The sequence below is a fragment of the Lygodium microphyllum genome, chromosome 30, assembly GCF_053477565.2.
Source record: "Lygodium microphyllum isolate KBCC chromosome 30, Lygodium_microphyllum_v1.1.10, whole genome shotgun sequence".
NCBI classification, from domain to species: Eukaryota; Viridiplantae; Streptophyta; class Polypodiopsida; order Schizaeales; family Lygodiaceae; genus Lygodium; species Lygodium microphyllum.
In genome coordinates, this window is record NC_141164.1 from 40,949,055 (window position 1) to 41,021,143 (window position 72,089).

The window sequence follows — 72,089 nt, forward strand, 5'->3', positions numbered from 1 at the left end:
CCATACATATACCATCACAAAGGTGAGCGAGTTCAGCTCAAAAATAGAATTTTTGCTACTCAGACACCAGCTGGAATATGCCACCAACAAGCACAATTCCTATCAAAATGCTTCCCCCATCTCATTCAGCTCCCGCCCTCCTGAGACGCTGCTGTGTTACCTTTGAGTGCTTCTGTCACAATTGGATCTGTTTTTCCTGAAGTGATCCTTTTAGATTTAAGACTCTGCCACTGATGACCCCAACGAGATCACTCGACAATTGAAGCATTGCCCTGCATACTCCAGCCACATTGTGTCATCTCATCACCAAATTCAGTTTGCAGAAACAAGATTCGCAGCTGTTTCATCGACTCCAACTCCAGTCAGAAGCTTGTTGTCAAAATCATCTTATGTCAGCCTTCAACTAAGTCATTTCTGCCCCTTCTCTCCTGTCGTCGACTTCTAAAAATTTAATGGAGCTCCTGTCACAACAGCATCCGCACCTCCAGAACTTCACAGCCACGTTCTACTTCAAATCCTCGTCTTTTGTTGCCTCTTCATGTTTCGTTCATCTTCCGTTGGCATAGAACTCCTCTGTTTCTTCCTCCTTGTCATCAATGTTTTGTTGCAGACTTCACCAATGATCACTCGGTCTTTCCTTCTTCTGTCTTCCTTTAGGTCAATGAGTCTACTCCCGTCCCTTCAGTAGCAACTTTGTCATAGTTTTCATCTTCTTATCTTTGGCGTTTCTCCTTTATCAGCTTCAATCCGTCACAGCAACTTTCTCATCTTCTTCATAATCCTCTTTGTCTGGTTCTTTCGCTTCGTTCCATTCCACCTCTTCGACTGTAGGTCATCGTTGTCAGCTTCTTTTTTTACTATGTTCTTATTATCAACTTTCGTCTCCTCCAAAATCCGTGTCATTCCATTGAACAAGGTGCCGCCAGGGAGAGGACCACGACATGATTGAAGGCGCAGCAAGTGATGTCGCACCATCCACAGACGGTGGCATTAGAGGGGCTGAGGGTGGAGGTGGTGCTGGCCTACTGCTTCACGGCCTAGAGGGTGACGCCATCGGCGAAGAGGCCATGACAGGCTCTCGAAAGCAGGGCTCTGTGATGAATCAACACTAGTTGTATTATTGATGATATCAATGAGCTTTTTTTTTTCCACCCCTCCCGAGATCAGCGCGTCCTTTTTCTCCTTCAACAAGTGCTGTTTTTAAATTTCCCTTCTTGAAATTCTTTTCATAGCGTTCCAGGCCCAAATTCTCCAATATTCCCTTCCCTCTCAAATAGTAGGCATCAACTGGTCGAGGTTAAGCTTATGCATGCCTCCTTGAATGAGAGCAAAAGAAACTCTTGTCATAACTGCATTGAATGCCACATTTGGGCCACCGACGCCACTGATGATAGAGAACATAGCCCCAGATCCAAAGGCAGCTACCATTCTGGTCTGAACATCTTCCACGCCACCACGAGCTCTTCTCATTGCACATGATATTCCTGAATTTACACCTGTCATTACTGCAAAGTTTCGAGCTTGAACTAGAGGACCACCTGTCAAAGCCTTTTAACATAGTCTAGAATTAGAAGCCTTGGTCCAGGTGCAACCTTTGTCTTCATAGCTTAAATGTCGGCTTCTACAAAGCTTCCTTTGATTCCACGGTTTCCTGCACTTTTCTTGGAGTTCATCATTGAAATTGACAGCATGATAATATTCTTTGGCATCAGTTTTTCATATTTTTCTGACATACACACAACATGCACACAAACAGAAACACACACAAACAGAAACACACAAGTGGAGTATGTACATTGGATGCGGGTACAGAAAATGACGGAAAGATAACGCAGCAATCAAACACAATGAAACACACGTGAAAAGATAACACAGATGCACAACAAAAATGGAGGTGTTTACGGCTCGGGTGCGTAGCAGCACGACACCGAGTATCCGAGAGCACCCGTAGACCATAGGCATAACCAAACTGGAGGTAAAATAACATGTCAACCAAGGTAGCATAAATCCCAACCAACAACGAAGTGTCCGCATCCAAATACAAGCTCAATAGCTCTCAAATAGCATATCCGAGCATAAACCATGATGACCAAGCATCAATATGTCCAACATGACACCCGAATATCAACAAATAGCATTATGCATAAGCCATCCCTGATAAAACCTTGCTACCCAAAAAATGTAGAGCAGTAAATCCTTGCATAAATTGAGCTACGGAAGCGCAAACCAAGTCCCAAAGCATCTCAAAACATTGGGCAAACATCCCAAAGCATTTGGACATCAAATACCAAGCCTCAGGAGCATCACATAAGCTAAAAGCATGACATTTTCTTGCTGTAAATCAATTCAAATCTTGCCTAAATTGGATTTTGGATGCCTGAGATATGAGAAAAAATGGGATTTTTGAGCCAGATTTTGAAACAGGCGCAAAAAACGTGAGCTGCTACTGTGGGTTATGCTGGTTATTCTGAGGATAAGGGGGCAAATGGGGGCATACAAGGTGCCCCATGAAGCCAAGGAACACCTACAAAGAGTCTATGAGGGCCGGGGAGAGGCAGGAGATGAAAATTTACCTCGGGGGAAAGAAGCCATGGATGGCATTGAAGCTCCAAGCTCTAGATCTTCAATCTAGGCTGAAGTAGGCCAAGCTCCACGATCAAGCTCTGATCCAAAGCTTGGATACCAATTGAAGGGGATGCAATGGCAGTGGAGAAGGAGAAGAGGAAGATGCGGGAGAGAAGAGCACACACAATGTAGGTGCTGTCCATTTGAATTGACAGCCTTATTGCATTATCATATTATATATGAATAAAGAATGGGTAGTCACATTGTACACAGGCAGGCCTAGAGGCCTTTTTACCCAACATCTAGTAATAAAGGGAAGGAGAAGGTGATGAAGGAACCAACCACTAATTTAGGGACCCTTTGTGAGCTAATAGCTTAAACAGAAACCATGTAAGTGAAGATCAATGAGTTGGCAAAAGCAAGACCCACACATGAAGTCACCATCAATCACTAATCTAAAAGAGAGCACTTACCCAATAGATAACTCAAAAATTGCACAAGAATATTCCAAATAGTAGAGTGCACTAGGAAGAATAGAAGCCTTGGAGCAGCTATGTAAAGAACTTAAAGAAGACAAGACAAATGCACCAATCAATATGTCCAAGGCAAGTTGGAAAGAATTCAAGATGAGTGCAAAAACTTATTGGTGGAATCTGAAAAGCAAGCTGAGGAGCTCCAAGCTCAACTAAAGAAACACAATAAGGTGCTTAAGGAACTATAAGAGAAGCATGGTGAGGAGTTCAAGAGTCAACTGAAGGAGTGTGACTCGTGCTCAAGGACCTCTAAAACCAGCTAAAGGATCATGATATGGCACTCAAAGATCTTCAAGAAAAACATATGAATGAGCTTCAAACTCAATTGAAGTAGTGTGATTCAGTACTTAAGAAGCTCCAATATCAGCTTAAGGAGCAAGAGGCCATGAATAAGCTTCAATGAAATAAACTTTACGAGCAAGATCTATCTCTCATGAACTACAAGATACAAATTGCTAAATTAAGGATGTAGGTAGCAAAAATGAAGTCATGCTTGCCACAATCAAAAGGAGAAAGAAAAAATACATCTAGATGAAAGATGGAATCTAGAGCATCAGCAAATATAGGACCAATGGAGTGCCTCATACACAAATCTGTAGGAGACCATCTCCTCCAGCTTAACACGGGTTGTAAACATGGTAGAAAATGAGACATAGAGGCTTTATGAGACAACCCTAATGAAGCTCTCCACCAATGACATAGAAGCGGCCTTATATAGTGACAATTAGCAATCAGATGTTTGTTGTAGCAAGAGCCATTCAAGGAAGCTACAATATCAACCCACACACCTCAATCTAAAGATATAGAACTTATGGCCTGATCTCTAACACCTCAAAAAGCATGGAAAGGATTCAATGGATCAATTTGCTTAGGAAAATACGGCCAACCAACAAAGACATGATTCTACAGTTGTGGCATAAACGTTTTGATGATTATGAACTAAAAGAAGTAGATTTAATACAATCTAACATGCCCTAGCTAACTTCTCCCATCATCTTAGATCCATATATGATCATGACAATTCCCTATGGATATAAAAGAGTTATCAAATTTTATACAGGAAGTCAAAAGAACACTCAATAGAAGAAGAGAAAGAACTAGAGAAAAAATAGGCTTATAAATCCATGATCTAGAGTTTAAGAGCTTAATCGTAGGGACTAACAGATTTCCCCTAAGCTCCTACTATTAGAAGAGGAAGAGAACCCAAAGGCAAGAATGCAAAAATACATGGAGAATTAGGAGGCCATCCCTTCTGTAAAGTTTGATTTCAAATTCAATTAGGAGAGTAGCTTCATAAAATTACTTCTGTCACACACACTATGGCTACTAATATGAATAATTGAGAACATTGCTATGAAGTGGTTAACCTTTTTGATGACAAAGCCTATCAAAAGTCATGCAAATTCTAACAAAGCAGTGGAAGATACTTAAAATTAAAGTCTAGAGAAGTGTGGCCAAGACTCCTACAATGGCATTACCCCATTTTGAAAGGCAATAAGAGGGCTTGGGAAGCCTTCATCTATTCTTGGAAGGAAGAATGGACAAATGTACTCTTTTGCACTTACCCAAGGAGGCACAGCTAGGAGTATCACAAACAAGGCCACGACAAGTACAACTTTCCAAAGATCCCTAATATTACAACAACCCATGGGATGATAAGTCCTCCTTATTTCAACCCATTGACTTGGTCCCTTTCTTAGCTCATTTTGCACAAGAATTTGCTAATTATCCATATCCTTCCCTTATCACCACCTAGAACTATCTTTGAATCCTCCCAAGCTCCCCCAATAGCTTGTAACAATTTATGAAGATGGGCTACCTTCACTCTTTTTTAATGTCAATGCTAGAATTCATTGAGCAGTGATGGTTCACCTTCACCTCCATGTTGTACTACTGACCTTTTGTACCTAGTTACTAGAGGACATGGTGCACAACAAGTTCACCATGTGCAGATGATTTGTCACTATAGAAATAGCACTTCATCACATTCTCTCACTAATACCAGATCCCCAAATGTGTGGAAATATTCCAACTTTATTTAGATTTTAACCGAGCTCCTAGTTCACATGCATGAGCATGCAATCATTGCAAAAATAAGGTAGGCACACTCCGCAGGAAGAGCACGAGTGATAGAATAAGTATAATGGAGCTCCTCAAGACCTATGAGTATTAGTGGCCCACACCCATCATTATCTCTTTGGCATCAGCCTTCACATCTCCCTTCCTCTTCAAATAACCTAGCATGCTCTAAGTCTCTTAGTTCCACTACCTTAGCCCATCCACATCTCTTTTGTCACACCACACAATATACCCCTATCAACTTTCTCATTAGATATCCTAGAGTCTCTCATTAGTAGTAGCACCATACCTTTGCTGAAAGTGCCATGGGACTTGTACTCATCTTGGAGAATGGATTATGTTAACTACAAGAAAAAAGATAAAGAAAAGAGGCCCACAAATGTTTGGACAAAGAAAAATTCTTGTAATAATTTATACTATTATTTTTATTGGAGTTGGCCCCCCATATGAAAATTGTATTTAATTAACTAACATCTCAATCACAACTTATGTCAAGTCTGTTTTTTCACCAAGACTACAATTGCATGTAAAAAGGAGCCATGGCCAACTAGAAGGACCACAAAAGGGGCAAGATGCCTAAGGGGGATGGGTAAACCTTAACCCTAATTTTCATGTTATTAAAGGACAAGAAATAATAGAATAGACTATTCATGTATATGCAAACTGTGTATACTTTCCTCCTTTTCTTTTCACTATGAGAGAGGGAGAGAGTAAGAGTTTGAGAGAGAGGGACACACACACACACACACACACACACACACACACACACACACACACACACACACACACACACACACACACACACACACACACACACACACACACACACACACGTGTAAGGGACCATGTTGGTAAAGTCTCATTCTTTCTCTTGAGCACTCTCTCATTCCCATGCTTATGCTTCTCCCTTGCATGCTAAGGTCATAGAGGGTTAAATGAGAGTGCATTCGTCAATCACGAAGCTTTGCAAGAGCATTGTTCATGCTTGAGGAGAGGCCTTGCAACTCACTACAAATAGATCTTGGTAGTCATAATGTGTGCGAAAGGCTAGGTGAGAGATAGCCATTGTGCTTCATGGTTGAACCTCTTGACGGAATAAGAGGGTGTCCAAAGTCCCATCATTGAGCTTGTGGAGTGCAACATATCATTACTAATGCATTCTAAATTGATGCTTTGGACACAAACTAGTATCGATTGATAATAGTTTCTTGGTTTATATGTTTCTATGTATCACCTTTTTAGTAGCCAAATTGGCTTGGTACTTTTGGCTTCTTCATGGAGAATCCACAAAGCGGCTTTATATACCTTGCTCATGATATACAGCTAACCACATGCAATCTAAAATTTCACATGCTACAATAATCTATATGGTATGAGATATCATGCTTTGTTATCACAAATACACCATTCTCTAGACAAGACCATTGCAAAAAGATCTTAATTTTGAGAAAACTAAGGGTCATCTTCATTGCAACATGAACAAGATAATTGATTAACTATGGGAAAGGATGGCAACTAGCTTGCACTTTAACATTTGTAGCAAAGGATAGCTTGCATTAGTCCTTACTAATCAACTTTCTAGTTTATTTGTCCAAGGCACAACCTCTACATATCTTTTTATTTGTTATGTGTATAAGAATTACATATGACAACAAACAAAATCTAAGGAATAGAGAATACAAGGAAATATAAGAAGAATAGAAACTTCTTTAATTTCAAATGAACTAATACAAAGATGGCTATGTCTACTTGTGTTCTTCCACTATAAAGCTTAGATGGTGATCTAGAGAGATGATAGGTGAATAGCTTAAGACTAGCTGGAAGAACTCTGATTGGGTGAAAGATGGATTAATGATGGCTTTGGAGATGGGTCTTTCTTTTATAGCTCATTTGAGGAGTTTTAAGATCTTGAAAATGCCTTGTAAGATATCCTAGAGAGAGAAAATATTTGGGGATTAAAATTTTATTTTATGATTTTTTTTAAATTTTTATTATAAATAAACATATCTTAAATCATAAAAAGTCATTATCATAGCATTCTCATGGTCTACATGAAATTTGGAAATCTAGGCCTCCACAAAGATGATAGGGATTGGCCTAATAATGATCTGACCTTTTATTAAGAGTGACAATGAATACTCAAGTTGAATTTTTTTAACTTTTGCTAATCTCTCTCCATCCTCATTTTCTTATTCCTTTCTCCTTCTTCTCACTAGTTTCTTCCCTGTTCTTCTTCTTTTCCAAAATCACATAGCTTTCTCATATTGATCTTTAATACCATCCTTTTCTATGGATCAATCATCCAATAATCTTCACATTTTTGTTAAAAATCTATTTATTATCTTTGTATTTAGTTAGAATATGAGTATGAACCAATCATAAAAAAAGAAAAACTCAACATTGTTTCAAAGTCCATGACACATTCATGAAGATTTGAAGGACAAAAAACGTAATCTTTTATTAGATGGAATGTTATATCCTAAATCTCCCACAAACAATAGCACATCTTCTTTCTACAATAGTGTAATGAATGAAGCTAAGAGGAGAGAGGAGAATGAGCAAAAGAGAGAGAAAGAAGAAGAAGAAACATCTTCTTTCTACAATAGTGTAATGAATAAGCTGCGAGGAGAGAGAAGAGAGGAGAATGTGCAAAATAGAGAGAAAGAGAAAAAGAAGAAGAATAATAAAGACTAAAAGAGGAGAGAGAAAGATAGGAAAGAGAAAAGAAAGGAGGAAGACATGGAAGCTCGAGAGGAAGGTGGCGTCAATTCTTGATAGTATTTAGATGCCCTAAACTAGGCCTCTTACACCTTATATACCGAGTCAGTGTGATTGGGTGCCTAACCCCTAGTTCTCTTGTATTCGGCTCATTACATTCCATCCCTAGCTTGAGATTTTTTGCCCCAAAAAACAAAAGATAACTAGAGGGACTTGATAGAGGGGCTAAGGAGTGGGGTGCAGAGTACTATTCTAATCCACATTACAATGAAAAGTGATGGGTGAAGACTATGGATAGCATGTTGTCCACTGATGCATACTTTCACCCATGTAGGAAGCGCATGGATGTAATTTAGGTAGGTACAAAACTTTTATAAAATAGTATGCAACTGCAAAGCAGTGTGTGGTCAAAAGGGGAGATAACTTGCTATTCTTTAGCCCATCAGGCCTCTTAGATGTAAGGAAATTCATTCAAAATAGTGGCCAGGTACCAGGAGGCTTCTTCCAAGGGTAGGCCTTGCCATTTGATGAGGTATTCCTTGATGCATCAAGATCTCAAGTGTCTATCTCACAGCCCAATGATTGCCTCATGGATGTACTAAATGATATCTTCTTTGCCTATGGGGAGGCTCTTCCACATAGTCCATTGAGGTTCCAATGAAGGGCTTCAACTGGCTGACATGAAACACATGTAAATCTTGATGGTAGGGGGAAGCTATAATCCGTGAGCCTAGTCACCAACTCTCTTGAGGATTTGGTAGGGGCCATAGAAATGGTGGGCCAACTCATTACTAATGCATTCTTTAAGAGTGGAGTAATGAGACTTAGGCACTTTCAAGAGAACAATATTTTCATCTTTGAATTACAAATGCCTTCTTTTCTCATTAGCATAAATCTTCATGTGGGTTTGTGCCTTTTGAAGATTCACTTTGCATTGCTGAAGCAGGGCTTGCATGTGGTCCAACTCGACTTTACTCTGAGGGTTGATCTTATTATTGAACAATACTATAGGGAGGGGGGCCTTTATAATGCCTCAAAAGGAGAAATAGCAATGCTAGACTGGGTGGAGTTGTTATATGCAAAGCCAGCCAAGTGAAGCCATATATTCCAAATATGTTGTACATAGTGGGGCAAAAGTGTTGTAGGTACGTCTCAAGCCATTTATTTATCCTTTCAGTTTGGCAATCTTTTTGTGGGTGGTATGGAGTGGATCAAGCATGCTTGGAGCCCATAGACGTGAAAACTACCTACCAAAATTTTCTCATAAACACTTGGCATCCTAATCATGCACTATGACTTGTGGTAATCCATGCAACTTAAATGCATACTCCATAAACTGAGTGGCCACCTAAGAGATAATGTAGTAGGTCTTAGTGGGGATAAAGTGGGCAACCTTGGTAAGGTGATCAACTACCACATATATACTATTCCATCCTTTCTTGGTAACAAGGAGGCTAGTAATGAATTCCATGGTGATGTGTCCATTTTCCTTTAGGAATAGATAAGGGCTGTGAGAGGCCGATGGATCTAAGCATGCTATCCTTGTTCTACTGGCATGGAACACATTTGATCACAAAATCCTTGACATCCCTCAATAATCCTTTCTAGTGAAAGCTCTTGGCAATCCTATCATATGTTTTGAAAACATCCAAGTGATCAGCAGTTGGGAAAGAATGCATCTCTTCCATGGTTCTCTATGTGAAGGAAGAAGTGTGGGGAATGAAAAACTTGCCACAGGATCAAATAAAGCCATGCTTGAGCTAATATTGGGAGTTGTCAACCATTACCCCATGTTGTAATTGCTAAAATATGTGGGGGCTGAAGTCCTCATCCAACAAATAAGCTTCCTAAAGTTCCTCAATCCAAACACTATGTAACTCTAAAATGGAAGATACTCTACATGGCCACATCTATGAGAGTGAATCAGCCTCGATGTTATCTTTGCCTTGAGTGTAAGACATGTCAAAATCATAGTTTTGCAAGGTTTCCACCTATCTCCTTTTCTTAGGAGGCAAAGTAGACCGAGTTAGGAAGTACTAGAGGACTCGATGGTCGCTCTTCACTCTAAAATGGCTGCCATATAGGTAGTAGTTCCATTTCTTAGTAGCATGGAGGATGGCCAATATCTCCAGGTTATAAACATTCATTTGCATCTCCTTATTATCAAGCTTACGGCTCTCAAAACCAATCACACCATACTCTGCAGCAATATAGCACTAATGCCTCGGTCACTGGCATCATACTAAATGGTAAACTCATTGGAGAAATTAGGCCATATGAGGATAAGGGCTAAAGTAAGCATGTCTTCAACTACATAAAGCTATGATCAATATAGCAACATCCCAAAGGATTCTTTCTTTAACTAATCCGTCAAAGGTGCTACAAAGGTGGCATAATGCTTAATAGTGTCTATAAAATGAAGAGACACCAAGGACCACGTAATGAAGTAGTGCTAGATGGTGTGGGCTAGTCCTTTACACATTGCACCTTCTTGGGGTCAACTTGCATACCATTCTTGCTAACAATGAGCCCCAAGTACTCCATTGATGTCTATATGAAGATACCTTACTTTACTTAGCAAAGAGATAATGCTCTCTCAAGCTATCAATATGTGCCAAGTGCTCCTCTTGTGACCTCGGTAAATGAGAATGTCATCAAAGAAAACAATTACAAACTAGAATAGGAAGGGGTAGAGGATTTTATTCATGAGACTCTGAAATGTGGCGGGGCAAAAGTCAATCCAAAAGGCATCACTAGAAAATGATAAAGTCCATGATCAGTCCTGAAAGTTATTTTGATCTCGCCAGTTGCAAAATAATAGTGAATTTACACTCTTTTCTTTCAAATATATGATAGTTTTCTAAGGATTGTTACAATAGTGAACATGTTTGGTGTGTAAGAGCAAAGCTTTTTAAATACATAATTATCAATTCATATAATAAGACTAACAAGACAAGCAAGCTAGCCATAGAGAGTGTGGAACTTGACTCAAAAAGAAGAGATCCCCACAAATGTAGCAAGTGAAGGTATTCTCAACACCTAAGGCAACCAAAGTATCAAAGAAAGGCAAAATGACTCTAAAATGAATATCCCTCCTAAGAAAAGTTTTGGAAAAAAAATAGCTTTTCTATATTGCCTTGTAAGGCCTCGTATATTTAAATCATGAAGAAAGTAAGTAAAAATTTATTACAATATTTATACTTGTATTTATATTGATATTTAAGAAATATTTTCTTTAATAATCTTGCATTACATTTTCTTCTCTCTCCTCTTTGAATCTACAAATTAGTTACCATAAATTTTTTTCATGGTGGAATCAAATATATATCTAAGTATATATACTTTGATGTAGAAACTTACCCCTTTGTTATTAAGTTGGAATACAAATAAACATGGTAATTCAATTTCTTCATTTCATAGATGCATCCTCTCTTAATGTAGTGTGCATGATGATCTAACCTTTATAATTGTAATAATGTTCTCATTGAATCAACATCAAGATCCACTATGGGATCTTTGCCAAACGTTTAGTCAAAAGCAACTAGATTGCCATGAATATAATGTCATCATAATAAAAGTTGAGGATGAAATTTTGAGTAGCAACTATGTATTTACAAGCAATGGAGTCCTGATCTATCTTACAAATTATATTGCCTTCTATCCTCGTATTCCATCCCTCATCGATAAATTGTAAGTCATGATCATATGCCAACCTCTTGACTAATAGTATGGCCTTTAATATTCTTGTCGTAGCATTGGAAAAGAAATCAATAAATACATTAATAAGCATATACCTTTTAATATCTTTGTATCTCAAAAAACATTTTATATCTATAGCTTTTATTAGTGGTTGGGCTTGGCAAAGGCCACTCAAGACTTGCAAAATTAGGCAAAGTAAAGAGAGATATTGCTCCCCATTGGTCATGCTGCATAAAGACAATATAACAATGGTCATTACAAAATATTCTACTCTCTACTAGCTATGTTTTTCTCCTACTTTTGTACATTTCTTCTCCAATCAAACCATATCCAACATCAATAGCATCAATAATAGAATCCATTGGTTATCATTTCTTAATATACAAATGATATATATCTAAAAATAAAAATAGTATTTACTATACTAAAACCTAATACCAAGATTAAGGAAAGAAAACTATTAAGAATCAAATAGATACAATATTAGAGCCTAGGGGGCTCTAAGGAGTGAAGAGTATTTGAGAGAAAAGGGATTCAAAAGCAAAGAGGAGCAATATCATTTGGTGCATGAGGTAACAATGCTATTGTACTAGCAATTTGAACATTGAGGATTTGTCTAACAACATTTAGTAAAAAGGCAAGTAAGATGGTACAAACTACACTCTATGAAAGCTTCAAATTACAACTATCCTAGATTTTTATGAGCTTCTATAGATGGTCCCATGGATTGACCTAGAACCACAGCCCACCCTCGACTCATCCAATTTGAGTGTTACAATTTCTCTATATGAAAATCATCTATAGGCTTGGAAACAAAGAAACATAGATACATTGTGTGTCTTAGTTACAAGCTATTTTGATAGTGTTTTGATATTTATTTAGTACACAACCAAGGCATCGGAGGCTTAGAACATAGTGAGGAGTCAGTATTAAAGCATAAAATCAAAGAAGGATTAGAACTTGGAGAATCAACTAGTAGCAAATAAGTTTATTACAGAAGAAAAATTGAAGCTGAAGCTTCATCACTCGGATCAAGAATCTATGTGGCCAAATGGCTAGTGTTGAGATATAAAAGACTACTAAGGAGCTAGCTCAGAGACATTTTCAAAATTTTCCACCAAAGTTTGATGGGGTAGTAACTACTCTAAAGACTCATGTGAGAATCCAAGCTTGATGTTTGAGAAATTTTGTGTACTACTTATGGAGGAGCAGTCATAGCTTAAAGCCCAATAAGGTAGTAGTAATGGAGATGTTGCATTCTCTACCAATGCAAAAAGAAAAGGTGGTTCCTTTACTAATGGTGTCAAAAAGAAGAAGGGTGGTAAGAAAGAGTTTCAAGGAGAGTACTTCTACTACAAGAAGAGAGGGCATGCGATTGCAGGTTGTCCTGTCAAGAAGGTATATGAAAAGAATGGCACATTGAAGATGAAAGGAATGGAGACAACCAATATGGATACCAAAGTTGGATTTATTCCTAGCAATCATTGAAAAAGTGTATTCCGCAATGCAAGAAGTATTTGTTATTGACTTATGGCTATTAGATAGTTGTGCCTCTCCCATCACATGACCAACAAGAAAGTTTGTAGACTCTGTAAGAATCCATGATTGTGATAGTTAGAAATGATGAAAATTTTCCTATTGAGAATACATGTACTATTTTCTTTGTTGTGTACAAATATTGAATTCAAAAGGTTTCAAATGTGTTATATATTCTAGAGATTAAGAGAAATTTGTTATCATTTGCTTCTATAATAGATATTGGTCATGAGGTGAGGTTCACCAAGATAGGTGCCAAAATTATCTACAATGATGGCAAATTTATCCGAAAAGAAAAAAAAACTATGTATGAGCTAAGCACTCTTATAGCCATTTTTGGTGTGGGTACGAGTAAACTTTGGTATAAAAGATTTGGTCACATTGGTTTTGCAGTGTTAAAAGGAGATGCATAAGCAAGGCATAGTTGCTCACTTATCTACAGTAACTAAAATGAAAAAACCTTGTGAAGCTTGTATGATATGCAAGCAATAGAGAAAGATATTTCCACAAGAAAGCAAGAATAGAGCAAAGGCTCCTTTAGAGTTGGTACATGCCGACTTGTGTGATAAAATGCCTACACAAGCCTTAGGGGGATCTTCTTATTTTATGTTGATCATTGATGGCTGTAGTAGAAAAATGTGGGTGTACTTCCTTTGTGATAAGGCTTAAGCTTTTGGTAAGTTCAAAGAATAGCTAAAACTTGTTGAGAATGAAATAGGGCAAAGCATGCATAATTTTAGAATAGATGGCGATGGTGAGTTTAACTCAAAGGAATTTGAAGACTTAAGCAAGGGATTAAGTGTCAATTGATGATGCCTCATATATCTTAGTAGAATGGGATTGTTGAATGTTGAGATCATACCATTCTAGAAATGGCAAGGTACATGTCTAAGGGCGAGGGGTTGCTTAACTAGCTTTGGGTAGAAGCTATGAATACTATAGTTTACATTCTCAATTGGAGTTACACAAATACTCATAAGGATAAAACTCCTCATGAAACCTATACTAGTAAGAAATCATCTATCTTGTACTTTATAATTTTTGGATGTGAGTGTTATGTACATATTACAAATGATAAGAGCTTGGAAATACTTTGGCATTGACCAAGGGGTTCCCATGATCAATTCGAATGGGAGAGGAAGCAAATGCCCAAGTGTGCCCATATGCTACTAGCTCCTTCTAATATGACCATGCCGATGATCAGCTAGATGGCTCCACTAAATAATGGAAGCCAGCCCTAATCAACTGGTTAGACCAATTGAATGGCAAGTAGATGATCGTGGCTATGAGTTTAGTGCATCAAATGTTCTTGGTGAAGTCAAGGACATGATGAATCATTATACCGATGTGATAGCAAAACAATATAGAAAAATGACCATAAATGTTGATTTTCTAAACAAGTTAAAATCACAAGGCACAAAATGTATCTTGTTGGGTTATAGTGATGAGTAAAAGGCTTACAAATGGTGTATGGCTAAGAGGCAAAGAAGATCTTAGTGAGTTGTGTTGTGGTGTTCAAGGAGTAGTCACATATAGTGGATGAGAAAAATACAAGTTCTTCCACATTATCATCTAGTGAAGAAGTAGTCCACTATGAGCCTATCCCAAGAGTTGTCCCTACTCTCAAGGAGGAGGATGCATAATCTTCAGATAATGAGGAGAAATTTCACCAATCTACAATCATACCATTGGAAAATCCATTTTCACAAGGGGTGAAGTAGCTCTATTATCACAGTAATCCTATGCCTACCACTATTATTGAGGAAAAGTCAGATTAACCATAGAGGTCTTAGAGAGTAGAGGATCAAAGAAAAGATTTTGCCCACATAGTCAATATGGAATTGATGGTTGATATTATAAGAGAAGGAGCTAGCAAATTTGGAAGAAGCACTTGCCAATCTAGCATGGAAAGTAGCTATGGAGGTTGAGTATGATAGCATACTGAAGAATAATACTTGGAAGGTAGTGGATTAGCCAGAAAAGAGAAAGATTATTGGCATTGATTGAGTTTAGAAGGTAAAGTACAAAAGATGATGGAAGCTTAGAAAAGTACAAAGTCAGATTAGTTGCACATGGATTTTCATAGCCTTGAAAGATTTGATGTTCAAGAATCATTCGGTGTCCGACTATTGGAAGGATAACTATTCACATAGTATTTGCAGTGGCCACTCATAAAAAGAGACCAATTTACCAAATAGATATTAAATCAACATTCTTGAATGGTGACCTTAAGGAGGAGGTCCCCATTTTGAGAATAAAGCTTATTTGCTATAGAAGGCATTGTATGGGCTGAAAAAGCCCTTAGAGCATGGTACCAACATATATATAAATTTTATTAGACTTAAATGTCAAAAGATATGCCTTAACTACTAACTTGTATATTTATAGGGATGGTGAAAAGTTTGTAATGATTGCCCTGTATATGGATGATCTTCTTATTACAGGCGATTATGAAGATATGATCCATCAAACTCGAAAGGCTTTGAGCTCTAAGTTTGAGATGATAGACTTGGCCTTATTGCACTATTGTTTGGGGACTATCAAGGTTAATGTGAACTTATCCATTGAGGATACATTAGCACTAGGAAACATTGGGACCCATATAGGAGGTTGGTTAGTAGTCTCATCTACTTGTGCAACACCAAGTTAGATATTAGTTTTGCTATTCGTATTTTGACTAGGTTATGAAACAAATTAGGAGAAAGTCATTGGAAAGCTAGGATACATGTGCTCAAATACTTAAAGGAACATGCAAGAAAGTATTGAAAAAATGGGAATTTTCAGCAATGTTATGGACAAACCCACACCCCATTGAGATTAGCCCCATATGGGGTTGTTTTTAGAGGCAACCCCATGCTGATAGCAGCCCCAAAATACCCACTTATCCCCTTCCATGCTGAAATAAAACACTTTTGGGATAGCACTTGGCTCTAAGGGTGAGAGAAAATATGCTAACAATAGACCTCACACTACTTCAACCTCAAATGGTTCAACCCAGATGTTGTGAAGAAACAAAAAGAAAAAGGCCTATGCTTTAAATGCAGTGATAAGTACACATGTGACCATGCCTCAAAATGCCCTTATAAGAAAGTCAAGGTCTAATTTCATAGCATGTATGTGATGGAATATTGGAACAATGATGAGGAGGAATTACATTTGCTGAAAATGAAGAGTATGCTGAGGATGTGGACCAAAAACATTTGTATAATCCAGAGGATGGGTTACCCTTTGACCCAATCCATGCTGTTGATTTTACTACCCCTACTATACCCCACCCAACTACCACCTCCCTTTGCTTCATCTCCTTGGATGCTTGGACTGGTTTTAGGAGCCCCAAAACCCACTCATTCAATGTAGTATTAATGATAAACATGTGTTTATCCTTGGGGATAGTGGTAGTACACATAATTTTGTCAATAAATCAACCATTGATCGATTAAAATGTATCCTTATGGAATTACAACACCCCTCGAAAGTTCAAGTAGCAAATGGCAATGAAGAAATCAGGACATATGTATGTTCCAAAGCTCCCCTATACTTGGCTAAGAATTATGTGGCATTGGTTGACCTAATCACATTACACATGGGCCCCATTGATGCTGTCTTAGGTTGTGATTGGCTGAAAAATTTGGAAAATTTTACTATGGACTTCTTTCAGCTCTACATGGAGTTTATCTTTTATCATTTGCAATTATTCTCCAAACATAAGGCTGACAATTATCTTTATGAAAACTCTACAACCATCAATGTAACACAAAATTATGAAACTTATCTATGGAAATTTATGGAATCAACTATCTTGATGTGTTTTGATTAGAATCTCACCACAATTTGTCTATACTCAATTTGACCAACTAGATTGGAAGGCATTGGGAGCGTTTTCTTTAGCACTTCAATCAACCTTTTTTGCACCTCTATATAGAAAATAATAAAATCTAGAGTACAAAGTTTAAATGATCAAGGAGACCTTGGATTATTTAACTTACATCTTAACATTTCCACGGTTTCCTTTCAAAGAATTGATTTAAAAATAGTATATATCGATGTGGTCTATTGCAATTAAGATCCAATGAAAATTGAAAACAATCATGTGCCAATGATTTAGTAAAATAAGATCTTTTGAAATTAAGCAAAACAACAAACTACTTATTGTTCATGGTATGGAATCAAAAGAAGCTTTAAAGTGTCAAAGTCAATTCAATTGAGCCAATGTTCAAATCCATCAACATCAAGCTCATTTCTTGTCATATAATAGAAGATTGAAGAATGAAGCACCTCAATTTTTTGAAATCAAGCTCATGTATTAGATACATTTTTAAAAACGTACGATAATGAGCATATATTTAAAAATTTTGTTACTTAAAAAATGACATTCTTAATATTAAACAAATTTGAGTATATTCTATCTCAACCTAGCAAGAAGAATAGAATCATTTACTTCTCTCATTTTATCGTTGAGAATTTGAATACATTGTAAGTCTAAAGAAATAACATTGGCTCAGTTACCTATGTCAATAGGTAAAAATTAATACACATTGAAGCCTTCTAGACTAACATTGGCTCGGTTACATATGTCAATAGGTAAAAAGCAATACACATTGAAGAATTCTAGACTAACTCTTTCAAGCAAATTTGAGAGATTATCTTCTAAAGATTCATCTACTTTTTGCCTCGTGTGCTCCCTCCATTTCTCTACATGCTCTTCCGTAGCCTTTTCCTCTTTCTCATATAGTCTTTATCTCTTTTAGGTGTGATATCTTCAATTTTAACACATATAACTGTCGTCTTCCTCCTATATGGTAGTACATTCAAAATATTCACCATGCATGCCAATGTTAAAGGTGACAGCAGTTTAGCGGTCTTTAAAGCAAGAAGCCACTAGTGACGTATTATTAAAGAGCTAACAGGTACAGAATTAGTAAAGAGTACCTAGTAGGACATCTAGGCAAATAGAATGTCTTTTTGCAGGTAGCAACCTATATAAAGCAAGGGAGCAAATCATTGTCATTGTTGTTTGAGTATACACATAGCCCTAGAGGTCAAGTGTTAAAGAGTCCTCTCGCTCCATGCCATAACCTTCCCTAGTATTTTTTGTTAGTCTTTCTTGACTAGCATCCTGAGTACTCTCCATTAATGGAGCTTACTTTGTATTGTCCACAATCGTACATTCGGCAGTAGTACTACCTTGGTCTTGTATCTTGCAATTGTTAAACCCTTTTGATCTTACACTAGTTGTAATGTTGTGACTATTCTGATCCCTGATGATAGTTGTATTGATTTTTACTTCAGAAATATATTTTGAATTGAGTCTTGAGTATATTTGGTGTTTGATCTCTGCATGTGAATATGTATCAAAAACCCATGCATTGAATGTTGAAAGTGATATTAGTGTTCATTTGTGTCGGTTTTGAGTATGCCCGTCGTCATTCTTATGATGTCGTGCGCCCTAGATAGCCAATTACAAGGAAAATGGTAACTTGATTCACGAAGTAGTGGTTTGGATGTTGTTTTTAAGGCACTAGTTATGTTCTCCTTTACTTCAACACAATCCAATAAGAGTGTCATCATTTGCATTCCACTTGCATAAATAAAAGTTTGCTTTAACTTTCAATATCTTACAAACTTCCTTTACATGATTGAAAGTAAAAAACATTGCAAACTACAAGACATTAGATCTATTAAGCTCACCTTATGTGACATTTGATGGTAGTCTCATCTTCAACAATGATAATCGGCACCATTGACGTTACTCCATATTTACTTTTTGCATCCATGTATATCTTACCCACTGGCTCAAAGATATACTCATGCTCTCCAGGCATGAAGTGAATTGATTTCTTCTCTTTCCTTTATAGTGCACATGGACAACCCTTTAAGGTTAGTACTCATAAATTCATGCAAGTGTGGCCCACCCCAAAGCTTAATGAGCTCACACATGGCCTTTCTGGACTCACTGAATTGTTGTGCTTGTTTTGTTCGTACTATATTCTTTGCTACATCTTGAAAAAAGTCCCACAAAACTTGTTTGCCTCCAAATTTACCTTGTCGATGGGCCTCAACTATATTATTACAAAAGCACCACACATCCTTCCTATTAAATCATTCAAAGTTTGCTTCTTTCAAGGACCTAATCCTCATAGAAAAAGCACGACAATTCTTGCTTCTAACCACCATAGCTTTCTCTTGGCTTCTTTTAAGTCTTTCTTGGACTTAATTGTCACATTTTTCAACTCTTCACTGCTAAGATAATCTAATCGCCTTCCTCCTATATTCCTAGCCCCTCTCTTCTCAATAGCAGTACTCTCTTTGTATACTCTCAATGCAAAAATCATCACAAGTGGGATCTTTTTTACAATACTCACAAGCAAAAATTTCAAAGGGATTTCCACCACATGAAATATGAAGGCAATTTATGTGCATGTAGCATCCATCTACCATGACTTCAAGAGATCAGTAGTATAAGATAGCTTTTGTATATGGATCTAGATACCATTTCTTTCCTATTTTAAGGTCATGTAGAATAGAATTTATATTGACGTCACAAGCTTTCTAAGCCACTGTCTTTTGCCATAATCCCCAACAGAGAAAATTTAAATCACAAGAAGGCATATATAGGTCACATGTACAATTAAAAGGTCCTTTTGAATCTGTCAGTATGGTCCTTTCTTTGGTTGGCTGAAGAAAAGAGCTCAGTGACTTTTGTTGTGGATCTGCATGAAACTTAGCTTCTTTGGTCGCCCTTTAGCATTTGTCAAAACTACATGGTTAGTAGATGTTTTTTTGGATACACCCATGATGGGAGACTTTAACTTGATATGTTCTGTGAGAATCGTATGCAAATCTTGAAGGGCACGAATGAAACCATTTCTAATCATACTTGCATACAACTCTTACTCTCCCTTTATCTTTGTAGTCATTCAATGTTGCCTCAAAAATCTCAAAATAAGATCCTATATGATTTCAAGTCAAGACTCTCACAAATTAATCTCCAAAATTATTAGAAATTAGTCCTAAGATACATATACAAAAGTGATTTTAAAACAAACCCATTCACCATGTGGGCTATTACTCTTCATGGTTAGCTTTAGGCCATTTGATTTGGTGGGGGGGATTAAATGCAAGATTTTCTTCTCCAAGTGATGACTATACAAGGTCATCGTTGGGAACACACAAGCTACTCTTCCAAAACATAGTTAGTGGGAAGTATCAGGTTTGATATTGATCAAGGCCTAGATCTCAATATAATATTCTATTATTTCCCTTAATTAGGGTTAATGGCCTTTATTTGATTTCACAATATATCTCCTAGCTAGCCACCAAGGGCTTCAAGTTCCATATGATAATAGGGCTTAGCTATGACTAAAGCACCTTCAAATGATGAGCACCTTTGGTACTTTTAGACCACCTTAGCTATGACTCACTTTATGAGTTTTAAAGAAGAAATTGGTTGAGAGCCTTCCACACCAAAACTACCTTGGAATGTGTCAAGCCAATCAACTAGAAAAACAACACCAAACTTGGTTTCACAATAATCTACTCATATAGCTAAGGGGATACTAGGATTGATTTGTTTTGATCTCAATGAAAATTGTCCAACCATCCTTAAGACTTAGGTCATAATATATTTTTCTTATAGTGAATGATTACTCTCAATACTTGTGGATGTATTCCTTCAAAGAAAATACTTTAGTAACAATTAAAATAGTTATTATCAATATATAAAGCTTTCACCTACATGGGATAGGTTAGTTACTAATTAGATGGGTGTCCTCATAGGGACAAGGAGTAACAACGATTGTAATTTTATCTCGCATCAATTTATAGAGTTCTTAAATGAGTATGGCATTATATGCCACCTCACCTTAACCAAGTCCCCTTCTCAAAATGGAGTGGTTGAGCATAGGAACCAAAGTGTGATGAACATAGCATGATCCATGCTCTTTTCGATTATATTGCTAGAGCACCTAAGGTCAAAAGCTATCAATACCTCTTTTATAGATGCATGTACACCAAGTCACAAAAGGTAAGCTTGTGCCATGATCTTAGCTTCTTATTTTTGTAAGATATTCCTCTAAGCTCAAGTCTTACCATTCAAGGATCAAAAATATCTTCATTAGGAGGGATTTTGCATTCAACAAGAGGGATATTTTGTAGGCTTCCCAATCCATCAATGATGATTCTCCCTCCCATGTGCCTACTAAGTGAAAGTTTCTTTATGCTATTGGTTCACTTGCAAAGACGTCTGCTCCCTAGACCACTTGTGGGATCTATTACCACACTAGTACCAATAGACCATGAAAAATTTGGTGGGTCCTTCCACCAAATTGTATCTAGAATGTCTAAAACTATATATAAAGCTTTCACCTACATGGTCTAGGCTAGTTACTAATCAAATGGGTGTCCGCATAGGGACAAGGAGTAACTTTCATAAGGCTACTTTTGGAAGAAGGCTACTTCAAGGGTTAGTGCCAATTACATATCGCATGTTGTGGCTTCTAAACAGTTCTAAGTCTTACTTGTGGCACCTAAGACCTTCCACAAGTTATTCATACCCAATTGGGTGATATATGTGACAAACAAACTACATGGAAATAAACTCAAAAGAATCCCAAGCCCAAACCCTAAAGTCCATGCTAAGCACTTTTTGTAGGCAGTGAAAAACAACATAATGTTTTCACATTCACTTTTTTGGCTCATCATACCATTCATCTAGAAGGTTGCCAAGAGACTATGACAAGACTTGTTTAATTTTTTAGCTTAATTTTAGAGAGTCTTGCCCAAATTTGGAGACCAATTCATACGTTAGTTATCGAGTACTCTACTCTAATAACTTTCATCTCATGCACTTTAAACAAGTAATCACATCTTGTGGGCATGATTGTTCAATTAAGAGCATGTCCCTAACTAGTTTAGGAATGCTAGCAGTCGCGAAGTGCTTATCACTTCTATGATAGGGAAGGGGTACCTTGATAGTGACTCGATTCGAGTGAATAAATTGGTGGGTTGGATGGTCAAATTATATGGTGAATAGGATTCATGCTTAGCAAAGCAAAAAAAAAAAAAGACGAGCGAAATATGAAAATGTAAAACAAAGATGTTACTGCTTCAAGATGAAGCGCGCATTATAAAAACTTCTAGTCAGATGGTCGAAATAATGGAATTAATACTTTTTCTTCTCCTCCCTAATCAATGTAAATCAATGTAAAAATGACGAGGTTCGTCTTCTTACAAGACTCAAGGATGGAGGGTTTCTATAATGAAAGAAGCTAAGAGGAGAGAGAAGGAAAGCTGAGGAGAGAGAAAGAGAGCAAGAAGAAGGAAGAAGACTAGAAGAAGAGAGAGAAAGAGAGAAGGGAGGAGGAAGCCATGGAAGCTGGAGACGAAGGTGAAGAGTATGATCTTAATAATAACCAGTTGCCCTAATCTAGGGCTCTTACACCTCAAATACCCTAGTCAGTGTGACAGGGTGTCTATATCCTAGTCGGTGTGTATCCCGCTTGTTACAGTCCATCCCCACTCGAAAGGGTTTTGCCCTCAAAAACAAGGAGAAAGAGAGGGGAGTGATGGGTGGGCTAAGGGAGGGTTGCAAAGTACTACTCAGAGTGGAGCCCCAAGAGGAACACCAAGGAAAAAGGAATTCTCTTGGAAGAAAATCCATCTTGTAACATCAACAAGCTTTTATTTCATTCTTTTGATTATCAAAACAAAGAAAACAACAAATCTTCACGTAGCATTATAGTAGATTTCTCCCACAGATTTGATAGAATCAACCATATTCTTCAACATCTTCATAGAATCCATCAATTGAACAAAGAACACAAAGGAATACACCGTCTGTGAATCGAAATTAATCACATATTATTCATCTTCAATGTCTTCATAGTTCTCTCTCTCAATCTCTCATATACAGTTACACTGTTTTGATAGAATTGACTCTTTGGCTCTCTCTCTCTCTCTCTCTCTCTCTCTCTCTCTCTCTCTCTCTCTCTCCCCCTGCATCTGTTACATATACACATCACACCACTTTATCACAGCCGACAGTTGTTCCCCTATCACAACCGACATTTGTTCCCCTTTTGTAGCCATTATCTGGAGTACCAGAGCTACATACGCACATACACATACACGACACTTATCACACTCACAGCACCGTATTTTCAGTTTCCAGTTTTTAGCTTTTCATTCAGCACTTTTATTTTGGATAGTTGGACCTCATCAGTTGTATCACAGTTTGTCTCATAGGCCAGTTTTGGTCTTTAGAAGACATTAATATAACTTTCTTTCTTTCTTTTTTCTCTCTCTCTCTCTCTCTATATATATATATATATATATATATATATATATATATATATATATATATATATATATATAAATAGTACATCATCTCCTCACTACAATACTCTCATAATAACTCTCAATAATCCTTCTGAGGTCGTGGATGCACCTCCCAAGAGGTATGTCTGATATGAAGAGTCACCAGAGCCACTACAGTGTCTTTTTACAGCTCACTACTGTCATTGTCACTTAGTCTTCTCTTCAGTCTTCAGCAGCTGCTTCTTCCATTTGTTTTAGCTCTTTTGAACTTAGATTCATCCTTTCCAAAAGTTAGAAAACTTTCCCAAAGTCACACATACATTCTACAGAACACTTACAGAAGGTCTATAGGACAGTTACAGTATAGTACCAGAGCAGCTACAGAGCAGTTACAGTATAGAGACAGAGCAGAGATAGAGGCTCTATAGAGGGTTACAGAGGATTACAGAAGGTCATCAGAACCTCATAACTCATACTTAAACCATTCCAAACTATCAAAAACTATTCAATAGGCTTCAAAAAGATCTCAATCTTCATCAATCATCAATCCATGCTTCATACAGAAGAAAATCAGAACAAAACAGAAGCTATACAGAAGGTATACATAACCAATCAGAACCTTAACAAAATGTCATAAAGCTTCATATCTCCACTCAGAATCATCATGGACTTCCAAAACATAATCAATATCATCCAAAATACTCTCAAACACTTCCATTAACAACCATACATCGCTCTAAATCCATCAAAAATCAATCATTCAGACCTCGAAACCAACAAAAATCAATCAAAAATTTAGTCTTTTCCACTCTCAACACAGAGCCTTTGATAATGAAGATTAGGTATGGAGAGGCTAGGGACAGCATGCAGTCCGGGACCAGTCTCCTGAAGTAAACTAGTCACAACTTTTGATAGGCTACTCCAAATAGGGCGTACCATATGTCAAAACGGAGATTATGATGAGTACTTTTAACCTATGTAGAATGCACATGCATGTGATTTGAGTAAGTACAAAACCTTTCTAAAATTGTGTGCAGTCTGAGGCAAAACAAGACTGTGGAAAGGGAAACCTTATACCCATATGAGGCCTCAAAAGGGGAAACTCCAATGCTAGAGTGTATGGAGTTATTATATGCAAACTCAGCCAAGTGAAGCCACATATCCCAACTGTATTGTACATCATGGCAAAAGTGCCTCAAATATGTCTCAAGCCATTTGTTCACTCTCTCAATTTGGCCATCATTCTGAGGGTGGTATGCAGTGGAGAGAGCAAGCTTGGTCCCCATGGAGGTGAAAACTGTCTACCAGAAGTTGCTCATAAACTTTGCATCCCGATCATGTACTATGACTTGTGGTAAGCCATGCAGCTTGAAGACATTTTCCATAAATTGAGTGGTCACTTGAGAGGCAGTATATTGGATCTTAGTGGGGATAAAGTGGGTAGCTTTGGTGAGGCAATCAACTACCACATAGATATTGTTCCACCCTTTCTTAGTCGCAGGAAGGCCAGTGATAAAGTCCATTGTGATGTGAGTCCATTTCCCTTCAGGGATAGGGAGGGGCTGCAAGAGGCCAGCGGGCCTGAGTGTACTATCCTTGTTCTGTTGGCATGGAACACATTTGGTCACAAAGTCCTTGACATCCCTCCATAAGCCTTTCCAATGAAAGCTCTTGGCAATCCTATCATATGTTTTGAAAACACCCAAGTGACCAGCAGTGGGGCAAGAATGCATCTCTTCCATGATCTTCTGCATGAAGCGAGAAGTGTGCGGGGTGACAATCTTGCCATGGGACCAAATGAGGCCATGCTTGAGTTGATATTGGGAGTTTTCAGCCATAACCCCATGCTGTAATTTCTGAAATGTGTGGCTGAAGTGATCATCTAACAAGTAAGCCTCTTGGAGCTCTTCAACCCAATCATTGTGCAATTCTAAGATAGAGGACACTATGCATGCCCACATTCGAGAGAGTGAATCAGCCACAATATTATCCATGCCCCGCCTGTGTGAAATATCAAAGTCATAGTTCTGTAAGGTTGCCACCCATCGCCTTTGATTAGGTGTCAAAGTAGACTGAGTCAAGAAGTACTGGAGGACTCGGTGGTTGCTTTTTACTTGGAAGCGGCTACCATACAAATAGTGGTGTCATTTCTTGATGGCATGGAGGATGGCCAACATCTCTTGGTCATATACATTCATTTGCATCTCCTTCTCATCAAGCTTGCGGCTTTCAAATGCAATTACACCATGCTCTTGCAACAATACTGTACCAATATCCCAGCCACCACTGGCATCACAATGAATGGTAAATAGCTTAGAGAAGTCGAGGCAAAGGATGGGGACTGAAGTAAGTGCATCCTTTAACTGTTTGAAGCTATGATCCGCAGTGGCATCCCAAAAGAATGACTCTTTTTTCAAGCGATCAGTCAAAGGTACTACAATAGTGGCATAGTGCTTAATGAAGCGTCTATAGAATGAAGAAAGACCAAGGAAGCCACGCAAAGAAGTGGTGGTGGAAGGAGTGGGTCAATCTCTAACACATTGCACCTTCTTCGGGTCAGCCTGTATACCATTTTTTCTCACAATGTGTCCCAAGTACTCCACAGATGTTTGCATGAATATGCATTTTATCTCCTTAGCAAAGAGTCGATGCTCTCTCAATATGTCAAACACCCTCCGAATGTGTGTCAAGTGCTCCATAGATGACTTGCTATAAATGAGGATGTCATCAAAGAAAACAAACATGAACTTGAATAGAAAGGGCTGTAGGATTTTGTTCATGAGGCTTTGAAAGGTGGCAGGGGTGTTAGTCAACCCAAAAGGCATCACAAGAAAATGATAAATTCCACGATCAGTCCTGAAGGCCGTTTTGACCTCATCTCCTGTCCGCATACGAACCTGATGGTAGCCAGAGTGTAAGTCAATCTTAGTGAAAAAGCATGCCCCTTTTAACTCATCCAGCAAATTATCAATCCATGGGATGGGGTAGCGGTTCTTCACTGTAATTTTGTTCAAATCTATGTAGTCAATGTACATGTGAAAGGAGCTATCTTTCTTTTTGACTAAGAGGATAGGGGATACATAGGGGGAAGAACTCGGTTCAATGAAACCCATCTCCAACAACTCCTTGATTTGCTTTGCAACATCTTCACGCTCACACTTGGAGAGTCTATAGGGGGGTTTATTCACTAGCTTGGAATGGGGCTCTAGATCAAGTGGGTGGTCCACTTGTCTCTTGGGAGGGAGGGATGTAGGCATCTAAAATAAGTCATTGTATTCCTCAAGTAAGGCCTACAAGGCTAAATCATTAATGGGGCCCATATCTAGGGCAATTAGATCAACCAGTGCCACGTAATTTTCAGCCAGAGGCATAAGGGAACTGCAGGACATACATGTGTGCCGATTTCTTCTTCTCCATTTGCTACTTGGATCTTCAAGGGGTGGTGTAATGCCATAGGGGTACATTTCAACCGATCAATGGCTGATTTATTGACAAAGTTGTGAGTGCTTCCACTATCCACAAGGATGAAAACATGCTTTCCATTGATACTACCTTGAATGCGAAGGGTACTAGGGCTGCAGGAACCCGTCCAAGCATCCAAGAAGATCGAGCAAAGAGAAGTGGGAGGTGGGTGGGATGTTAAATCAAGTATCTGAGATGGAGCACCGCCCGGGTCAAAGGGAAACCCATCCTCGGGGTCATAGAACTACTTGTGATCAACATCCTCTGTGGGCTCATTCTGGTCAATGGGTAGGTCATCCTCCTCAATGTGCCAATCTTCCATGACATACATGCTATGAACTTTGACCTTAGCTGTCTTGTACAGACATTTGGAGGCATGATCAGCAGTGTACTTATCTCCACACTTAAAGCATAGGCCCTTTTCTTTCTGTTCCTTTACAACATCTGGGGAGATGAACCGTTGACTACTGGATCCATGGGAAGGTGATGCAATGGATTGTTTATTTTCAACATACCTATTTTCAGCATTAGAGCCCAATGTTGTCCCAAAAGTGTCCATTCTTCTTTCACCATCGAAGGTGGGGTAGGTGGGTACTTTGGGGCTGTTATTAGGCATAGAAGTGCCTCAAAAACCACTGTTGTATGGGGCTAATTGTGAAGGAATGTGGGGAGGTCCAACACCTTGCTAAAAATGCTCATTTTTACAATACTTTCTTGCATATCTCTCAGCCAATTCGATTGCATCAAAGAATGTGGTAGGTTTTTGGGCCATGACATCAGCTGATAGACTCGGTTCCAACCCATAGATGTACTTGTGCAATTTAGCATCATCACTAATGCTCTCCACATACATGGTTAAGTTCATGAACTGATTTGTGTAGTCACGTACAGTGAGGTTACGTTGGTCAAGAGTGTACCATCATCTTGCCAACCGTTCTTTTTCCACAGGGGACACAAAAACTTGGACCATATGCATTTTGAAATCTTCCCAATCAATGAAATGTTGATTCTCCCAATTGATATAGTGCCACCATGTGTGGGAAAACCCTTCCAAGAGGAGAGAGACAAAAAGTATTTTCTGATCATCAGTGCGGAGGTAGATATTGAAGTAGGACTCCAACTTGGACATCCATTCCTCCAAGTCAGATGGTGAGGGGGATTGCCCATTGTACTTTGTTAGGATGACCTTGTCACGCAGATCATAGGGGCCATGCTGCCCATGAAATCCTTGTTGTCCATGCAGCCTGTGGTGGCCATACATGCCTTTCTGTCCTTATATCCCTTGTGGTGCATTAAGCCCATGTTGTCCATTATAACCATGCTTTCCATGATTGCCAGGCTGGCCATTTGTACCATATTGTCCTTGATGGGGCTAATTCATATGGGGTGCATGGTGGACATGGAAATTCAATAGGTGCTCATCATGCGTATGAGAGGGTTCCCCGATCTCACAGGTAGAAGGGAAAATTCCCTTAGCACCAAGTATACCCTATGGACCATGCGACAATTCTTGATGTGGAGGACGTCTAGACTCATGCCTAGAGTCATTGGTCTTCTCTTGGGATGAATGAAGCAGTCGCTAATTGAGCAACAAGAGTAGTGAGCTGCTCCAAGGTCTGTTGAGTCTTTGAGTTTGAGATAGCCATGTGCTCGATCGCTTCATCAAACTTGGACATCATTTGGCGGTTGGTGACCATATCATTGTGTCGTTCCATATGACGGAGCTCATGTTGATAGAGGGTGTGATTGAGAATGGAATATGGGTCCGTTTCAAGAATTTCCTCCTGTATGTCACCATGATATTCTTGTGCTAGGCTTGGTCCCTCATTCATGGAGGTTCGGGAGTCTTTAATCTCCCTCTGGAGTTCCTCTTGGGCCTTACATTTGCCTTTGTGGCCAGCCATCTGGATGCAGTCCACAGGACCTGTTGTAAGTAAAAGGGGCGTAAGTCTTTGTAGGAAAATCCGATTGATGAGGTTTTGGGCTCAAGTCTAAGGGGAAATCGTCCTATTTGAGATGAGCTATTAACCTTTGGGACAAAAAATGAGTCTGCATCCTGTCCATAGTGACCCTAGTGCACAAAAATGGGCATAACTTTCACACTGTAGCTCCAATTGGGGAGATTTTTGATTCAAACCGGAGGGACGAAGCCCTCTTCGAGGTGAGCTGTAGGGTTCACCCCCAGATTTAGAACACAATTTTCTGCAATGGGATCTTTGTGACAGTCTTGCAGGACTGTGACCAAAAACACTGCATGTCCCTTAGTACCAAGGTGTTACATGGATAGAGCATAGTTCAAGAGGCCTGATCAGCCACATCAATAGAATCTTGAGCATATTGAGCATAATCTTGAGCATCATTGTATACCCATTAGCTTTGCCATTAATGCATAAGGACATTTACTACCATACACCTCCTCTGACTGTATGTACTTTAAGTGTCATACATGGGTGTCATTAGCATTGTGGGATATCCAAGAAGGATCATTGGGGCAAGGGAGTGGAGCCCATGGAAGTACCTACATCTGCATACAAGTATTGGTCTCCGGATCATCGGGAGGTGGGCAAAGTTCCCCCTAGGCCGGGTTGTGCACCCCTTCAAGGTCTTAAGTGGTAAGGGAGGGTCACCTCTCTTTTGTCTTACCACCTCGCCTGGCATCGGCTTTTTTCCTCAGCCGGAGTATACATGGCTGACATTTTTAATAAGCAATCAATATGAGATGCATTGGAAAGAAGACATTGGGCCTTTTCATGAGATGCAAGGAATGATAAAGGTTGGGGTAGGGGTTACCTTGGCAGTCCAGTGACTCACTGCCTACTACTTACCCAATTTACAATGGCTATTATTCATCCAAGATCACAAGACAAGATAGGGGGTTAATGTCAACCATTACAATGAATTTCAGGAAGAAGTATGATGCTTACACACGAAGAGGATTGAACTATTAAACCTATGCAATCTTGAATCTCTCCAACAATGGATTAAGCTCAGCAAGTGGCTAAATTGAGAGATTAAGATCAAATTGGCATACCTCTTTAATTCTTGGGAAGACCGTTGAAGCATGAATCATCATGATGCCACTTGCTCCATTGATCAAGTCCAGTTGTTGGTTGGGGCATCCAAAAAGAAGATTTCAACATTCGAATGCTCCTACTAATGAGGAAGGCTCCCGCACTTGTCCCTGAGCTTGAGCTTCAAGAATGGGAAGCTTCAAGTGAAGCTTTCATGGCTGCCCACAAAGTTTCCATGCATGTTGAACTCCAAGTCTTCCTCTAGGTGAGAGGATCCATTCATGGGCTGAAGGGTTTGTGTGGGTTGAGCTCTCCGAGAAGAGAAGGCTTCAGTTTGAAGAATCCATGGCTACCCCAAACTGTATCAAATAGTCCAGCTACTGTCCACCTTGAAGGTTGAATCTCGGAATCAAAAAATGCCAAGGGAAAAAAGAGAGATAGGCTGAATCAATGCCCAAGAGTGGCAAGGAGTGGCTAGGCAGCAGTGGAGGAATGGCAGGAGGGCTGGGGAAGGGCAGGGTAGCCAGTGCAAAATGCGTAAAAAATTGCGGGGCTGTCCTGCAGGCCTTCTGAGCAGCAACTCCCCCCAGTCCACTACTTGATCAGTAGCTTGGGGAGTCAAGGAAGGTGTTCCAGGGCTAGTTGATGTTGGGGAGTACCCTCAGGCCAGATCTTGGGGTTTCTTTGGGCTGGCAACCATGGCAGCTTGTAGCAGAAGACCAGAGAGAGGGTTGGGGCAAAAAGTGACTGAGGTTTTGCCCTCTTCCAACTCCTGGGACTCTAAACTTGGCCTGGAACCCTTAAATTTTGCATGAAAAGAAGTGATGACCTACTATTTTAACAGTTTTACCTCCATATATGTCTGAGTCTTTAGCCATAGCTCCTACTTGCTCCAAAAAGCTGAAGTTAACTACAGTCCTTCTTGTTGTACCTGTACTTGTATGCTGAGTAACAAGGGTTTTTGGAATTTGAAAAAGGAAAAAGGGAAAAGAGGAAAAGAACCAAAGACTCAAGCTCTGATACCACTTGTAATGAAAGAAGCTAAGAGGAGAGAGAAGGAGAGTTGAGGAGAGAGAAAGAGAGCAAGAAGAAGAAGGAAGAAGACTAGTAGAAGAGAGAGAAAGAGAGAAGGGAGGAGAGAAGGGAGGAGGAAGCCATGGAAGCTGGTGATGAAGGTGAAGAGTATGATCTTGATAATAACCTGTTGCCCTAATCTAGGGCTCTTACACCATAAATACCCTGGTCAGTGTGATGGGCTGTCTAAACCCTAGTCGGTGTGTATCCCGCTTGTTATAGTGTCTATGGATAGAATTGTGGGCATGATAACCTTATCGACTCAAGTAGCTTAGTTGCATCTTCATATCCCAGATAGCTCAAGCGCAATGAATGATAATGGGTTTTATGTAAATAAAATTTACTTGCTACAGATTCTAGATATCCAATGCATTTTCTAAAGAATTCAATCAAAAGTGCATTTGATAGTATACTCACTGAGGGATGGCTACGCATTGCCAAATCCATCATGATCATTAATTGCACAAGGAAAATTTGCATGATTATCTTGTTCTTGTTGAGCATCATCACTATGATCCCAGCTGAGACGCCCATTAGTGCCACCCTCATTGCCACAGCTGCCAGCCCCGACCTCCTCCACCATAGCTATCCCATCTTCCTCCAAAGTCCCTACATGATGGATGAAAAAATAGCACACTGCCAAAGTTAGCCATGCAAAAACCATACCTCGTTGTACCAAGACACATTATTCTCACTAGCTAAATTGCTTGTTTACACCATTCTTCTCTCCTCTCCCGATAAGAGGAGAGATCAATCCACGATGCAGAATAGATGACAAGCGCACACCCTAACTCATGAGGACATATGGTGTAAACCCTAAGATGTATCAAAACACAACATTGATGTTGGCTAACTGATTGCAGCTTGTGTAGGTGAAACTAGGACAATACTCACAATCTCATGTTTGTGATAGGAGGAAGGATCACGGGTTCACCGATCAGAGCCTTTAGCCATGTCTGAAGGCACTTTTTGCTTGCCTTCCTTTCATTCGTACATCTTCTTCTTTTCCTGAGCTAGCCGTAGTTATGGTTGGGGTGATGATCTACAGATGGCGGGAGAATATCCATGCAAAATGTCAATTAATATGTAGAAATACCATAATTTTTTCGCATTTAAAAAAGGTTGATTAAGGCCCTCAACTCATAATTATCGTCTAACACCATACATAGCCTCTCACTTATTATGAGTAGTGGGGCCCGAATATTCATTTGCTTAAGAATGGTTTCACATGAGCGTAACAATGTGCACCTGAACTTGCCAATAGGCTACATCCCATGATCAATTACATTTTATTCAAAGGCCCAAAAGACATAGGCATACTCTCTAAAATCTGAACCTCTAGGGTAAAAGGGCCAGTTGTAGAACACCTTAAGTTTGCTCGATTGATCTCTCATATTAGTTTAAAATCTGTAGGTCTACCATTGCCAGACTGCGGAGTCACACTAATATGATTTGCAAAATAGATATAAAGATGTGTGATTGAATATTTCGTCGTCAATGCAAAGGGAAAAAAATCGTTTAGTAAAAAAGATCCTTATGAGTCAGCACACATTAGAGCCTTTGAACAATACATGAAATGGCTAGTCGTTGAATAGCTTTGAATGTTGGCTGACTATATCCCACGTTCTTCCACCTAATCGCTTCACCACATAAGTGCTTTTGAAAGCATTCCAAGTTGTTTTATTATTAGTCCCCCGCTAGTATATTCAAATTGTATCATCACTGGCAACCGTTCTCCAATTGGCCCCTTTACCCTAGTGCCTATGCTTGCATTTCCTAGGAGCTCTAATCACCACCTTTTGCAAGACTTTCTCCATTGAAGCAAGCAAGTACAATGTTTTATCTTCTCTATGATCTCACATTGAACAAGGTGATTTTGAACACTTTCGCCCCTGTAAATTTTTTATTGTGAGGGAACATACATCAAGTGGCTTGTTTTGTAGTTGAAAATGTTGAGCTTTGAGCACCTTGCTCAAGTATGAGCAACACCTGTTGGCAATGATATTGGACCTCACAACCAATGAAAAATTTCTCTAACCTAATAAGATAAAGTCAAAATAACCTATCTTCATCAATAAGAGAAACTACCTCTAGAACCTTAGATAACTTATATCTCAACCTTCTCAGGATGATCATGTCCTTGTCAATGAGTATCAATCTGTGTGCATGGGAGGCAAAAATGTAAGAATCCTTAAAATAATATATCAAAAAATCTTATATAGCCTCTTGGATGGAGTGGAGAGTTGATATTTTCCACCTTAAAAATATTTTGACTATGATTATCACAAATCTCCCTGATATGTCTTTGAAATGGAAGTTTTTGTGCTACATTATTAAGAACCTTAATTACCTTTCTAATCTGTTAAACATCTTATACCTTGAGAAAAATTCCTCTTAAGGCTTTTCTTGGAATGCTTTGAAGGCTTGGAGGATTGATGGATCTTCTATGGAATTTGCTTGAAATAATTATTTTTGTTTTCTTACAATTGATTTTGTGCTTGCCATATGGAGAAGCATATGTAACAATAATAAATAAGAAGAAATTATGAAACTCGAAATCTTTCAAAGCACTAGGGAGACACTAATCGTGTTTTATATGATAGTATATGAATGAGGATATAATTGATCCAACACCGTATGAAATATGAAAATTGCAATTTACAAAAACTCATGACTCCTCAAATCATGTTTCATGTGACAAAACACAAAAAATCACAATGCTTAGTTTGTAGATTGCAAGATTTAATCTTGACTCATGAAACAACATTGGACTTCTATTTCTAAAGATCTATCCTTTTACATTCCATAAAATGAATGAAAAAACTATAAGAAATTGAAAAAGAAGAAGAATGAGGAAGAAACTAGCAAGGAGGAGGAGAAAGGAACAAAGAATGATGATGGAGAGAAATAATTAAATGTGGAAAAAAAGAAAATTGATTTTTTTCTTTCACTTTTGTAAAGAGAAGTTAGGATCTTCTCATTAAGTCAATCATTGTCACCTTTATACTAGCCTAGATTTCTAGCTTTGATGAAAGATATAAGAATATTATGATAATGACTTTTTAATGAGTTTAGATATACTTATTTATCAAAATATAAACCTATTAAAAATTTTAAAAAAATTATTTTATAAAGTATTTTCTCTCTCTAGGATCACTTAAGGGAATTTTTGAGACCTCAAATCCCCCTATTGGAATGGCATGTGTGGAGTATACAATCCAACTTATCCTACAAAATTCAAGCATACTAGCACACCAATGAGCCAAAATATAATAATAATGTAATAAATTAATGATAAAAATGCATGAAGCATATGAATGCAACAACAAGGATACTTAAAGCAACATGCATGCATGCAAGTATATCCATACATGTAGCAACACAAATATGCACCTACGGTGAATGTAATATACAATGGATTTAATAGCTTTGTGTTTGAAGTGTTGGAGTTCACCTTGTTACACTTTTGTAGCAGTAGGTGCAGGTGGATTTTGTATTATATTCCTATAAGAGAGTAGAGGTGGATCTATATCACTAGTTAAGGATGGAGTTGATACTAGAGATCCAAATGGGAAAGGGGAGGGAGGTGAAGACCTTTTCCAACCTCTATGGGGGGATTATGTAGGGTCTCTAATCCTTTTCTTTATTTAGTTTTCTACTCTAGAAGCCTCCTCTTTTTCAATTGCCCTACATGTTGTTAACTACTTTATCTTAACCCATGTCCGTTTCCTAATAACTTAGGCCACCACTTTTAATTATTTTTGCATTCATAACATAATTTCTCATTTATTTTCATATATCATAGATTTTTTTTCTTTGTAAAATTATGTTATTGCCTAATATCTCCTTTCATAATATTACATTATTACTAATTATTTTTTAAATCCTTTCTCTTCTCCAAAATTCACTAAATACTAGCAAACTAATTCCTTTGTCACACTACTCGAAAAAGAGCTAGCCAATGTATCACCTAAATATACATATACTCCATGAACTTGTTAACTTCTTAGTATCCTTTCCTATTAATCAAAGCATTGCATATACTTCCCACACTTGATTTTCTTGAACTACATTTTCAAATCCTTACTTATCTCCTTACATACATCTTTATATAGAGAGCTTGAAGCTAGATCCTTGATCAAGTTGATAATATCTTCTCTATTTTAGTATGTTATTCACTTCTTACTTTTTAAGTTGACTCCTATGATAATGTTTTTCAATCTTTTCTTGAAGATCCCTCCCTTTTTTGCTAAATTGTTAAGACTTATAAATTTCCTTTATTTAAACATAAATCCACCAAAGTCAACAAGGCTTTCAATTAAGGTAGTTGGTTTTTTACTCTTTGTTTTCCTCATTGAGTTTTCCTAATTTTTTCTTCATTGATTGCAACTCTCCAACCCAATTGATTTTCTTTCTTGTTCTATATTTGCTGCCGAGAACAATGGTTTCAATAAAGCATTCACTTCGCATTATAAATTGCTTTCACATTGAGAGTGAGAATAATTGCTACATGATAAGCCTTATCTAAGCAACCCATTATTTCCATCTCCAATAAACTTAATTGTATCATGAACTGTCTAGAATTTTGATGGTTGACCTATTAATTAATCTTCTAGATGTAATCCTCTATCCACCCACATATCAATCTACTTGCCTTCATCTCTTAACCTTTTGGCCTCAACTTGTTTAGTGTGAGCTTGTGGTTCTATGCTCTCTATCTGGAATACAATTCTTCCACCACTATGTGAATATGATTCTTTTTTTACTTGGAGTGTCATCCATGTCTCCCAAATGTAAGACAAAGGCATACTCATGTGCTACACACACACACACACACACACACACACACACACACACACACACACACACACACACACACACACACACACACACACACACACACACACACACACACACACACACACACACACACACACACACACACACACACACACACACACACACACACACACACACACACACACACACACACACACACACACACACAAAATAATCAAATATATGTTTATTAGTGAGTTATCAAGCTATTACAAGCGCAAACACAAAGTAAATTTGTGATCATAGAATTCTAATTACCTTATTGAGTTTCTTTCTTATTGCAATTTAATTGGCAACCAAGTATCTCGCAATGGTCCATGCAAATATACAAAAAGAAAAATGAAAACAATGAGAAAGAATGCACACAAAGAGAAAGGCTTGTAATAATCAAGAAGACTTCTAGAACTCTTGCAGATGAAAATGCAAAGGAAAAGAGTGCTTCATACCACATGTTAGGAAAATGGGACTTTTTTGGAGGTCTCGATCAAATATTGGGGGAATGGGACAATCAAACACAATATGAAAAAGAGAGAGGAAAAATAGAGATATTATGTTGTTATTTATGTTAAAGCGAGCCTAGAGTTAGAGAAAAAATAGCAATTAATAAGGTTTTTTTTCCTATTTTTACTTAGTTAGGATGTGATTAAGAAATTAATCAAATTCTTGCATGGTCTGTTTGGCCTCAAAATTACCCCCAATGGGGATTAAACTAAAATATATTATTCCAAGTTGGTGAAGAATGTCAAAGGATTGAAGGGTTTATTTTTATAAGATCTTAGAGCTTATGATGTCTTAAAATTTGATGAGGTAAATTAGTGTCTTCTAATATAGATATATGCATTTTCCTGTTTCACATAGAGGCACAATGCATATGCAAAAAGTAAACTAATAGTAGGTGTGGTTAATGATAACATGAGCATTGAGGATAGTAGAACTATCGACTACTATGTTGGAACCCATGAGTCATCATTATAAATTAGTTATGATCATAATAACGACAAATATTATGATTAAATTAGACTACTTAAATATAACAAACACAATGAACGAATTGGGGAGGTAATGGATGAAGGTCATAGACTTCACCATAAAATGGTTAATATCCTTAGTTTTGCTTTATATTTTTTATACATGATTCATCATCAATCATCATAGTTCAGTTATAAGTGAGTAAAACCACAATGTTAAAGCACCAAATATGATTCAACCATATAAATAATTTAAGCATAGTTTGATTATTTTACTTTTCTTTACACATAATTATGGTCTTGTACAACCAAAAGTAACAATGCAAAATTATACATAGATGCAATCAAATTTTTGCAACAAAGGAGATTCATATTTTTCATATCAAAATATATTTTTCCTTCATTTCAAATATCTACATAAATGTTAAGCATTCTCATTATTGTAGTTTATAGTAATGCTTGAGCTGAGGAATTTTCCCACATTCCAAAGATGATGGAAAAAGATATTGTAAAAGAAATTGAGAGATAATTGACGTATAAATAATAGAAATATTATCATTCATTTTGAGAGGAGTACATTATTATATCCATATATGGAGCCAAACTAGTCAGCAGAGTGAAGATGGGTTGGAGCTTCCTATTCTTGAATTTTTTATAATTAAAGCTTGAAACCATATGGGTTGCTAAAAGCTTCTTATTTCCAAAAAATGACTAATTTGTTTTGATTTATAGGTGTATTGGAAAGTATATAAAATTAACAATAAGCTGGGTAAGTATTCTTCTTTAGCCAAAAGCATATTGTTTACCTGGTCTAAATATAGAGATATTGTTCAAATGTCAATCTCGATTACACCCTTCCTTGGGGATGGAAAGAGTTGATCCAATTTAGTTTCCATATCCTCTTCATAAAAGATAACCAAATCAAAGCTACCATTAAAGATGTCAAGAAAGGCATCATCCAATTAAAAGATATTCATGATTTCCAAAATAAGCAATCATACCCTCCCAAATGATTTAAGAAAATTTCAATTTGAAGGATGCTGAATTCGTTTGACCAATGATATAATTAAATGCTTATAATATACCCACCTTGACACCTTAGACACTATGTAACATCTAACAACAATAAAATTTATCATGTTATGAGCTTTGTTAGACATGAGTAAGGTTCTAGAGTAATAACATTTATTGGATCTTCAAGGTCACATTTGTATTGATTTTATGAAAGATATTGGTAGCGACTACTAAGCATTTAAGGTGAAATGATAGACTCATGGTGCTTGTTGCTATGATTACAATGCTTTGAACAAGCCCAAATTCCAAATTCTAGATCAAGAATTATGTCACATCTAAAAATGAATGTGACCAACAAGTTGGAATAACCAAGGTAAATTCTCAAACTACAAATCTCAATGTTCAATGTAAAAAGTTTAAGTTTCCATGTTATCATTTTGGTCGACTTGGCACCTATGAGTAAACTACAGGGTTCAATTGCCAAACAGCAACAACAACAATAACAGTACCATCAACAACATCACTACTCAACTGTACAATATAAAAGAAGTGCTTGATTATGCTCTTGATCTTACCGTGTTTTTTTCCAAATTCTCCTCTCTAATTGTGATCGTCACTTCTATAATCACTTTTGGGTTGTTGTATTTAAGAACTTGGGTTCTACAAATGGATTTCATATCTACTTTCCATCCTAAAAGCAATGGTTAGATTGAGTTTAATAATAGTACTAATAGATCTTCTTCAATGTTATACAACCAATAAACGTAATAATTGGAACCAACATTTGCCCATTTTATAACTTTCTTATAACAACACTTCACACTCTCCTATTGGGGTAGAGTACCACTTGAAATTGCATACGGTAAGAAATTGTCTATCCCCATGACTATTATCACTTTTGATATTTCTACTACTAATGCTTTGGCATTTGACTGTAGGTAAATCCTAGAGGATATGCATGAATACATTAAACAAACTCAATTGCATTATACTATACAAGCTAATAAGAATCATAGAGCTATTAAATTCAATAAATGATTTGGTGTGCTTGCGTGTAAAAAAGTAATGATAACAATCTATAGACAAGTATTCAATGATCAAGTTGGCTCCTCATTATTATAATCCATTTTGTATTATGCATAAGTTTAATGATAATGCTTTTCAATCGGGTATACCACCACATTGGAAAATCCATAACTATTTTCATATTAGTTTATTGAAACATTTTAAAGGTACACCTACCACGACTCTTGTTGTTCTCAGGATCCCCCTTTATTAGATGGTGACACTGAGATTTTAGTTTCTAAAAGGATAATAGATTATGATTTGACCACTACCCAAATCGGTAATCAATATCATAGATGCTTAGTCAAATATAAAAGTCATTTTGTTGAAGAATCCTAGTGAATTAAAAAATCTTCATTATCTCCAACTTATGACTCTCTAATTACTGTTTACTATACACATTCACATTAAAATCCTTGAAGGTCACAGATTTGCCACACTTAGGTAGTGACCCATGAAAATCAATGGTTGCTTCATTTTCCTTTGGGGCTATACCAATTTGCTACATTGAGGCTATATATATACATACACATGTTTACCTCTGATACACAAGGTGGATTCCTTGTGCAAGAAGTTGATAGGGATGCCTGTCCTTCTCAGGTGTCATATTAATTTAATGTGCATGTGGATAATTCCACAGGAGGTGATTCTGTAAAATACATATTTAAATTAATGGACATTTATGAGTTTAGAGTGCACTAGTATTAAATTAAGGTTAGGACAAAGTTCTAACCTATTTATTTATTTTGTAGTTGAAGACTGCTAGATATTCATTTTTTTCAGTTTACTTTTATTATTATTTAACAATTGTAAATGCTTCAGTTGATGTGTAGAGCAGGCAATAATGGCGTGTATTCAGATTACCTAGAACAAATTATCATTTTTGATGGGCGCATGCCTTATCGTTGAAGGCGTGGCACTAATATTTATTTAGGTGTCATGTAGAAGCATGGAATAACTTGGTCAAACTATTTAGTATACATACCAAAGCTAGAAAGTTGATATTGAAGTCTCAACTAAACAATGTCAAGCATGGAAATCAATCTATTAATAACCATGCATTGAAGATTAGGAGTATTATTGAAGCTTTTGTATCTATTAAAGTCAAGTTGATGATGATAATATAGTGGTTGTATGTTTGGACGACTTCGATGAGGAATACAAGAAATTTCAAACTTGCATCAACACAAAAGACACAGTTTTTAATTTTGTAGATCTAACATCTATGTTGATATTAGAAGAGGAAAACTTAGGTCTTACTACATCTTTTCCACAAAGCAAGAACAATTTAGAACATGTACTCGAATGCATGTAGAGGTAGAGTAGTGGTAGAGGCCATGGTAGTGGCCCCAAGGGCAATCTCATGACTCACAGGAGTAGTCACATACATGTGCAGGGGGAGCCATAGAGTGTTGAGATATCGAGCTCCACTCATGATATGCCATGGTAACCGTTGTGCATTTATGTCACCAACGTGTCAGTTGCAAATGCGGTTGGTACACCGCCCATGAATAATAGCTACATGACAACTATCCTTATCTACTCTAGTTCGTGGCTCAGTTAGTATGCCACCTTAGTTAGTTGAGTTTGGTTTGAGACCCATATATAGGGTTCTTCTATTTCTTTGTAAGAGAGTTCTTTTGGCTTCCACAACTAAGAAGAGGAAAACTGTTTTTCAGCCTCCACCCTAGTGTGTATTCCCCCATTGTGCAAGCAAGAAAGCTACAAGTGAGACTCCTTCCTTCTCTCCCACAATCTTGACATGGTATCAGAGCCTTGTTCGTGGTAAGGAGCTCAAGAAAGCAAGCCAAGCTCGCGGTTATCTGGTAAGAGGAGTAGTGTTGCTTTCATTTTCTGTTTTGGGAGCAGATCTCTGCAGGTAGCACAGCCGGAAATTGCAAGAGTGCATTGTCTCAAGTTGAGACGCCCTTCGCGGTGAAGCAAGAGGGTAGTATATGCTGCGGGTGTGGGCTTTAGCCCTCGGTGACCCTGTTTATTTGATTTGAGGCCATTTCGGGGCCTGTTTTGGAGGCGGAAGTTTTCTGCACGCACTCAAGAAAAGGCCCAGTTTTATGCTGTGCAACCACTGTTCTACAGGTCGGTGAAAAGTTACCACAGAAATTGCATTGTATGCTTGTGTGCAGAGACATTGAGAGTTACAAAATCATCCTTGGTTCTTGTTTATGCAAAATTGTCACTAGGAAGTGACTGTGTGGTCAAATACCACTTTCGCCAGTTTTGCAGATTTGCCCTTGCGAGGGTGAAGCTGTGTTTTTTGTAGTGACAGAATTTTTTGCAGTGTTCAGTAATGGCGTCTGATTCTCTTTCACAGATTGTCACTGAAAAGCTTAACAAGAACAACTTCCAAGCATGGAAGTTTAGAATGACAAATTTCCTTATGGGAAAAGGATATTGGGAATTTGTTGCAGGAAATGAAGAAGAACCAGTTCTTCCTGATATTCCCAATCAACAGCAAATGCAGGCATTCAAAGCATGGCATGAGAGAGCCAGGAAGGTTATGTACTGGCTGTCTATCAGTATTTCAGACTCTATGATTGTGCATATTCAGGATGCAACTATGCCAAAGGAGGCATGGGATACTTTGTCAAAAATGTATAGCACAAATACGCAAGCCAGGAAAATGTAGCTCAAGCAAGAGTTGCATAATGTGCAAAGAGAAAGTATGAGCATCAATGACTACCACATAAAGGTGAAGAAGATTGCAGATGCACTTGCTTCCATTGGGTCGCCAATGGAAGATGATGATTTAGTCTTAGTGACCTTGAATGGTCTAGGAAAGGATTATGCACAGTTCCGAACATCCATTTTCGTCCGTGAAAGATTTCCTGATTTTGAGGAGTTGATTGCTCTTCTAATTTCTGAGGAGCAGAGAAATGGTGGTGCATCTTCTTCAGGAGGAATTTCAAAAGAAGCTGTCTTCTACTCAAATGCTGGAAGAGGTAGAGGCAGAGGTAGAGGAGGCCGATTTGGAGGCCATGGTAGAAATCAGAATATGCAGCAAACTCAAGAAAACCAGTTTTATGGAGGAGGACGTGGTAACTCTAGAGGTAGGGGGAGCCAAAGAGGTCGTGGTGGATGGCAAAGAGGCCAAAATGCAAACAGTAATGTTGAATGCTACTACTGTGGTAAAATGGGTCATATGGCTAAAGACTGCTATAAAAAGCAGAATGACATCATGAATGGAAAACTACAACAAGGGAATTATGCATCTTCTAGTAGATAGGGTGATGACAGAAATGAGCATTTGTTTATGGTGCAACACATGAATAATTCTGTGACAAGTGCAGAAGAAAGCAACGATGTATGGTATGTTGACTCAGGTGCGTCAAACCACATGACAGGTCATGCAGAATGGATGGAGGATGCAAGGAAAATGAAAAAACCAGGATTTGTGAAGACTAGTGATGATACTGCACATCCTATTGTGCAGATTGGAAAAATTCATTTGTCTATGCAGGATGGGAAAACAAAATACCTATCCGATGTATTTCATGTCCCAAATGTCACCAAGAATCTGGTTTCTGTTGGTCAAATGGTTGAGCAGGGCTTGCAGGTCAAATTTAATCCTCATGGATGCTTTGTTGAGGATATGAAGAATAAAGGTCGCTTGATAGCAAAAGGAAAGAAGAAGGGCAGAATGTTTATGTTGGATGCAGACCTGTCTGAATTGAGTGCAACAATGTTTGTACATGGGACCGGTGTAGTTGCAGATATTGATATCTGGCATAAACGCATTGGTCATGTAAATGTACGACTTAAATCAATGCAGGCCCAAAATATTGTTGCAGGATTGCCTAAATTCAAGGTTGCAGAAATGCATAAGGTATGTGAAGCCTGCCAATTTGGAAAACATGCAAGGAAACCATTTCCTAGACATGTTCAAGAGAGTGAGAAGCCATTGGAATTAATCCACTCTGATGTGTGGACTACTAAAGCTGCATCTCTTAGAGGCTGTCATTATTTTGTCACTTTTATTAATGACTATAGCAGAAAAGTTTGGGTGTATTTTATAAAAAAGAAAAGTGAAGTTTTTGTGCATTTCAAAACTCTTAAAGCTATGGTTGAAAAAGAAACAGGCCTGCAAATAAAATGCCTAAGGTCAGATGGAGGGGGAGAGTACCTCTCAAATGAGTTTGCAAGGTTCTTGCAGGAGCATGGTATAAAGCAGCAATATTCATGTAGTCATACCCCACAACAAAATGGAATTGCAGAAAGGAAAAACAAGCATATTGGAGAGGTATCTCGTGCCGTGCTCAATGAAAAAGATCTGCCAGATTTTTATTGGGCTGAGGCAGTTGCTACAGCAGTCTATATAATGAATAGGACTCCCACTGCAGCAATACATGGGATGACTCCAGAAGAGAGATATACTGGTAGGAAACCAGATATTTCTCATTTGAAAATTTTTGGTTGCATTGCCTATGTACATGTGCCAGATGAGTTGAGATCCAAGTTGGATCCAAAAGCTGAGAAGTGCATCTTTATTGGTTACTCTCTGCAGCAAAAAGGGTATAGATGCTATAACCCTTCTACTCGTAAGTTTACAGTGAGCAGAGATGTTGTTTTTGATGAGATGAGTAGCTGGTATAAACCAGTAAATGTGATTGATGATGTAGATGCACAAAATGGTAATGCTGCACAGAATTCACATTAGTAGTCACAAAATATTAGTGGACCTGGAGCGTCCTCTAGCAATGGTTCACATTCTTCGCCATGGACAGGCAGATTGAGATCAGGAGAATCTTCTCAAAGTAATGTAGATAGTGGTATGCAGGTATCACGAAAAGGAAAAGAGAAGGTTGATCAGCCCATGTTTGATGTGAATGCAGGTCACTCTTATGTGGATGGTGAATCCAGTGGCTCAGAACAGAGCATTGATGATGAGTTGGGTATTCCTTCTATTGTTACACCTAGAGTAAGGAAGACCAGGGATGTTTTGAGAGCACTTGGGAGTGAACCTATTTTGCGCAGGTCTACGAGAGCTAGGTATCCTGTGGATAGGCTGAAATATGATGGATTTATAGCCATTCACTATGCATATATGGTCAAAGTGATACATGAACCAGAACCCACTTTTTTTGAGCAAGCCATGGGAAAAGAAAAATGGGAGAAAGCCATGGATGAAGAAATGGATGCCTTGGAAGCAAATGCTACATGGAAATTGATACCTTTGCCTAAAGGTAATAATGCAATTGGCTGTAAGTGGGTTTATAAGGTGAAGCACAATGCAGATGGTTCTGTGAACAGATACAAGGCAAGATTAGTAGTCAAGGGGTATGCACAAACATATGGCATTGACTATGAAGAAACATTCAGTCCGGTTGCAAGGATGGCAACCGTAAGAGCAGTCATTGCTATGGCTGCATCAAAGGGATGGTCTTTACATCAGATGGATGTAAAGAATGCCTTCTTGTATGGTGATTTGCAAGAAGAGGTCTATATGGAGCAGCCACCAGGTTATGTGCATGCTGTTCATCCTGAGTTTGTTTGCAGGTTGAAGAAAGCCTTGTATGGCTTGAAGCAAGCACCTAGAGCATGGTCTGACAAGATAGGACAGTATCTTGTCACTATTGGCTTTCAGATTTCCAAGGCAGATTTCTCACTTTATGTGAGAAAAATAGAGAAAGGTATTATGCTACTTGTCATTTATGTTGATGATTTGATTATGACAGGTGACAGTAATGAAGATATCCTTCATGTGAAAATGCTATTGAAGCAGAAGTTTGAGATGAAGGATTTGGGAGAGCTGCGTTATTTCTTGGGCATTGAGGTGATTAGATCACCAAGTGGGATACAGCTCTTGCAGAGGCAATATGGATTGGACATGCTGTCCAAATATGGGATGACAGGCTGTAAGCCTATTTCAGTTCCTTTGGAGCAGAATGTGAAGCTGAGCGCAGATGCAGGTGTGCTTCTGGAAGACCCTACTATGTACAGACGCATAGTAGGAAGCTTGATTTATATGACTATTACCAGGCCAGATTTGAGCTATACTGTTGGATTGGTAAGTCAGTTTATGCAGGCTCCAAGGAAACCGCATTTGGATGCGGCTAGACACATACTCAGGTATGTGAAGTCCACATTGCAGTATGGACTATTTTATGAGACTGGGGTTCAGATACAGTTGCATGGATACACTGATGCTGATTGGGCTGGTAGCATTTCTGATAGACGATTTACCAGTGGATATGTGTTCTCTTTTGGGAGTGCTGCAGTCACTTGGAGCAGCAAGAAATAGCCTACAGTTGCCTTGTCCAGCACAGAGGCTGAGTACAGGGGTGCAGCAATGGCTGCATGTGAGGTAGCTTGGTTGCATAAGCTACTTTATGATATGCATCAGCCTACAGATGGGCCAGTTGTCATTTATTGTGACAACATGAGTAGTATACACTTGTCAAATAACCCAGTCTATCATGCTAGAACAAAGCACATTGAGGTGCATTATCACTATGTGCGGGAGAGGGTTTTACTAGGTCTTATTGATCTAGTCTATGTCAGCACAGAGGATCAAGTAGCTGACATATTTACGAAGGCATTGGGCGCAGAGAAGCTGCGCAAGTTCAGAGACCTGCTTGGTGTGTAGGAATTGGGATTGAGCTCGAGGGGGAGTGTTGAGATATCGAGCTCCACTCGTGATATGCCAGGGTAACCGTTGTGCATTTATGTCACCGACGTGTCAGTTGCAGATGCAGTTGGTACACTGCCCATGAATAATAGCTACATGACAGCTATCCTTATTTACTCTAGTTCGTGGCTCAGTTAGTATGCCACCTTAGTTAGTTGAGTTTGGTTTGAGACCCATATATAGGGTTCTTCTATTTCTTTGTAAGAGAGTTCTTTTGGCTTCCACAACTAAGAAGAGGAAAACTGTTTTTCAGCCTCCACCCTTGTGTGTATTACCCCATTGTGCAAGCAAGAAAGCTACAAGTGAGACTCCTTCCTTCTCTCCCACAATCTTGGCATAGAGAACATGATAGATAGAATGCAAGTTATGATAATAGAAAATGCCATAATTTTAATGAAAAATGTTGCATTTCATATGATTTCCTAAAAAAGAGAAGAGGTGGAAATAACAAAAACAAGAGAAGACAACATAGCAATTATGCATCTATCAGTAAATCAGTTGATAATGAGAAGTTGTTTGTTATATAGCATATGATGATTGCAGTAAATGAAGATGCATTAGAAGTAATGATGGATGATGTATGGTATGTGGATATTTTAGGTGCCTCTAATCGTATGACATCTCATGGAGAATGGCTTAGAGAAATAAACAATCTTGAAATGCTTAGTTTGTAGAAGCAAGTGATAATACAACACATCATATTACTCATGTTGGATGTAGCTCATTGTCCATATAGGATGGAAAAGTTAAGGACTTGGTTAATGTGTTGCATGTATCTAGCATCACAAAGAACTTAGTTTTTGTTAGGAAAAAGGATTTCAAGTAAAGTTAAATCAAAATGGATGATTTATAGAAGATTTCAGAAATGGATATAAATTGGTTGCAAAAGGCAAGAGTGTGGGAAGGTACCTTAGATGTAAATGTACCTGAGTTGAAGGTTGTTATGTTTGCACAACATGCAAGAGTTGTAGCTGATATTAACATTTGGCATAAAGGTACTTTTGGTCACCTAAATGTGTAGTGGTTGAAGAGTATGTAGTCACATGAAATTGTGACAAGCTTGCTGAAGTTCAAAGTGGCTAATATGTAAAGAGTCTGTGAAGCATGCCAACTTGGAAAATAGACAAGGCATGTATTTTCTCATGATAAACATGTAAGTGGTCATTTACTTCATGTTGTATATTCAAATGTGTAGGGTCCTACGAATACTACATCAATGGCTAGATAGAAGTATTATGTAAACTTTATTGATGATTATACAAGGTATGGGTGTATTTTATGATGAAGAAAAGTGAGGTGTTCTCTTAGTTTTAGGATTTTAAAAATATTGTTGAGAAATAAATATGTGTGAAAATTAAGATGGAGAGGGAGAGTACCTCTCAAATGAATTTTGAATTTTTTTGAAACAACATGGAATTCATAGGCAGTTTATATGCAAGCACACTCAACATAATTGTGTTGCTAAAAGGAAGAATAGGTATATTGTAAAAATTGCACGAGCCTTGATAGCTAAAAAGAATGTGCCTTATTATTATTGGGTTGAATATGTCTCTACAACTATACATGATGTGACACCAGAGGAGAAGTTTACAAGCAAGAAACCAATTTTTCTGCATGTTAAAGTATTCGGATGCGTTGCTTGCATATGTATATGTTCCTAATGAGCTAAGAAAGAAGTTGGATCCAAAAGCTAAAATGTGTACATTTTTTGGATATTTTCTTGAGCAAAAGGGTTACATGTGTTATAATCTAGCTACAAGCAAGTTACAAGTGAGCAAAGATTACGTATTTGATCAGATGAGAAGTTGGTATACCACTAAAAAATAGAATATTACAAACAATGCAAAAGAAAAGGTGATTACAAAAAATGTGGATCCATAGTTACTGACATTAAGTGGACCAAAAGTTTCCTCTTCTACTAGGTCTATTGAGAGACTATGGAGTGGTAGGTTGCATGTGAATTGCACTTCTACAAGTACAAAAAAGGTATCACACAAGGAAAAGGAAAATACAGTTGATTTACTTGGTATGCCAAAAGTTTCTGCAAGCTATTCACATGTAAATGGTGAGTCTGATGGCTCATATCAGAGTATGGATGAGGAGTTTTGTATTTTGATTGTTCATACCCCTAGTGTAAGGAAAACTAAGGCTAATGTGAAGGGAACACATAGTGCTCTGCAAGTATGTAGGTCAATGAGAGTAAGATATTCCATAAATAGGTTGACATATGATGATTATCTTGCTTGTCATTATGCATATATGGTGAAGGTTATAAAATCGATTGAGGCCACTTGTTTTGAGAAAACTATTGGTCATGTGCATTGGGAGAAAGCCATGGATGAAGAAATTGTTGCATTGGATGTAAATCAAACTTGGGATTTGGTACCATTTCCTAAGGGAAAGAAAGCTATAGGCTGCAAGTGGATTTACAAGGTAAAATATAATACAAACAAAAGTGTGAGCAAGTACAAGGCAAGATTGGTTGCTAAAGGTTATGCATAGACTTATGGGATTGATTGTGAGGAGACATTTGCTCTAGTGGCAAAGATGGCTACTATAAGAGCTGCCATTGTAGTGGCTATAACAAAAGGTTGGGTTTTGCATCAAATGGATGTAAAGAATGCATTCTTGCATGGTGATTCGCAAGAAGAAGTATACATGGAGTAGCCCCATTAGGGTTATGAGAGCATGGTTCAACCCTTATGTGTGTAGGCTATGTAAAGTCTTATATGGGCTAAAATAGACACCGAGAGTATAGCATGACAAGATAGCACAATATTTTGGGTCTATTGATTTTCATGTTAGAAATGAAGATCACTCACTTTATGGACATCAGATGATAGAGCCATTGTTGTGATTATCTTGTATATAGATGATTTGATTATTTCGGGTATTAATGTGCAAGAGGTGGAGCATGAGAAGAGTCTTTAGAAATCAGACACGAAAGATTTGCGAGAGCTGAAGTCCTTTCTTGGAAATGAGGTGATAAGAAATTCCAAGGGAATATGGCTCTCACAAAGGCATTATACATCTTGGCGATGTCAACAAAGTATAGTATGGATGATTAAAAGCCAACCTCAATGCCATTGGATCAAAATGTGAAGCTAAGTATAGATGTGTATGAGATATTGAAGGATCCTATGATGTATAGAAAGATGGTGGAAAGTTTAAACTTCACCACTATCACTAGGCCAAATTGTCAACATAGTTGGCTTAGAGAGTTAGTTTATGTAGGTGCCTTGTGAGCCTCATTTGGACAGTGTGAGAGATACCTTGTAGTACCTTAAGGCTACATTGGATTATGGTATCTTTTATGAGGCTCCATAATATTTCTTAGGGATTAAAAAGTAACTATTTCCAGTTGATAACTCAAAGAAAAATATGCAAGGGTGACCAACCACATACAACCCAAGTGGTAGTGGGCCGAGGGCCGATTCTAGGACTCGGCCCAGAATCGCTGTCACCCGGAAAGGCCGAGCGCGATGCGACTTTGGCCGATGCAACGATAAATCACTAGAATCACATGATTCAAGTTATGGCCCATCACACACACCTCTAGATCAAAGCTATGGATGGAGGGGGAGAGTTGTATATACCTGGAATATCCAATAAACTCTAAAATACAAATTGGCAACCAAATCAAACCCTCATGCCCTTTTATGACAACAAAAACCACCCTGATGCTTGTTTTTTTTCTTTTTCTTTTTTTTTCCTACCCTAATGCTTACAAATCACAAGAAAAATACCTACACTACTCCAACATGCTTTCCCAAATCCAAAAAACTAAAAACCTACTTACTAAGGAGATCGAACTGTTGGGGGTAAAGGCGCCTCTGCCTAGCTGCCCGTGTATTACTACATTGATAGTCACCGCCACTGCACATTGTAGGTGGTGGGTGCCCATCATCGTCACTTTATAATTTATTCTTTTAGTGACAGTTTGAATAAAGGAAAGCCCGGTCACACATTGTGACTATTGGAGTTCCCATTTCTAGTCTCTCCCTTTCTTGCTCTTGCTCTCCCACCATAGTTCTCGAGTCCAACCTTTGATCCGTCGCTCCGTTTCAACTGGTATCAGAGCTTTGCTTTCTGACTCTTGAGCTTGGTTCGTGGCATTCTCAGCACATCCATTGACTCCCTACTTGCATTGGGTCTCCTTCCCGGCAGCCATATCCGACTCCTTCGAGCTCCTGTCACTCCCTGGCTTCCTGAGCACCTTCCCGGCATTGTTGGGAACCTTTAGGGCATTACATCAAAGGTATTTGATCATTTTCTTCACGGTTTACTTCAGTTCTCAGGTCTCACAGGCTGTAAACAAGATCGGGGCAGCCACCATTGAAGCTCCCTTGCTTCATATCTCACTTGCCTTTGAGGAAGACTTGCTGGAGCTTATTTGAGGCATTCCTTGGCTTTAACCGGACCCCTCCGAAGCTTGGCCACTATTTTTTGCAGCCCCAGGACCAACATTTACAGTTGGCAACTTCACGCAGCCCTCCCATATGTGTCTTCAGCATTGACAGTCACAACAACAGCTCTCCCCCTTCATTGGCACTTGGAAAGGCTCCATTTCAAGCATATGAATATGCTTTGATGCTTGATTTTGATGGTTGATGTGTTGGCATAGCATTTGGACTTATTTAACACTATTTTGGGACTGTCATAACAGTCCATAGGCAATTTATGACAGTGTTACACTGACATTTGATGCTACAGCTTGTTTGGCATTGTCATTTGATGCCCGGTTGGTCCCATTTGATGCTCGGATGTTAGGGGCATGTATGCCTATTGTTTGGCAACCATTTGGAGCTGATTTTGGTACTGAAATTTTCAATTTTGAACAGCACTACTATACACAGTTGGGCTGAAGTCATTTTACTCACGTATACTTATGCCAATGCTTTTCGGGCTATGTTTCGGACATTGGTGATGTATTGATACTTGGGGCTCGACATAGAGCTTGGTTTTGATTCGGCATCATTGGTTGAGCTTGAGCTCGCTTTGCAAAGAATTTGGATGCTCCGTCTTGGATGTACTTATGGCATGTATGTTGCTTATGTCTGACCGATCTTAACATGCTTAGCCTATGCCATTACTACATGCTAGTTACATTGTTTGGAGCCTGTTGCTACTGGAGCTCGGTCTTGGCTTGACATTGGATTCTCCGAGCTTACTTGAGCTATTTATTGGCTTGCCAGAGTTGTATCTTGGGATGTACTTGATGTCTTACATGCTTATGGATGCTACATACGGATGCTCTACCGCCTACATGTTCGGGATGTACTATTGATGTATTGTCTTGGACTTATGTCATTGGCACTGTATCTTGCCTTGGCTTGAGCTCTTGAGCTCATACATATGGCTTTTGTGCCAGTGGGAGCGTTCTTGAATGCTTATCAGACATTGAGCAAGTGGTACTTTTATGCATTGAGCCATTACATGCTATTGAGCAGACAGACACTTGAGACTTTGAGACTTCTTACCTTTTGGGATGATACATCATATATCTTGGTTCACTGTATGCTTATGAGCTAAGCCTCATTTTTGGATCCGTATATTTGTGAACTGACACCTACTTGTGTCAAGTTTTGGTAGTGGTAGGAACACTTTGCCCCATTGCTTGGGGGGTGTGCCTACTCACTGGCAGATGTTTGTATGACATACTTGAGTGTTGGATTCATGCTTATTGACCGTCATATTCTTATGCTATGCCCGCATGATGCCAGCTTTGGTCTTGGCAGTATCTGATTACCTTGGGATCCGATTTTGGTACTGTTAGCTCTCTTTTACTAAAATCTGAAATTTATTATAGCAAGCATATCTGTATGGACTGACATGGATTTTTCATGCTAAAACACTCTAAAATGATGTACATTCACTAGTACTTGGTGGGCAACAGCTTTAGTTCCACTTTCTTTGCCATTTTTCCTCAATTTTGGTGATCTTTTGGTCATTTTCTACAGTAAATAGCAAGCAGTTTTGAATTGTCTACAGTCTTCCAGCTTGCATTATGGCGAGTTCGTCCACTGATCATGCTATTTTCAACATCATAAGCTTGATGGTACGAATTACTCTTATTGGAAGAGCCAGATTTGGCAGGTGTTGGTGCAGAAATTGCAGATCAAACCTTTAAGGTTAAGCAGGCATCTACCTACAAATATGTCAGATGAGGAATGGCTTGAGCTTGATGAGTTATGCAAGTCCACTATTGTATTGTCCCTCACAGAACAGGTTCACTATAATGTCTTTGAGGAAGAACAGAGTGCATGGCAGTTGTGGGAAAAGATAAAAAAATTCTCTATGACAAGAAAAGTCCAGCGAGTCAGATGTATTGGCTGAAGTAGCTTATGGATCTGTGCATGAAGGAGAATGTGACTATGTCTACTCACTTGAGCCAGTTCCATGCTATACTCAAGAACTTGACTTCGCAGGACATCACTTTTGTAGAGGATGTCACTCCTCTTTTCTTGCTTGGTACTCTTAATGAGTCATGGGATGTATTCCGCACTGCATTATGTGCCTTTACTGCTACCTTAAAATTATCTGATGTTGAGAGTGCTCTTCTGCAGGAAGAGGTTAACCGTAAGAATTTGGATGCCTCTTGTGTGTCTCATGCTATGACAGTTAGAGGCAGGAATGATGGATATGGAAAGCATAGCAGTGGTAGTGGCCCGTGGATGGGATTCTCAGAAATCTCGGTCCAAGTCTCATGGGAAGTCACGTAGCAAATCTGGTGGCAAGAATACAGATGTTACTTGTCACCATTGTGGGAAAAAGGGCCATATTAGGCCACAATGCCATGAATTGCGCAATGAAGGGCGCAAAGATAAAGGAAAAGACAAAGTTCAGGATAAGTCTTCTGATCGCAGCATAGTACCTGCAAAGTCCAGTGTTAAAATTGAAGAGATCAATGTTATGCAGCCTAAGAATGTTAATGATGATGATTATATCCTAGAAGCTTCTTCTAGTGCTTCGCAGATGACAGAGATACACTCTATGTATGCACAGTGTTGGCTCTTAGACTCAGGTGCGTCCTTTCATGTGACACCTTGCCTAGAGTGGTTTCATTCATACCATACTATTTCGGGTTTTGTGCACTTGGGTAATGACAGCTCTCTTGATATTGTGGGCATTGGTGATATTAGGCTGTAGTTTCCTTCTGGCAGTAGTTTTGTTATGCAGGATATACGTCATGTACCTGCTTTGACACGCAGTCTCATGTCAGTTGGACAGCTTGATGACGCATGATATCATGTATGTTTTGGAGACTTTGCATGGAAGATCACTCGTGGAAAACTTGTGATTGCGAGAGATGCCAAGGCTGGCAGTCTCTACGCCTTGATTGTATCAGCTTCTTCCCTTGATCATGTTTTTTCTGTGGGTTCTATTCCACATGTATCTCTTTGGCATGCTTGTTTGGGCCATATGTTTTTGAAGGGAATGAAAATGCTTTCTGGTTTGCAGTACTTACCGCCCCTTGACTATACATGTTTTGATTCATGATGTGAGCATTGACTTTATGGCAGGCAGACTAGGTCTACGCATAAGAAGTCTGGTAGGCCACGCATGAGTAAGCCCTTGGCATTGGTACATTCAGATGTCTGTGGGCCCATGCCTTGTCAGTCTATGGGTGGTACAAAGTATTTTGTTACGTTCATAGATGATTTTTCACGAAAAGTTTGGGCTTATCCCATTAAACTAAAATCTGATGTCTTGGCTGTGTTTCAAAGATGGCTTGCATTGGTTGAGAACCAGTTTGGGTATAGACTAAAATGCCTAAGGATAGATAATGGGGGTGAGTATGTCTCATGTGCTTTTGAGCAGTTATGTGATGAGAGGGGTATTAAGCGTCAGTTGACTACCCCCTACACCCCCCCCAAAATGGTTTGGCTGAGCGGATGAATAGAACCATCTAGGAGCGTGTACGTAGTATGCTTAGCCATGCAAGCCTACCACAGAGATTTTGGGCTGAGGAAGTTAGTACAGCTATGCATGTCATAAGCAGATCACCCTCTAGTGGTTTGGATTTTCAGGTTGCAGAGGAGGTATGGACTAGCAAACCTCCCTCTTATGCGCATCTCCGTGTCTTTGGATGTGAGGCATTTTGCCATGTGCCCAGGGACAAGAGAAGTAAGCTGGATCCCAAGAGTGTCAAATGCATTTTCCTTGGTTATGGGGATGCATGCGAGATGGGTTATCATCTCTGGGATCTGCAGGCACGGAAAGTCATCCGCAGTCATGATGTAGTCTTCCATGAAGACAAAATTCATAGGCAGCTTGAGAGAGTTGTTGAGATCCGCAGGGTCATATTTTAGGAGGAGCTGAGAGCTCCCGCACAGCTAGTTGGATAGCCTACAACTATAGCAGATGCTCATGGTCAGGGTGTTGCACAGGTAGTTGGGCAAGCAGCGGAGCCTGCCATGAGATGGTCTACTAGAGACAGACGTCCGCTTGATAGATTTCAGCCCTCGATGCATTATGTCTTGGTTACAGATGCAGGAGAGCCTTTCACCTATGATGAGGCTATGCGCAGGGGGTGACAGTCACTCCTGGGAGAGGGCTATGCAGTCTAAGATAGACTCCCTGCATAAGAATGGCACTTGGGATTTGGTTTCCGTGCCTATGGGCAAGAAGGCTTTGCCATGCAAGTGGGTGTACAAGCTAAAAATTACCCTTGGACACCCCAAGCCGGCATACAAGGCTAGATTGGTAGCAAAGGGTTTTAAGCATGAGCATGGTGAGGACTTTAACGAGGTCTTTTCTCCTATGGTTAAGATGACCACCCTGCACTTAGTCTTGGATTTGGTTGCTCAGCTTGACTTGGATTTATACCAGATGGATGTCAAGATGGCTTTTGATGGACCTAAAAACGGGCCGGCATTGGCTCATGCACTAGCCGGGCCTCGTCACTACGCACAAGACAACCCCTCGGCCTCGCGGCCAGGAGCGTCTATCAAAATCTCTGCCTTCCTAAACATTGCGTTTGTAATACGTTGTAGTCCAACTGATCCTAACCCAATATTACTCCTCAGAGGGAGTCCCTGTCACATAGCCAAATATGCTCGAATCACATACACATGGGGTTCCTCCTACGGCTGAATGCCGTCAACCCTCTGCGACTCTCCTACACCTTGGGGATTGGCCCCTCGATGCGTCGCTCAACATTTAGACATTTCGCACAAAAGTCGCTCAAGGTACCAAATAAACGTATCCAGGAATGTACCATTGTCCTTACTTGATTTCCCCTTTAGGATCCCACGACTAACCTACAGCATAGGAACCTCACACTCTCAACGGTGGGTCACAGGCCTGCTGAAAACAATTGCTATGCATATCCAGGAGCTAACTCTGATACTTTTAATTTCCTCTAAATGATCATGCAAAGAGGTGGATGCCTAGTGCTCAAACATCTTAAAAACCAGCAGCGTGCAAGTGCAAATCATCTCTTTCATGCTTTTCTTTCTAACCGCTTTGTGCTTCGTTGCAACACCTAGCACCGAAGTGATCTTCGTGCTACTAGGTTTTAATTTTTATCATTATTATTCCGTCCTAGATGCAATGCATATAAAATCAGAAAATTATCCCTCATGCTCAGCGGCATTTAACCATTTTTTTCCACAACTCTACGCTTCCCCATTGATAGTGCATCGTTGCATTCATTTCTTTTAGGGTTTCCTTATCATTTTATGTGGAGAAAGGAAGGAAACACACACTACAACATATAAACAAGGCTGAACTGAAGCATAACTTCATGCCCCAGCCTTGCTATACATCAACAAACATAAATCCTATTTTTCTATATTTTTCGTAGCCCCAAATGTATTTTTCCCCTATTTTTTCATGGTGTTTTTATCATTTTCCCGCCATTTTCTTCATTTTCTTGTATTTTTTAAATTGCTGAAAATGAAAACCAGTTTGTGGGCTGTGGCCCTTAGTTCATTTGCAACAAAATTGAAAGATTAGTTGATGTGTATCGACGGTTTTCCCCATTTATATGCCCAAAACCCTTGTTTTCCTTCATTTTTATGGTTTTTCGTGTCTCGGTTCCCTATTTTCTGCTATCCCACACATGTTTTCCAGATTTTTAAATGATGAACAGCTAGAAACCAACTCAAAGCACGACATACTCAAAACTCATTCCATATGAACACATTTTTATCAACCAAATTTGCATCAAAAGACCATTTTCTTTGTAAAAACAATTATTACCGTGTCTTGCGGGTTTTTCCATTAAATTTGGCACGTCCCACGATTGATTTCCAGCCATGAATTCTGCTTGGAATCAGCAATCTACAATGATTTTGCATTGCTCTTCCATCCCGTCAAGAATCGGCATCCATCCGGCCGTCCATCTCCATCCTATTCCTTCAAGCACGAACGGGGGCTAAGAGGAGAGAGAGGGAGGAGAGAGAAAGACTGATTTTCTCTCTCTCCAACCAGTCCACCATTGCGGGAGCGGAGACCGGCGAATTGATCGGCACATCGTCTTGATCAGGCCTGGAGGTTCATTAGTATGGCTTCTTTGCAAGCCAGCAAATCGATTGGGGGGGGGGTCGCGTTTTTTTCGGCGCGTGCAGGTCGTCAACCTCCTCTCGTCCTCACGCGAAGTTTTTGTGGGGGGGGGAGCCCCCAAAGGGCACCCCCCACTTACTATGCCTTTTCATTCCACAAATTTTGGCCCTTCTTGCGGGCGGTCGGCCGGTTTTGGGCAATCTTGAGCATCCGGCATCGAAACTGAGTTCTGGAAATTTCTGTGAGTTCGTCTCGGACCCTCGGACAGGCCTGCGGCTTCACTGACTGGCACGGGCGCACGGAAAAATTATGAAAATTCACGGAGTGTCGCATGGGCGCCCGTCAAGGACTTGACGCTTAAAATCGTGCTCGCTCGAGCTGCCGCCTTCGTGGTTGAGCATTTTCCCCCGCATTTCCATATTTTTCTTCTATTTTTAGGCATGTTCCGGGGCCTAAAATCCATCCTTCATTGGCGACCACGGGATAGGACGACTCAGTCCGTCGAACCCACGAACATATCTGCGCATAAACAACCAAAGAAGCATCAAACTGATACAAAACAATTATCATCATAAAACTCAGCACAATGCTCCCCCTACCCCTAGACAGAACCAAGGCATGACATCCACAAGGAGTAGGCCTAGCATCATTTAACAGAAGATCCGAAGTGAATCACTAACCAGCTGCTCCAACACAGCCAAACTAAAAAGAACTGTCAAAGAGGTTGCCCTAAATGGTAGTCTGAACTACTTACCAACTAAAGACAACACCACTAGGAGCTCCTACAAGGCGAGGACTCCTATAGCTTGAGCAAAGGATATTTTCTTTCAGTCCATTTCTTCTTTTAGGATTTTTATGGGATGAACATACTTGGGCATGTAAAAAGGAGGGAGCTGAGCGTAGTGACCCAAGGAGAACAGGGCATCGGTCTCAGGACCTGTCTCGGCACCCAAGAACCTACCAAGCCCTCGCAAGGCGACACTTAATCCTTTTCAAACGCTCACTTTTATTTTCGCTCCAACCTTCCTTGTTTTGATATTATTTTTCCAGCAAGAAGCCACCCCTAGGAAGACAAGGTATCGGCCCCGGGTCTGACTCGTCCCCAGGAACCTACCAGGCCTTCGCAAGGCAATGATCAACTGCTTATATATTTTCATTTCATTTCTTTTCAGTGATAGGGGTTAGAACCCCTTTTTACACACCTTCGTATTGATAGTCATCCTTTAGGACAGTCAGGATTTCTTGGCATCATCATTATGATCTTCTAGCAGGCTTCTCTAACTGCCTCACTGCTAACAAGAACTCCTAGAACGCTGCCTAGCAGGCTGGCAGGACAGGGCCACTAGGACTTCCTTCTAAAACAGGTCTTTCAATGTCTAACAATGTCGTTGTAGGAGGCAATGACTACTCCGACCTCCCTCAAACATACTTAGCCCAAACCTGGGACTTCATGCCTTGGTTGCCGGCTTCCACAACAAAAAGTATCCCCTCAACAAGTACAAATACACATATAACAGGAAAGAAAGGTACTCGTAAAGGAGAAATATCACCTGGAGTGGCCACAAGAAGCTTCCATCGCAGCAAAGGCTCCTCCAGGCTCCACCAAATTCCACGAACCACGAAACCTGTCCAGCACAACACTCAACAAAAACCCAATTAAACGCACCCGCACTAGACAGGAAAATGGCCCTCTTGGCCTAATGAAATCAGACATGACTTTGCTACAAAACTGAATCGGCCCTCTTGGCCTAATGAAATAAACCAATACTATGCAGAACATCCACCTGGAAACAACCATGATAGACATCAAAGCATACCATTCCCAGGGGAACAAAGGCTCATAGCCCTAAACTAGGTGCATTAAATTATGACCTATCCCCCCTGCGTATATCGCAAGAGGTGTTCGCATCACATGTCGTCTAATCAGTCTATGGGTCCGAGATAATAAAGGTAGATGAGTCTCGCTTACCCTCTGCATCACCCAAATCAACCATCGTCTGCCAAAGAGGGCATGTTCAGAAAGCATACCCCACAACCGACCGGGTCCTGTCTCACCATCAATAGATATATCGGGACAAGGGCCACAATTAAAGAAGAGGTCCTCTTCATACGCAAGATTAGCCAATGAATCGGCAAACTGATTCCAATTCCGTGGAATCAGCTGAAAAGACACTCTATCGAATTCGTCTAGCAGGGCTATGGCAGTGTGATGGTACATACAAAGGATCGGGTTCCGCACCATGTACGTCCCATTGAGTTGATTTAAAACCAACTGAGAGTCCCCTTTTATCAACAACTGGCGGATACCACCCTTCTTCGCAATATTCAAACCCATAATCAGGGCTTTGTATTCTGCCATATTATTGGTAAAATTCGCCCCGAGATAAGCAGCTAACTTCATGATAATGCATCGTCGGGGGTCTCGGATGACAACTCCTACACTTCCTTTTTTGCATGCACCCCTGGACGCCCCATCAAAGTACAAGGTGTACGTCCATAAAGGGTTTACATATCCTGCCATCCTGAACTCTACTCGTAATTATGATAATCGAAATTCAGCATATTCAACGGGTGGACTGTAGGTTCCATCCCTCCATCATCATTGAATTCAACAGGGAGACTCGTCAAAAGTTGTAGGCAGTGATGGCAGAAGACCTTGATTTCCCAAATAAATGTCCCGCCTTCTTGCTCAATCACCTTGTATCCTTTGCTCCACCAAATGAGCTTTCCCTGATAATATCTCTGTTCCAAATATGGGTGTTCTAAATAAGGGATCAGACGACCCATCAACCTCTATCACGATTTCCTTGCAGATGTTTGATCAATCTTGCCTAGACCTGCAAGGCAGTCATAGCATTAGTACAATCAGAAGTAATAAGGTTTAATCTTATTAAGATTAACCTTATTTTTAAATTCTATCCCTTCAAGGTCAGCTAACAACACTGTAGATTTATTCTTTCCTATCCTAACGATCCTATAGGGCCCATCCCATTTGGGTTCTAGCTTGCCTGGGAATAATTCACGTCGTGCGTCATAATACAGAACAAGCTGTCCTTTCTTGAAGGTGTATTTCTTGGCTTTGAGGTCGTGTAGCTTCTTCATTCGGCGCTTCGCCACTTCTTGGTGCAATAAGCTCTGCAACTTAAGCTCGTCTAAATGGGCCAGTGTCGTCAAGCGCTCAAAAAGGGCGTCTTCATCGCTCAAAGAATGATTGATGGCGAACCGAAGAGTCGGCAGCTCAATCTCTAAAGGCAAGACACACTCCTCCCCATATACTAACTTGAACGGGGTATGGCCAGTGGCTCGTTTGAAGGTCGTATTATAGGCCCACACTGCCACGTATAACTTTTTATCCCAATCCCGTTTCTTTTCCGACACAGTTTTGGACAGGATGCCCACAAGCTGCTTGTTGGTACTTTCGACTTGCCCATTGGCTTGCGGATTATATGGGGTTGTCTTGTTATGCTTGATGTTCCACAACTCTGTCAAACCTTTGATCACCTTATTCAGGAAATGAGTTCCGCGGTCCGACACTAATTCTTTCGGTGGACCAAACCGGCATATTATCTGCTCTAAAAGGAAACTAGCAGTTTCTTTAGCATCATCTTTCCTTGTTGCACGTGCTTCTGACCACTTTGTGAAGTAGTCAGTTGCTACAATGATGTACCGCTTTTGCGTAGTCGATGACGGAGTAATAGGACCCACAAAGTCTATTCCCCACTTCTCAAATGGAAGTATCGCCATAATAGGGGTGAGTGGTCGTTTCCTATTCTCTCGACTATCATGTCGTTGGCAAATATCGCATCGCTTAACATACGCAAACGCATCCTGGAAGATGGCAGGCCACTAATAACCTGCTCTTAAAGCCTTTTGTGCTGTAAGCCGTCCAGCAAAATGGCCACCGCAAGCAGAATCATGGCACTCTTCCAAAATGAACGGCACCTCGTCAGGCGTCACACATCGGCGATAGATATCATCAACCCCTTGCCGATATAATGTACCTGCGATCAAGGCAAACTTTAACGCTTGCTGCTTAATTTTCCTTTTCTCAGCCTTAGATAGTTCGGATCCCGCCTCTCCTGTTGATAAATAATGCGTTATTGCAGCATACCAGGAGGGAATAGATGCCGTATCTATTTTAAATATCATCTCCATGTCACTACCTTCAGCCACAGATTCTTTCGGCTCCCCAAAGTCCACTAGACATTCCACGATGCCTTGCAACCTTGGTGGCTTACTCCTGATTTCATAATCAAATTCCTGCAAAGTGATCAACCACTTCGCTAAACGATCAGGCGGCTGTAACTTATTCATCAATAGTCGAAGTCCCTCCGCCTTCGTATAAAGCACGAATTTCTCATAGAGAATGTAATGCCTGAATTTCTTGGTCCCAAAGACCATCGCTAGACACAGCTTCTCCATATAGGTGTAATTGATTTCGGATACCCCCAGCTTCCGACTAGCAAAAGCAATCGGGTGGTACCACTTCTCTTCCCAAATTTGGGCTAAACAGCAGCTGATACTATACATGGTGGCTGCTGAGAATATATAGAACACCTCACCTCTCTTAGGTGCTTTTAAAACGGGCGCTCTTGCTAGCTCTTGTTTCACATCCTCGAATGCTACCTTGCAAGGATCACCCCACACAAACGAACAGCTAAAGGACAATAAATTTGTAAGCGGCAACGTCCTTTCTGCTAAGGCGTTAATGAATCTACGGTAGTAACCAACCGAAGACAGAAAGCTATGAACTTCTTTCGGAGTGCGTGGTGGACCCATGGCAACTATAACTTTCACCTTCTCGGGGTCTGTCGCAATTCCTACCGAACTGACCACATGGCCCAGCAATAGCCCATAAGGTACTCCAAAAGCACACTTTCGTGGGTTTAGGGCGATGCAAAATTGTCTACAGCGCTCAAAGCATTTTCTCAAAATGATCAACTGCCTTTCCCTCATGGTGGCGGCCCCTAAGTCATCAATAAATACCCTCAACTCTTCAGGGGATATGTCACCGAATGTCTTATCGGCTGTTCATTGCCACGAACCAGGCGCATTGCATAAACCAAAAGCCATCACGTGGTAAGCAAAAGTACCAAATACAGTGATGAAAGTTGTTTTCAACTTGTCCTCTTCTGCAATTGCCATTTGGTTGTATCCTGCAAAGCAATCCATAAACGAATATATCTCCCTACCCGCTAATTGATCCAAAATCTGGTCAATAAATGGCAATGGGTAGTAGTCCTTAACTGTCTGCTTATTCAGCTCCCTAAAGTCTACACATAAACGGATCTGATTATTCTTCTTCTTTCTAATCACAACTGGCGAACACCATTCCGTGTGTTGCACAGGAAAAATCAAACCCGCTTTTCGAAGCTTCTGTAACTCCTCAAATAGCCCGTCCCTCAATTCAAAAGGCATACGCCTTACTTTCTGCCGTACAGGACGACTGCCCTCTTTCAACGGAATTGTATGAACAGCAAGACTAGGAGGAATGCCTCTCAACTCATCATAACTCCAGGCAAAGATATCACGGAATTCTTGGATCAAGGCCACATAGTCCTCCCTTTCTGCTGTGCTGAGCATAGAGCCTAATTTGATGGGCCGCGAATCATCAAGCGTACCAAGGTCTAGCTCGATAACATCTGCATCTCTTATACGATCTTGGGCCTCTATCGGCTCGTTCAAAGTGATCTGATAGATGTTCTCCGTGGTGGATCCCTCTTTGGACTCATCGCTCGATGATGTCTCACTGGCAGATAAATCTTCTAATGTCTCCAATTCTGTAGAAGATAGAGGAGCTCTCTCACTCTGCGGTGACTCAGGATAAGCATCAACCACCACACGCTGGGCACCTCTGCCGAATATCAATCGACCGGCGGGTATATCCACTTGGCAATCCGCTTGCAAGATCCAAGGTCGTCCAAGTAATACTTGGTAACTTGGCCGCCCTGCAAAACGAATCACCCTAAAGTCCAACATGCATTCTACATTTGCAACAGTGACATGGACCTTAGTAATGCAGCCTTCCGGCTGTCTCAAACTATCATCTGCCATTCTGAGAATTGTGGAAGTATCTTTCTGAATCGCAAGACCTAACCTTTCCATCAGTTCAGAACTCATAATGTTAACAGATGATCCCGTGTCGACAATGGCATAATCTACTAATATCCCATCGACATAGGCTGCAACCCTTGGGCAATGCTTCTCAGCATGCTCGAACCAGTCATCACCAACTCGCGCAATACCCAAAGGTTCTACGATATACCCGGTACGTAGGATCTTTCTAAATTCCTTACGTACTCCTGGGGAAAGCTTAATAAGCTGCAAAAGGTTCACATCCGGCTTGACTTCGCAAAGAGAGCCCGCCAAATCGAATTCATGATAGTTCGATAGAGCTCGCTTTTCACGCCAAATCATCCGCTCTTTAGGTCGCTGAACTGGCTTTATTGCCTCTTTCTTAACTTTCACCTTCTTCTTTGGTGCTTCCTTATCGGCTTTACTCTCTACGGGCTTCAAAGGTCCCCCTTCTAGGGCAGGATCCAAAACTTGCATTCCTTTGTCGCCTTGTTTAGGGTTTCCGTCGACAGGCTTATCCATGTCGGCTTCTCTACCCTTTTTACCTCTTGTAAGGACAGCTCGTAGATTAGAGGTTTCAGCATCATTAACGCGTACAGCCTCAATCAAACTAACCCCACTACCACTTGGTAGCTCTTCCACTGTAGTCTTTGGTCGTTGAAGTATTTGTTTAGGCCCATTTTCTGGCTGGGGGTCATTTCCTTGGGCACGATGATTAACAGGCCCTGGTTGCCGACTTCCACGCTGGAGAGAACTGATCTTACTCCAGCAAGTAGCTGCTAAATGGCCGGATTTTCCACAAATGTCGCACTTAACATTTGGGCAATTTCTTGGATAGTGCTGCCCGCCACACCATTTGCAACTAAACCTCGACGGTGCACCCTCCTCCGGGTATCTACTTCCTATCAAATTTTGTTGTTTTTTAAGGAAGTTGACATCAACAGCTATTTGTCGATACTGCTCCGTAATCATGTCGGTATAATGCTTCATCATGTCCTTAACCTCGCCAAGAACATTGGAAGAACTCGACTCATAGCCTTGGTCATTACCGTGTCTTTCAATCGGCCTAACAATTCGATTAGGCACAGGCTGTTGAGTCACAGGCATGGTATTGGAATTGACCGCCTGGCCTCCACCACTTGGAGCCATTTGGCTGCCCGTCGGCATCGACATGCTAGGGGGAGCTGGTAATAGAGGGACATTCTGTATCATGTTCCCTCTCCCATTAGGGTTAGCCATCGCTATCCCTTGGCCACTACTGCCATTGGCTATCGCCATATTGTTTCCCAATACTAAACCCATATTCGAATTGCCTCGAGAAGCATAAGCTGCTTGTAGTCGGGATTCCACCTCTTGTGCTCGTGTAATGGCAGTGTCTATATCCCCCAAGGGGACACTACTCAACTGCAATTGGATATTGAAGTCCAACCCATGTAGAAAATATTGCAATTGGGCAGCTGCGGGGATAGGAATAGAGATGTCCAACTTACGAAAGACCTCTTTTATCTTCTTCGCATAAGCACGAATATCCTCATGTGGATCTTGGCGGGTCACGTTGAGTACACGCAACCAATATTGCCCACCCCTTTCAGGGGCAAACTCCCTTCGAAAAGCTCCATAAAATGCATCAATGTTCAATATGGTTCCGGCTTCTAAACCATGATACCATATAGCGGCTCTTCCTTTGAGAGTCATATTGAAGAACATCATCAAATGTCCTTCCTCTTGAATGCGACAGTTAAACATCAGCTTTTGAAACTCCCTAATGTGGAGTTCCGCATCTTCCTCAACTAGCCCATTAAAAATGGGTAGCGGGTAACCTAGAGCCGGCAAATCCGTCGTTCCTGCTGGAATTGCAATAGGCTGCGCCATGACGCGGATTGGATTTGTACTGGGAATAGGGGACGGTGGGGTTACACCTCCCGTACTTGACGTGGACTGACTTATAGAAGAAAGGGGAGCACTAGAGCTTCCACCTTCTCCTAACTTACTGCTTGTGGTCCTAAGACCACTAGATCCACTCCCTCGTAAGGGTTCAGCACCGCTACGCTTAGGGGAATATCTCCTAAAAATTTCAGCACGTCGCCTAGCTCTTTCGTCTCTTTCTTGCTTTTGGATTTCTGCTAGACGATGCTTATCAATAAATAACGGATCAAGCTCAGTATCCTTTGGCATAAACTGCTAGTTGGTCCTTAAACAACCAGGATTCGAGAACCGCCACTTTTAAGCAGCTCCCGACAGACGCACCACTGATGGACCTAAAAACGGGCCGGCATTGGCTCATGCACTAGCCGGGCCTCGTCACTACGCACAAGACAACCCCTCGGCCTCGCGGCCAGGAGCGTCTATCAAAATCTCTGCCTTCCTAAACATTGCGTTTGTAATACGTTGTAGTCCAACTGATCCTAACCCAATATTACTCCTCAGAGGGAGTCCCTGTCACATAGCCAAATAGGCTCGAATCACATACACATGGGGTTCCTCCTACGGCTGAATGCCGTCAACCCTCTGCGACTCTCCTACACCTTGGGGATTGGCCCCTCGATGCGTCGCTCAACATTTAGACATTTCGCACAAAAGTCGCTCAAGGTACCAAATAAACGTATCCAGGAATGTACCATTGTCCTTACTTGATTTCCCCTTTAGGATCCCACGACTAACCTACAGCATAGGAACCTCACACTCTCAACGGTGGGTCACAGGCCTGCTGAAAACAATTGCTATGCATATCCAGGAGCTAACTCTGATACTTTTAATTTCCTCTAAATGATCATGCAAAGAGGTGGATGCCTAGTGCTCAAACATCTTAAAAACCAGCAGCGTGCAAGTGCAAATCATCTCTTTCATGCTTTTCTTTCTAACCGCTTTGTGCTTCGTTGCAACACCTAGCACCGAAGTGATCTTCGTGCTACTAGGTTTTAATTTTTATCATTATTATTCCGTCCTAGATGCAATGCATATAAAATCAGCAAATTATCCCTCATGCTCAACGGCATTTAACCATTTTTTTCCACAACTCTACCCTTCCCCATTTATAGTGCATCGTTGCATTAATTTCTTTTAGGGTTTCCTTATCATTTTATGTGGAGAAAGGAAGGAAACACACACTACAACATATAAACAAGGCTGAACTGAAGCATAACTTCATGCCCCAGCCTTGCTATACATCAACAAACATAAATCCTATTTTTCTATATTTTTCGTAGCCCCAAATGTATTTTTCCCCTATTTTTTCATGGTGTTTTTATCATTTTCCCGCCATTTTCTTCATTTTCTTGTATTTTTTAAATTGCTGAAAATGAAAACCAGTTTGTGGGCTGTGGCCCTTAGTTCATTTGCAACAAAATTGAAAGATTAGTTGATGTGTATCGACGGTTTTCCCCATTTATATGCCCAAAACCCTTGTTTTCCTTCATTTTTATGGTTTTTCGTGTCTCGGTTCCCTATTTTCTGCTATCCCACACATGTTTTCCGGATTTTTAAATGATGAACAGCTAGAAACCAACTCAAAGCACGACATACTCAAAACTCATTCCATATGAACACATTTTTATCAACCAAATTTGCATCAAAAGACCATTTTCTTTGTAAAAACAATTATTACCGTGTCTTGCGGGTTTTTCCATTAAATTTGGCACGTCCCACGATTGATTTCCAGCCATGAATTCTGCTTGGAATCAGCAATCTACAATGATTTTGCATTGCTCTTCCATCCCGTCAAGAATCGGCATCCATCCGGCCGTCCATCTCCATCCTATTCCTTCAAGCACGAACGGGGGCTAAGAGGAGAGAGAGGGAGGAGAGAGAAAGACTGATTTTCTCTCTCTCCAACCAGTCCACCATTGCGGGAGCGGAGACCGGCGAATTGATCGGCACATCGTCTTGATCAGGCCTGGAGGTTCATTAGTATGGCTTCTTTGCAAGCCAGCAAATCGATTGGGGGGGGGGTCGCGTTTTTTTCGGCGCGTGCAGGTCGTCAACCTCCTCTCGTCCTCACGCGAAGTTTTTGTGGGGGGGGGAGCCCCCAAAGGGCACCCCCCACTTACTATGCCTTTTCATTCCACAAATTTTGGCCCTTCTTGCGGGCGGTCGGCCGGTTTTGGGCAATCTTGAGCATCCGGCATCGAAACTGAGTTCTGGAAATTTCTGTGAGTTCGTCTCGGACCCTCGGACAGGCCTGCGGCTTCACTGACTGGCACGGGCGCACGGAAAAATTATGAAAATTCACGGAGTGTCGCATGGGCGCCCGTCAAGTACTTGACGCTTAAAATCGTGCTCGCTCGAGCTGCCGCCTTCGTGGTTGAGCATTTTCCCCCGCATTTCCATATTTTTCTCCTATTTTTAGGCATGTTCCGGGGCCTAAAATCCATCCTTCAGCTTTCTTATATGGGGACTTGAATGATGAGATTTATATGGAGAAACCTAAGGGCTTTGCAGAACCTGGCAGGCAACACCTTAGTGTGCAAATTGAAGAAAAGTCTTTATGGCTTGAAACAGGCACCTAGGGAGTGGTATCATAAGTTTGATGCATTTATGTAGTCACAGGGCTATAGCCGGAGTACTATGGATCCGTGTCTTTACAGAAGAAAGCCCACGATGGTTCTTTATTGATTTTGGTACTCTATGTGGATGATATGCAGCAGGGAAAGCTCATGATGAGCTAGATGCTCTTAAGGCTCAGCTCAAGAAGAGATTTGAGATGAAAGATATGGGACAGAGCGATCACATACTTGGTATGCACATTAGATGCGACAGGCATCAGGGACTCCTCTACTTGTCACAGAGGGAATACATTCATGAAGTCCTTGAGCGCTTCCGTATGTAGGACGTAAAGCCTATTGGCTGTCCATTGCCTTCTTATGTGAAGGTATCACAGGTTGATTGTCCGCAGACAAATGAGCAGAGGACCGAGATGGCCAATATTCCCTATGCATCCGTAGTGGACAATCTTATGTATGCCATGATAGCCACTCGTCCAGATATTGCCTTTGCAGTTGGTGTTGTGGCATGCTATATGGCTACACATGGCAACAAGCATTGGGATGCCGTGAAGGGTATCATGAGGTACGTGAAGGGCACTGCAGATATGTGCATATACTATGGCAGCCAGGATACAGGAGTCATGGGGTACACTGACTCTGATTATGCAGGACATGCAGACAGTAGAAAGTCCACTTCCGGCTATGTATTCACCTATGCTAGAGGTGCTATTTCTTGGATGTCCAGGGTGCAGAAATGCACAACCCTTTCTACTACAGAGGCCGAGTATGTTGTAGCCACCCACTGAGGCTTGCAAGGAGACCATTTGGTTGGGTCATTTAGTTGCTGACCTTGGTATTGATGCTATCCCTACACTGCATTCGGATTCTATGAGTGCTATTCAATTAGCCAAGAATCTGGTCTTCCATGCAAAGACGAAACACATTGAGGTGAGGTATCACTTTATACATGGGGTCGTTGAAGATAAGTTTGTTGATCTTGTCAAGATCTCGCGACTGACCAGAATCCTGCAGATCTGCTCACGAAAAGCCTATCTATAGAGCGCTTTGCCTTCCTCAGGAGGTTGATGGGCGTGGGATGAGATGGCATCTTTTTTCGTCCTGTTGTACATATGTACATGTTGTACTGTCTTTTTTCTTTTTCTTTTCACTCCTCGTTGGGGCAGATTCGCCTTTAAGTGGGAGGTTGTTGGGGGTAAAGGCACCTCTGCCTAGCCGCCCGTGTATTACTACACTGACAATCACCACCACTATACACTGTAGGTGGCGGGCGCTTGTCTCACTGACACTTTATTCTTTATTCTTTTAGTGACAGTTTGAATAAAGGAAGACCCGGTCACACATTGTGACTGTTGGAGTTCCCATTTCTAGTCTCTCCCTTTCTTGCTCTTGCTCTCCAGCCATAGCTCTCGAGTCCAACCTTTGATCCGTCGCTCCCTTTCATGAACACCTCTTCAAACTCCCTCGCTTCCTACGTATCTACCTCAAACACCGGTTCGGGGAAAACCCTTACTTCAATGCTCGATTCGAAGCACGCAAGCGCTCAAGGCTTGAATCCGTTGGTCCCAGCAACGGAACCAAAATATGGGAGCTTATGCTCAACCGCCAAGACCCACAGACCACTTATTGTTTCAAGCGTTGCAAGCCGAGTACTAATGGCTACCTCTCACATAGCTGACACGCCATCCATATCTATAGGTGTAGTGAGCTTACCTCCATGCCGATTGAGTTACCTCCTCTCCCACGCACTTCGGTAGCTCCACGATCCAAGTGCAAGCTTCAAGCAAGCTCCATCCTCAAGCTCCATGCTCCAAGCTCCATAGCCGCAAGCAAGACAAGAGAAGAGAAGAGAAGAGAAGAAGAGAGGAGAAGATGAAGAGCTTCTCCTCCCCAGTCCCTCGCCCTTACACACTCACTCCCTCACACTCTCACACTCCCTCTCTCAAGCACAAGCTCAAGCAAGCAAGAACAAGAAGAAGAAGAAGAAGAAGAGGAGGAGAGCCACTTTTGGCCACACACAAGAATGAGCTTCTCATTCACTTTTCAACTTTATATACAAAATCCTAAATCGCTTTTGGGCGGTCATCCCCTTATCCCCTTTTTTACATGGCCAGCCTTGGCCTAGGCCCTTTTTCCCATTATCCTTTCATTTTCCTAGCTTCCTTTCCACCGCCCGTCTACATATACAAATTGCACGAGTGAGAGCTCAACGCTCCTTAAATTAAATCATGATGCACTTGCGCTCTTTTACAAAAGTATTGACTTGCGCTTTTCCTTGTGCATCTTTTTTCCTTATTTAGGACTTTTCTGCACTTCTTGTATTTCTAGATTTTTCTTAGCGTGCCTTCGTCTTCCGTTTCACTTTGCCTTAGCCATTGTCTTCTACTTTAGTTTTTCCAGATTTTCCACCTTGTTTGTCTGACGGTTAACAGTGGCAGAGGCTAGCTTAGTATTAGCCTTGTTCAACTCCTCCTTGGATTAATGTATATCCTCATAATAAGAAGAATAGAGTTCTTGAATACAAGTAGTAACAAAGAGTTCAATAGAGCGTTGAATGTCTCTACACACAAAAATGGAATTGCATCTCCTGTCAGACTTTGTAAACCCACTTACAGCCAATAGCTTTCTTACCCTTAGCTAAGGGTACCAAATCCCAAGTCTTATTGGCTTCTAATACAGCCATCTCCTCATCCATTGTTGCATCCCAATGAGCATGACCAACAGGACCCTCAAAACAAGTGGGCTCAAAATCCACAACTAGTTTCACCATATAAACATAGTGGTGAGTTGCATAACCTTCAAAACTAAATCTTTTAACAGGGTATCTGACCCTACTAAACCTACGTACCACTAGATCACTCGATGGAGCCTTTACATTACTATGAGCTATTTGTAAACCTTGTGTCCTGACTAAAGGAATGCCAAGCTCATCATCCAAACTCTCTGAACCACTAGAATCTTCATCAAATCCTAAATGACTATAGATTCATCATTACCATCCAGGACTTTCTTCTTTCCTTTGTCTTTACCTGCAACACTTATAGATCCACTTGAAGATGTGGGGCTACTCCTTAGTCTCCCAGACCAAGGGCTCACTATAGGTGTAGTACCAAATGATGTTTCTGGTCCACTAAGACTCCATGATTCTTGCTTTTCTTTCTGCACATAGCTATCATGATCATTATCATCATCTAATACATCACCAGTAGGTGCATACCAACTACTCATCTCATAAAAAATAACATTCATGCTCACTCTGAACTCACCTGTGACAATGTTATAACAACAATTCCCTTTCTACTCTAAAGAGTATCCAATAAAAATACATTTTTCAGCCTTTGGATCAAGCTTCTTCTGTAGCTCATCTAGAACATGAACATATGCAACGTAGCCAAGTACCTTTAAGTGTGATACATCAGGCTTCTTGCCAAGTAAAGCATTCTTCAAGAGTCATCACATGAATTGCAACTATGGGGATTCTGTTCATAATATAGATAGCAGTATGGATAGCTTCAGACCAAAATATTTTGTCATATTCTTTTTAGCCACTAATGCCCGTGCAACTTCTACAATATTCCTATTTTTTCTTTCTACAACCCCATTTTGCTATGGGATATACCTACAAGTAAATTGCCTCTTTATCCCATGAATCCTCAAGAAGCCACTAAACTCATTAGAGAGGTACTTTTCCCCTCCATTTGATCTCAAGCACTTCACTTTCAAGCCTATTTCTATTTCAACAGCTACCTTGAAAGATTTGAATACATCACTCTTTTCCTTCATGAAATATATCCATAGCTTCCTTGAATAGTCATCAATAAATGTGATGAAGTATTTGCTGCCACCAAGAGATATATTTTGTGTGGTCCTGCAAACATTTGTATGCAATACATCATGTGTATTTTTTCTCACTTCTCTATCATGCGAGGAGGGTCATCTTGCCTACTTACCAAATTGGCATGCTTCACGGGCTTCATAAAATTCTACAACTCTAAAAGAAGGCAACTCTATAACTAATCCTGTAGACTGCATTAATTTTAGCCTTTGCACATTTGCATGTCCAATACTTTTATGCCATATTTCAATGTCTACAACTAATCCTTTTCCTTTAGCATACATAACAACTTCCATCGTAGAAATTTTAGCATCTAAAGTGAACATGCGGCCAACTATACTTCCTTTTGCGACCAACCTACACTTATCATTAAAGTCTTCTACAAAACAACCTTTGCATTGAATCAAACCTGCAACCCTTGCTTTACCATTTGGCCAACAAACACTAGATTCTTTGTGATTGGTGGCACATGTAATACATTTGTCACACTCTTTGTCTGGCCTCATGAAAGGACAAGGGAACCTTTCCAATGTGTGAAATTGGCTAGCATGAATCATTACCCATCTACACATAACCTAGATTTTGTAAGTCTTGCATCTCTCCAAACCATTCAACATGACTGGTCATATGATTAGATGCACATGAATCAGCATACCATACTTTATCATGTGTCCCCTTTCCTGCAACTGCCTTCATCATATGCTACATAACAAACAGACACTCATTTTTGTCTTCATTCTGTCGTGAAGATGATGCATATTTTCTTTGCTGCAATTTACCACTGCGAATATCATCCTTCTTAGAATAACAATGGGATGCAATATGACCTGTTTTGCCATAATAATGGCAAACTCAGAATCTCTCTTCTACCATCCACCTCTTCCTCTAAAGCTCCCCCTGCCTCTAAAATTTCCTCGGCCTCCTGAAACCTGCATTTCACCAAATTGGCATCTCGAAGAGGATCTACCATGTCCCCTTCCTGAACTTGAGTAAAATGCTTGGACCTCTTCACCATTTCTTTCAGACGAGTCACCCGGCATATTGATCTCTTCGATAATCATGAGAGAGACCAGCTCATCAAAATTTGAAAATAGCTTCCATACATATACTAAAGTAACAAATGATTTCCATGCCTTCTCATTATTAAGGCCACTCAAAGTAGATGAAACCAAATCATCATCATCAGGCATTGTATTAATCGTTGCTAAAGCATTTGCAATGCTCCTCACCTTCAAAACATACTCATTAACATACATTTTCCCTTTCTTCAAGGTATTAAACTCTTGCTTGAGTTGAATCTTTTGTGCCTTTGTATTTACTGAAAACATGTTCTCAAAAATTGTCCAAGCTGCATGTGAAGTTTCTGTATTCCTAGTATGTCCCAGCATAGTACTATCAATGACTGCAAATAGCCAGCACATCACCTTTTTGTCTTTTGCATTCCATTCTTTACATGCCTTTAATTCATCTACGGGAGGCATACCCAGCTTTGGCTCCTTTTCTTCACCTGAAACAAACTCATAAAGACTCTTTCCAATGAGGAATTTCATCACACGGAACTTCCATGAAGGGTAGTTATTCTTGTCGAGCTTCTCAATAATGGGATTTCCACTGTTCTATGCCATTATCATAAAAAAGGATACAAAAT

The 72,089-nt window shown here is 40.0% G+C and overlaps 1 protein-coding gene across 1 annotated transcript; it reads left to right on the forward strand.

Annotated features, from left to right (window-relative positions):
• The first annotated feature begins 941 nt into the window (after positions 1–941).
• On the forward strand, positions 942–46,747 carry LOC148009774 (uncharacterized). Its single transcript, XM_087672828.1, has 3 exons — positions 942–1,094; positions 43,556–44,078; positions 46,719–46,747. Exons 1-3 carry the CDS (start codon positions 942–944, stop codon positions 46,745–46,747), a joined length of 705 nt encoding a protein of 234 aa, XP_087528954.1.
• The last annotated feature ends 25,342 nt before the right edge of the window (positions 46,748–72,089 follow it).

Bases quoted from the DNA above. Each gene is read 5' to 3' on its own strand.
- LOC148009774 (XM_087672828.1), top strand. From the start codon at position 942: ATGATTGAAGGCGCAGCAAGTGATGTCGCACCATCCACAGACGGTGGC. The intron at 1,095-43,555 runs GTGATGAATCAA...TCACATTAGTAG, and splicing joins GCTCTCGAAAGCAGGGCTCT to TCACAAAATATTAGTGGACC. The intron at 44,079-46,718 runs GTAATAATGCAA...TCAAATGTGTAG, and splicing joins ATTGATACCTTTGCCTAAAG to GGTCCTACGAATACTACATC.